Source organism: Mauremys mutica, unplaced genomic scaffold, assembly GCF_020497125.1.
Source record: "Mauremys mutica isolate MM-2020 ecotype Southern unplaced genomic scaffold, ASM2049712v1 Super-Scaffold_100095, whole genome shotgun sequence".
NCBI lineage: Eukaryota > Metazoa > Chordata > Testudines > Geoemydidae > Mauremys > Mauremys mutica.
In genome coordinates, this window is record NW_025423264.1 from 1174632 (window position 1) to 1244717 (window position 70086).

Genomic DNA, 70086 nt, shown 5'->3' on the forward strand with positions numbered 1-70086 from the left:
ACCATAAGAAAAGCCACACTGGGCCAGACCAATAGTCCAGCTAGCTCTGAATTTTGTCTTCTGACAGTAGCCAATACCAGGTGCCCCAAAAGCCTCTCCCAAAGGCACCCCTGGGAGTTGAACCCAGGATCGCCTGTTTACAAAACACAGGTTTTAACCAGCTAAGCCATGGTGCCTGCTGTTACTTAAAGCATCGTGTCTGCCCACACCTGACTCTCTGCCAATCCCCACTGGGCCCTGAGAAGCTTTGCTCGTGTTTGGATTCTGTAAAGCAGAGGAGCAGAGGAAGTTTTACTCCCGCGGTGCGTGAGTGATTCTTTGCACAGGTCTACGCTACAAAATTAGGTCGGTGTAATTACATTACTTAGGGGTTTAAAAAATTTACATCCCCCCCCAAGCAATGCAGTTATATCAACTCAGCCCCAGTGCAGACAGCAGCTCAGCTGTCAGAACTTTCTGGAGCTATGAAAGGGGAGGGGCCCAGCCTCTGTAGCAGGAATGCAGGGCAGGTGAGTTCACGGCAGGCATTGTGGGATACTGGTGGAGGCCAGTTATGGTGATGTAATGACCAGCAGCATTTACACTGACAATTTGTCACTTTAAGTTTGCTGCAAAAAGCTCTAGGCCTCTTATCGAGGTGGTTTTATTTTGTCACCAAAACAGGGCAGTTTTGTCGCCAGACGTGGCATTGCAGTGTGTGCACCAGCCAAAATCTGCCGACCGAGGGAGCGTTGTGTTTTTTTCACATACCTGAGCAATATAATTCTGCTGAAATAACTTTGTAGTGCAGACCTGGCCAAATATTCACACACACACACACACACACACAGCTTGCAAGGAAAACCTCACCTGCTCCTCTGCTTTGCAGAATCCAAACACAAGCAAAGCTTGTCAGGCCCCAGTGGGGATGGCAGGGAGTCAGGTGTGGGCAGATATGACATCTTAGTCATAGGTAGGCACCATGGCTTAGCTGGCTAAAGCACTTGTCTTGTTGGGGCACCTGGTATTGGCTACTGTCAGAGGACAAAATATGGAGCTAGATGGACCTTTGGTCTAGCCCAGGGTGGCTGTTTTTATGGTTTAAATTACACTCACAGGCACTGATAATAGAGTTACTGAAAGTTTGGGAGTTAAGAGCTGATAGGTCAGTGGTCCAGTCCCCTCAATGCGGTTTCACCATTTCCACTCGCTAAACTCCCTCCCGACCTTCTGGGCTCCAAGAACAGGGGACGGAGCCTGAGCTCAGACACGGACACTGCAACTTTACAGCCAAAGCCGCATGACCTTGCCAACTACAGAACCAGTTTTTCCTCCCTTGGTGTTCACACCTCAGCTGCTAGAACAGGGCCTCGTCCTCCCTGATTGAACTAACCTCGTTATCTCTAGCTTGCTTCTTGCTTGCATATATATACCTGCCCCATGGAAATTTCCATCACTTGCATCCGACGAAGTGGGTATTCACCCACGAAAGCTCATGCTGCGAAACGTCTGTTAGTCTGTAAGGTGCCACAGGATTCTTTGCTGCTTCCATTAGATAATTAGTCTCACGGTTAAAAAATGGTCATTTCCAGTTGGGATTTTCTGACATCGACTGCAAGCCAAGGGGTCTTGTTCAATCTTTGTCTGGTGAATTAAAGAACCCTTCAAATCACATATCCCCCCTCTGGGCATTTGTAAAACGTATTTAAAACAGTGATTAAATCGCCTCTTAACCTCCAGTCAATGAAATCAATTGAGCTTCTTCAGTCTCTCGCTGTAGACATTTCCCTTGTTTTTAAAGGCAAAAATCCTGATCTTTCCAGTGGGAGCTGCTGCTTCAATGTTCAGTTTGGGGAGGGATTTGGCTGCACTCAGAGATCTGCCCGCGGTTAGAATCTGCGATCCGAAGGGTCGAACGCAAACAGCGTTTAGATGCGACCGTCAGTGCCGCCCCCGTGTGGCCAAAGTTCAGAACTGACCAGCAGAGTTTACAGCTGGAGCCTGGGACGCTCCTGAACAAATTGGGCACGAAGCCTCTCGCGTGGGACCCTCGCTGTGCAGCAGGAGGCGGAGGGAAGCTGATTGTCAGGGCTCAGGGCAGCTCCCTGCCATGCTGAGCCGGTGTCTGTGCTAAGCTCGGCATCAATCAGGTGATTCTGGAAAGTTCGGGGTCCCCGGGCTCCCACAGGAGGGTGAAGCAGGTCACCCCTGGAGCAGGTTAAAGCTGCAGGGTGACAGTGGGGTTGCTGCCCCTGTGAACAGCTGCTGTAGCACCGCCTGGGCAGGACAGGGAGAGCCAGTTATACCCCCCCAGCCTGTATCGGGGGATGGGAGCACTCACACCCTGGGGACCCACCCACCAGAGATCTGCTGGGAGGGGAGAGTGGCACCCACACACCCAGGATCTTGTAGGGGGGGACAAGGGCATCCACACTCCGGGATCCTCTGCAGAGGGACGGACACCCACACATCCAGGATTCTGTATGGGGGGGCAGAGGTACCCGGACACCTGGGCGGGGGAAGGGGGCACCGAAACATCCAGGGTCTTACCTGGCAGGACAGCGGCACCTGCAGCTCGACATGAGACGGGGGCGGGGGGAGCAGGAGCATTTCCCAGTTCCAGGCTGTCCCCGTCTGGCCAAGGCACAGAGCTCACAAGCAGAGTTTAAAGCTCCAGCTGCCAGGCTGTGAAACAAGCCGGGCTCTGTGGCTGGTGCCTGTGATCCCAGTTCCTGGGGAGGCTGAGGCTGGCGGATCGCTTGAGCTCAGGAGTTCTAGGCTGCAGGGGGCTGTGCCGATCGGGTGTGCACAAGAGCAGGAAACAATAGGGGGAACCTGCTGCTCTCTCTGCCCTGGTCAGAGGGCTGTGCTAATTGGGTGTCCGCACTCAGTTCAGCATCAATATGGTGATCCTGGGGAAGCTTGGGGTCCCCAGGTTGTCTAAGGAGGGGTGAACCAGCCCAGGTCGGAAATGGAGCAGGTAAAAACTCCCATGCTGATCAATAGTGGGATCGCACCTGTGAATGGCCCCTGCAGTGTAGCCTGGGTGAGACACGGTCTCTTTTTATACAGACACCCCCCGCAGAGCCTGGAGGGGGGGATGGGAGCACCCACACGATGGGGATTCTGACTTGGGGGGAGGGACGCCCCCCTGCAACACGGATCTTGAAAAGCGGAACAGAGACACCCACAGTTCCCAGATGGGGGCAGGCAGGGGAAACCACACACTGGAGCTAGTTCATGGGGTGGGGGAGAGAGACACCCACCGGAGATCCTGGATGGGAGCACCCACATGATGGGGATCTTGAACTGGGAGGAGGGAAGCACCATGTACCAGAGGTTCTGAAGGGGGAACAGGGACACCAGGTGTCTTGCAGCAAGAGCTGCGGTCTTGATTTACACAGGGCAGTGATGGGGAATTAACCACGTCCCTTGCGGAGCTTGTTCCACTAGATGATTAGCCTCATTGTCAGGTCGGCTTTAGGAAGTGCGGGGCCCAATTCGAACAGTTTCGATGGGGCCCCGGCAGGGACGACTAAAACAAAGAAACACTTAAAAAAAACCCTTTCATTTCTTCCATGTATTATTTACTTTCCATGACCATATAAATAATAATAAAATTATCTATTACATACATTGCATCATATATTAATTAGCTGATTTGCACTTTCATATTAGGAAAATAATTTGTTTTGATTTTCTTCACTAATGTTTATTTTATTAAAATTTATAAAACATTTCCTTATTAATATAAAATTGCCTCCTCCTCCCCCGCCCCAGCGCCGCCCGGCCCCATGGAAACAAACCCTCCTTCCCCAGCTCTGCCCCATCAAAACAAGGTTCAGGGGCGGGGGCAGGAAGAAACGGCACATGGGGTGACCAGATCACAGCAGTAAAATAGGACCTGCCCCCTCCCTGCTCAGCCCCACCATCACACCCCTCTTCACCCCCTAGCCCCCCGCTGGCTTGCTGCGTCCCTCCTAGTCAGTCCTCCACCCACCACTCGCCTCCTTTCACCTCCTCCCTCCCCTGTCAGAAACCCCCGTGCCTGCCCATAGGCGGCAGGTTTGTATAATTTTTGGTGGGGCCCAAAATGGTGGTGCCCCCCCGCTCCCGCCCTGTAAGCCGATATAAAAAGAAGCTACAACGCGTCAGCGCCACAAGATTACAAGGGTCAATTAAAAGTGGAAAGTCAGAAGCAGCACTTGCCTACTTCAATATACGGTATTATATTTTGTTGCACCTGTTGTCACAAAGTGGGAATGTTCTTAATATTTTCTCTGAATACTGTGTGGGTGCCTCAGTTTCCCCTGCAAGATGCCAACTGAAGGTGTTGGGGACAAAGAGATCAGGTGGCCTCCTTGTCCAGAAGAGACACAGAGATCAGAGGAGGGAGTGTCAGTTTGGAGCTGGCTGGGGAAATGGGGAGAGACCCAGAACTTGGTTCTGGGCTCCCCACCCCACAAGATGGACCTGACGGAGGGGTTCTGTTTTCTGTACCAACAAGCTCTGTTTAAACTGTGTTCCCGTCATCTAATAAACCTTCTGTTTTACAGTCTGGCTGAGAGTCACATCTGACTGCGGAGTTGGGGTGCAGGGACCTCTGGTTGCCCCAGGACCCACCTGGGCAGACTCGCTGCGGAAAGCGCACGGTGTGGAAGGGCATGCTGAATGCTCCGAGGTCAGACCCAGGAAGGTATAAGCTTCTTGCCCTGGAGACAGTATGCTCCGAGAGAGGAGGCTCCCCCAGAGTCCTGACTGGCTTTGTATGGAGATGGGCGGGGTGGCATGCGATATCAGATCAGCTGAGACCGTGAGACCTCACGGGCAGCCTCCTGATCTCAGGCAGCATGGCAGCCGTGGAGCAGAGCAGAGCATGCAGACAGCTTGGAGACAGCCAAAGCGGGGAAGGGCTGCGTTGGTCTGGAAGAGGGAGTCGGTGGCTGTCTATCCTGGCGGAGGCAGGGTCGTTTTGCTGTATGCTGGGCCAGAGGCCAGGGAGTCTGCTAGAGTTGCTGAGCTGGGCCTGCTCCTGGCTTTGCTTGGGTTAGAGGAAAGTGGTGAAGATAAGAACGGCCCTCCTGGGTGAGACCGATGGTCCATCTAAGCCACTATCACGTCTTCTGACAGTAACCAATGCCAGGCGCTTCAGAGGCAATGGCCAGAGCAGGCAATTGTCTAGTGATCTATCCCTGCGTTGTCTTTTGAAGCTTGGTGCTTGTTTCAGGGGCTAACTCTCAGCCCAGACACACTCCAGGGAGGGAGCGTTGGTGTTTGTGCCGAGGAGCGTGGCTGGGACTCGGACCCCCTTCCCCAGCTCTGGGTAGCACGCCCCCCTCCCCCCCATTTCAGGCTGTGTTCTGCTTAAGGCCACAGAGCCCTTGCCTTTTTTTGCCCGGTGCCTGAGAGTCAGGCCAGCTGCGGGGAATTAGCTCAAGCGGCAGAGCGCTCGCTTTGCATGCGAGAGGTAGTGGGGGACGCTGCCCGCATTCTCCGAGCCGGTCAACTAAGGGCTCCTGATGAGCCTGGTGGACGGGAGAGCCGGCCATCTGACTTTTGGCCTGGCTGCCATAGCGGTCAGGCCGAAAAATCCAAAGCCATCCTCCCCAGGCCCACAGCCACCCAGGGGCTCCTCTGCACCATCTTGCCTCCACGAGTGCCACACTCTGACCAGCTGAACCAGGCAAGCCACGGGAAGCTTCTCAAGGTCTTTCCCTGGTGTGGGCTTGGATGCGAAAAGCACCTGGCCGTTCATCAGCTGTTGCAAGAAGTGTGCAGAGTAGGAGTAGCGATGGGGCTGTAGCTTTCCACAGCATCTCAATTTGGGCAGCTTTCCATTCCCCTTTTCTGTGTAATGTCCCTCCCACGGGTTTCACTTGCGGAGCTGTACGACTCTGGCAGGGTGGCCATTTACAAATCTTTTCCTTGCTTTTCTTTTTCACCTGGCCCCAGCATTAGGACCGTTTGGGTGTTTCAGTGTGTGTGTTTTCCCATTGGGAGGCATTTGGAAGTTTGGAAGGGGAGCCGAAAGAGGCGTCTTTTTCACAAGCAAGTTGGCTTTCTGCACAGGTAGGGCCCTTGGCCGTAAAGCTTAGCTCCGTCAGTGCGTCTGCATGGGGTTCCTCCAGTGCCTCAAGAGCCCGTGCTAAACTCTCGGTGTGGGCGTTTGGCTTGCGCCAGTCAGAGTGCCGTGCCTGCGTCTTCCCAGGGCCGGCTCCCGTGAGGTGCGCCTAACTTGGGAGGAAAGGGGTAGAAGAGGAAGCAAGTGAAGCTGACTTTGAGTGGTGGTGCCCCTGGGCGGAGTGGTCCTCCTGCTCCTTCCTGTCGGAGGTGTGGGCTTGGGGTGTGTGACGTTATTGATATAAATGGGGACCATATAGAACATGGGTTGCAACCAAGGTCCTGTAGTGGCACCAAACCTTAGGTAAAGGGGGTCATCTAAGGTGTCTAAGACCAGGTTAGGGGTTGCTGGTTATGATTATGCGGTCTGTATGTCTGTGTATCATTTTGTAGTTGAAGTTATAAGTATTGGCTCTGTACTGTCTGTATTTTGTATTATGCTCTGCCTCTGGGAAGTGTCCCAGACAAGCTGATGTCAGCCCTGCATAGCTGGCTTGATGGCCCATCAAGGGCCATCAGCTACACAATTGACCCATGGAGAGAAGGCAGACACGCCTTGTGACTCAGCAGAGTATGCAGAAACTTGTCCATGTGACTGCAAACTCCATTTTTGCTGTAAGTTTCCACCGTGAGGACAAAGGGACTCTTACACCTGGAAAAGTCTATATAAGGCTGATGCATCATCTCCATCTTGTCTTCAATCCTGCTTCTGACCTCTGGAAGGACTTTGCTACAAACTGAAGCTCTGCACGAAGGACTGTTGACCCATCCCAGCGGGGGATGTTCCAGAGACTTAATCTGAACCTGCAGTTTACTCCAGCACTGCTGCAAGCCTGAACTAAGAACTTTGCCATTACTGTATGTAATTGATCCCATTTAACCAATTCTACCTCTCTTCTCTACCTTTTTCCCTTTGTAAATAAACCTTTAGATTTTAGATTCTAAAGGATTGGCAACAGCGTGATTTGTGGATAAGATCTGATGTGTATATTGACCTGGGTCTGGGGCTTGGTCCTTTGGGATCGAGGGAACCGTTTTCTTTTATTGGGGTATTGGTTTTCATAACCATTCATCCCCAGGACGAGTGCACTGGTGGTGATGCTGGGAGACTGGAGTGTCTAAGGAAATTGCTTGTGTGACTTGTGGTTAGCCAGTGGGGTGAGACCAAAGTCCTTTTTGTCTGGCTGGTTTGGTTGGCCTTAGAGGTGGAAAAACCCCAGCCTAGGGCTGTGACTGCCCTATTTGAGCAATTGGTCCTGATTTGGCACTCTCAGTTGGGTCCCGCCAGAACCGCTCCGTCACAGTGGCGTAGTCGGCAGGATCCACAGAACCAGGTCAATTAAGCTTTGGGTCAGAACCCCACGCTATCCAAATTTTAACTTTGGGATTGAGAGTTTGGTTGGTTAAAGGTCAGTGACCATGAGACAGAAAGCATCAGTAAAAGCAAGGAAACTGCAAGCCTTGAGAGACAGCCTGCAGTTTGATTATGAGCAAGAACTGGCAGAAATTCGAATGGAGAAAGAGGCTGATGAGAGAAAGAAAGAAGTTGCTAAGAGAGAAGAAAAAGCTCGTAAGAGGCGTCTGGAGTTGCTGGCTGCTGAGGAGAAAACAGGAGACGGCTAGACTCCAACTCCAAGTCAAAAAAGCAATGGAAGAACAGCAGAGACTGTATCCTCTTGAAAGTCCAGTTTGTAACAATGTTGGTATGTTGTATAACTCTGAGCAGTTGTCTGGGGGTAACCAAATGTACCCCAACAATGCCACCTTTTATGTCAATGCTGTTACTGTGGGTTCAGTAGGGGGTGGCCCCATACATTGTGCCAGTGCTATGTATGGGAGTGGGAATGGAAAATTCATAGAGAGTGTAAAAGTCAATGGTAAAAGCTGTTCAGGGCAAACTATGGCTTCTAACATCACTCTTGTTAAAGCAGATCTGGTCAAAGAGGAAGATTATTTACCAAATCAGGGTGTGAATGTTGTGATCCTCTGTGAGTTTACTGTCCGTGTGCCTTTAGCCAGAATCCACCTTGAGAGGAATGGGGCTCAGCATGAAGTGATAGCTGGCGTCAGGAAGTTATTGCCTAAAGATCTTTTAATTGGGGAAAATGTTAAAGCTTTGTTCAGTCCAGGTAGCCAGTCACAGGAGAGGAATAATCTTAAACCTGTGTCTATTGTGAGCAATGATTTGCCTGAGGTGGGTTGCTCCAAAGGTTTGTCTGTGCAAAAAAGCAGCGTGTCTGTGAGTGGAGTTTCTGAATGTCTGTCTGATGTCTCAGAAGGAAGTCTGGAGTTAGATCAAGAGCAGAAAGATCTCATTGGTGAGGAAAATGTTTCTCAGGAGCAGATTAAAGTAAATGGTCAGGTTAAAGCCCTAACTGAGGAAGGAAAGGGTAAATTTGTGATAGGTGATGGATTGGTGGCTAGTGCAGCTTGTAGAAGTGAACCTGAAATGGGTAACTGTGATTTGCTAAAAGTAGCTCAGTGTAGTGAAAAAAGCAGCAGCTTATCTGTTGGGAGTGGCAATGTGCCTGGTAGGGAAAGTTTGGAGGGGCCTAGGCAGCCTTGTGAGCTGATGGCTTTGTCTAATCAGCAGTTTGGGAAGACAGGGATAGTGGAAGAGGAGTGTCCCTATCCCTTACCTGTGTCCTGTGTGGAGAAATGTGACAGTGGAGGGAATGTGCCTATGTGGGTCAGGGGTATTGACTTGCCTATGAAGGGAGCTACCTCAGTCTCCAAGCAGTTGTCTGTGAACAGCCCTGTGTGCTGGGACAAGGGAAGTGAAATCCCAAGCTGTGTTTCTGGTAAAGGAGAATGTGTCTCTGGCTCTTCTGTGTCTGTGGAGCAGACAGAAGGTGCCTTTCAGCCTGTGATGGTTGAGGGTGATTCAGTTGTCTCGGAGTTGGTTGTAAATACAGCTAAAGCCCAGGAAGGGAATGGTCCTGAGTTTGTGTCTGCTGGGGAGAATGGCACTGTGACTAGGTTGCATCCAGTTAGTGTCTTAGCAAAATCCCAGAGAACAGACAATTCTGGTGCTTGTAGTTTGCCAGTTGCTAATGTGTGGTTGGAAAAGAGTGTAGCAACTCTGTCTGATCAGGGTGATACCCTAGCCAGGGCACAAGGAGAGCATGAAGGTGATTTAATGGTGTTACCTACTGACAGTTTGACAACTTGTAGCAAGAAGGAAAAGATTCCTGAACTTGTTCATGGCCAAGGAAAGGAGACTGCTTCTTACCTGTTATCTAGAAAGTCTGTAGGTGTGCCTAAAAGGGGATTGTGTAGAAATCCGCCTGTTGAGCCTGAAGTGATTCTAAATGTAAGTGAGACCCAGAAAGCGTCTGTGGTTGCTCAGGGAAGTGTTCCTTTAGAGCAAGCCCTAGGTGAAGAGGGGAAGGGCAGAATTTCTGAGAGGGGTGAATTGCTGCTTAGAGAAGCTCCTAGGGAAAGGAATCCTCATGGTAGCCTGTGCAAGCAGTTTACTGCAACTGAAGGGTGTAAAAGTGATTTAATCAAGAAAGTTTAAGTTCCTAACAGCCAGAAATTTTCGGTTGTGAATGGATCCACTGACTTTCCTTTTGAGAGATCCAGTGTGGGCAGCTTTGAAAAGGTCTCAGGTGGAGTAGAAGCTGTTAAGGAAGTTGAGCAGCCCTATAACCACCTGGCTGTGTGTGGCCAGCTTGTTGGGGAGACAATGGTGTTGGGACAGGAATGTCTCCATGCTGAATCTGTAAGTGAGCAGTCTGTGCTTCAGGATCTGAGGACAGATTCAGTTACTGGTGTTTCAAAGCAGAACAGTTTTATGGCTGAATGCTTGAGGAGGCAGGGGGGAGCAAGCCAGCTCTCACCCTCAGACCCTTTGAATTGGTGTGGTATCTCTGTAAGACAAAGTCCAGCCTTGGAATCCATAGCAGCTAAGAAGTTAAAAGCTAGTGTCTGTGTTGATGCGAATTACTTGGCTGGCAGGGAGAAGAAAGACTTGCTAATAGCTGTTAGCAAAGAGAGCCCATCCCATCAGCCAGTGAATTCTGTTAAGCAAGAGAAATCAGGGTTTAATCCTGAAGGACAAGAAGGAAAGAGAAGACTGAATTTTGCAAAGGGAAGCCACAGGTTAACCCTAAAATGCCCAAACTCCAATGGTATTGAGCCACGGGTGTGGCATGACAAACATAATTGTAAATGGACACTTGCAATGAATTTGTTGTTATTGCTAATGCTAAATTTTGTAACTAATGTGTTGCTATTGCCAAGAACTGTAACAATGTACAATGTGCCTAATCTTTTGGAAAATCCCTTGAACATGTTGAAAGGAATACATGAAAACACACTTTATGTTAAAGGGCCTTGCTATACTGATGTTTCACAGTTAATGCCTGTAAACAGTGTTGGAACTTTTCACAGGGGAAAATACATTCCAGACCTGATGTGCTGTATGAAAGGGGAAACTGAGGCACACTACCATATTGCTTTCATGGCTAAATGCCAAGATTCCTGTACTATGTACAACATCAATATCTACATTGGTTTAATGTTAATTGGGTTCCAAACATTGGCCAAAGCTGGTATGGATAAAGTAGCTGTTTTCTTTAGCTCTTGGCAAGATCACATGAAACATACAGGAACCATGCTGCAAAAGCTAACCAAGTTATACCTTGAGTTTGAAAAGAGATTCATTCATGTTATTGAACATGACTTTGATAAACCATTTTGGTTATACTATGGTAGGGCCTCTAGCCCAACACTAGCTGTAGTGAGACAGACCCAAGGAAAGGGGGCTCTTGGGATGCAGTCAGCGATGTTTTGTCATCCCTTCCTGCATCAATTTTGCGTTGGGGGTGTGACGTTATTGATATAAATTCGGACCATATAGAACATGGGTTGCAACCAAGGTCCTGTAGTGGCACCAAATCTTAAGTAAAGGGGGTCATATAAGGTGTCTAAGAACAGGTTCTGGGTTGCTGGTTATGATTATGCTGTCTGTATGTCTGTGTATCATTTTGTAGTTGAAGTTATAAGTATTGGCTCTGTACTGTCTGTATTTTGTATTATGCTCTGCTTCTGGGAAATATCCCAGACAAGCTGGTGTTAGCCCTGCCTAGCTGGCTTGATGGCCCATTAAGGACCATCAGCTACACAATTGACCCATGGAGAGAAGGCAGATATGCCTTGAGACTCAGCAAAGTATGCAGAGACTTGTCCATGCGACTGCAGACTCCATTTTGCTGTAATTTTCCACAGTGAGGACAAAGAGATTCTTACACCTGGAAAAGTCTATATAAGGCTGATGCATCATCTCCATCTTGTCTTCAATCCTGCTTCTGACCTCTGGAGGGACTTTGCTACAAACTGAAGCTCTACACAAGGGACTGAATGACCCATCCCAGCGGGGGATGTATTCCAGAGACTTGATTTGAACCTGCAGTTTACTCCATCACTGCTGCAAGCCTGAACTAAGAACTTTGCCATTACTGTATGTAATTGATTCCATTTAACCAATTCTACCTCTCATCTCTACCTTTTTCCCTTTGTAAATAAACCTTTAGATTTTAGATTCTAAAGGATTGGCAACAGCGTGATTTGTGGGTAAGATCTCATGTGTATATTGACCTGGGTCTGAGGCTTGGTCCTTTGGGATCGAGAGAACCTTTTCCTTTTATTGGGGTGTTGGTTTTCATAACCATTTATCCCCAGGATGAGTGCACTGGTGGTGATACTGGGAGACTGGAGTGTCTAAGGAAATTGCTTGTGTGACTTGTGGTTAGCCAGTGGGGTGAGACCAAAGTCCTTTTTGTCTGGCTGGTTTGGTTTGCCTTAGAGGTGGAAAAACCCCAGCTTAGGGCTGTGACTGCCCTGTTTGAGCAATTGGTCCTGATTTGGCACTCTCAGTTGGGTCCCGCCAGAACCGCATCATCACACCAGCATCTAACGTAAATCTCCCTGGCTGCAGATTAAGCCCATTACTTCTTGTCCTACCGTCAGTGGACATGGAGACCAATTGATCATCATCCTATTTATAAAGACCAAACTTTTCTCTCTGCACTCATCTGTTAAATGGTTATTATCCCCTCTTCTTGCCTGGGGTAGAATGGAAGAGGAGAAAATTCTATTTGTTCTCTCTTCATGTTTTACTGAAGCTCAGAGAGGAAGGAACCTGATCTGCCTTAGACTGTAGAGCGGACAGAGAATTTATTTCATTTTGGGCTGTGACTATAAGCATAAGAGTGACACCTAAGAGCTGTTGCTGCTGCCCAATATGGGGCTTAAACTCATGCTGGCAGGATTAAGAGTCTCATGCTCTACCAACTGGGTTAGCCGGATTTGAAGTCAGTCAAGTGCCCAGTCGCAGTGTAGAAGGAGCCTTGAGGGCATTTATTTGCGGAGCTGAGGTTCCCTGTCTGACATTTGCCTTCTTTCCTGGTTCGTTATGTCTCCAGCCAGCAAACCGGAGCTGTCACAAGGCTGGTTAAATGCTGCTCTCTAGCCCAGAGAGCTGGGGTTGATTTAACATGCTGTCGCCATCAGCTGGTCAGAGTAACCGGCGGGGAGGGTAGAATTTAGGATTCTCCCACCAGTGGGAGGTGCTGTTGGACTCATCTAGTGGGGGAGAGTCTGAAAAAGCTTCTCAGCTCCCAGAGAGGGGGTAGACAAGCCAGTTCCCCACACACACATTTTCACAGGGAATCAGGTCCCCTGAGGAAAAACTCAAAAGAAGCCCAGGCCCAGGAGTGTCAGAGAAGGGAATCACTGTTTGCCTTAAGAGGTGGGTGAGGGAAACCTGCAGGTCCTTAGATGCCTCCAGCGCCTGATAGAACCATTTGTGGGGAAGGTCTGGGGAAGCCGAGGAGGACAAGGAGATGGGAAAAGGGCTGGCAGATGTTGTGCAATCCCCATGCTCCCAGCAGAAGGGTCTGGGGGGCTCAGCACTCAGAACTCACAAGATGGCAAAGCTCCGAGCCCTGTAACAGGGAGTCAGAATGTGATCAGCTCACACCCAGGGGGAGCAACACCCCTCCCTTGGTCTCTATGCCTGAGCTCCTATCAGCTCAGTGTCCTTCCCGCAAGAGTCGGCTGCTGAGAGGGTTGTGATGGGGTAAATGAAGGCAGAGGAGGATTGTTCCTCATGGGTTTTTTTGTGTGCTGCTGTGATCCTGCTGGAGGAAGCATGATTTGAGTTTGTTTCAGTGGCTTGGGTTGGGCTCAGGTTGTGACCCTGAGCACAGGGATTCCTGCACTTTCTGCTCTTAGCCCCTCAGGGAATGGACAATGGAGCAGTTTCAGAAAGTGGATAGAAAGTAGCCTAAGAAAATGTAGCATAAGAGAGAAAAAAAATTGCATTAGCTTCTTGGTGGTCTAGTGGTTAGGATTTGGCACTTTCACTGCCATGGCCTGGGTTCAATTCCCAGTCAGGGAAAAGTGACTTTAAACCAAAAATGCTTTGGTTATTCTTCACTTGCAATGTAAACAAATCCATAGTTTTTCCTGATTTCCCCCATCTTCCCAGTGTCTCCATGGCAGGGCTGGCTCCAGGCACCAGAGCAGCAAGCAGGTCCCTGGGGTGGTCAATGGAAAGGGGAGGCTTCAGCAGCAGTTTGGCCCTCTTGGAGGGAAGGACTTGCTGATGATTGCAGCTTTTTTTTTTTTCCCTCTGCTTGGGGTGGCAAAAACGCTGGATCAGGCCCTGCTCCATGGAAGACAATTTGTTAAATCCCAGATGAGTGCAGTTCTATCAGTTCTCAGCCTGAGTCTTTAGGTCTTAATCCTGAGGATATTGTCCCACCATGGGGCCATTTCCCGCCTCTCTTTCCTAGGGAAGCACAATTTTCCTTGCACAGACACAGGAACAGCAAGATCTTTCTCTGTCCCTTGTGCAAAGCAGGGGGCCAAATTCCAGGGAAACAATGGACAAGCAGGGGGCCCTGGGCACATCCAGCCCTGGCCGTGAGATGTTCCCTCCCCTCTTCCTTTATGCCCCTGTTGTTATTTCATGGATTGTCTGGGATGGGGAAAAGCTGAGTTCACTCCAGGTGGAGGGGAAAAAGGACCCTGAAAATCTCAGGACCCAACCCCTGCTACCAGGATCACTGAGGTGCTGGGGATTTGAGTAGGAAAGGGACGGTGTGAATTGTCAAGGAGGGGAATGAATAACAATCTACCACAAGATCCACCTCATTAATCACTGACACAGGTTAATCCTGCTGCCGATAGAAGGGAAACTGGGAGTGATTCTTTGCTGTTCAGCCATGGAAACAGTGACCCAATTGCAGCGCAGTGAATGTGCTGGGGAAAGCTGGACTTCACAGGCAGGTGGAAACACCTGGAGCTCCCCACCCCACTTCTGCCACCAGGGTGAGGTGTGGAGCTGCTCACAGCGTCCCCCACCATGACCTTGCAGCACGGGGTGGCAGCACCCCCCACCCAATGCAGGGGAGAGGGCTGAGTGTATCTCTGCACCCTGAGTCCAGGACACAAACTCCCTCTGCCCCACACATAGAATCTGGCCCTGCTGCAAAGCGACCCCTATGAACAGTTAACCTCCAGGAGAGCAGGACTGGCCCTCAGAGAGGGGAATGGGCTTCTCGTGAGTCTTATAGGTCACTGGATGCAGTGGAAACAGGAGGGCTCTGAGTGTAATTCATAGTCTACCCAACCCATGTGGGGATGTAGCTCAGTGGTAGAGCACATGCTTTACATGTGTGAGGCCCTGGGTTCAATCCCCAGTATCTCCAAGTTCAGTTTTTCACCCTGGTGCTTTGCTCTTGCCCAGCTGGGATGTGGCCCACCAGTCTCCCTGCACCAGTTTCAATCCTGCTCAGTAAGGGGCAAGTGCCAATTGCATGGAATGTACGGGGGGGTTCTGCTCCTAAGTCACCTTGGTACATTTAAGATTCCTACCCGCTGTGCTGCTTGGGACAAGGGTAGATGAGAAGGGAGAATCCTCCAGCACTGGAGGGAAAGGTCCCATCTGCACAGACTGAGAGGCAAGGAAACACAGGGGCAGTCAGTGCTCAGAGAGGAGAGAGGTCAGTGATTTACACCCAGCAGGGGACACTGTCTTTTTGAGGCAAGTGCAGTTTGCTTCGGATGATGCTGACGATGGGTAGAAAAGAGGCTGGAGTCAATGACAGACGAGACCACAGAAGGGGAAGGGGAATGGCAGCCCCACAGAAGGTCCTTGGTGCTCAGATGCCCCAGTTATTGCACCCTGGCCTGTCACAGAGAGAGAAAAGACCCAGCGGGACCCAGCCCCCCTACAGTGATCCCATGGACAAGAACCTGGCTGGGAGTGGGGTGAAGGTTCCCTCTGGTCAAAGGGGAGCTGAAATCCCTCAGTGTCCTGGAGTTTAAGCAATGGAAGTTTCAAACCCTGCAGGGGTGTGGGCTGAGGTGCATCAGCAGAAGGTTGGGCTGGACGGGGCGGCAGGTTTGTACAATTTTTGGTGGTGCCTAGAATGGGACCAAGTCCTGCCCCACCCCCCCACACACACCTGCCTAAGGCTCTGGGAGGGAGTTTGGGTGTGGCAGGGAGAGGGGCTGGGCTCTGGGAGAGTTTGGGTGCAGGGTCTGGACTCAGTCAGGGGGTTGTGCTGCAGGAGGGTGTGCAGGGGGCAAGCTCTTGGAGGGAGTTTGGGTGCAGGTGTGGGGTCTGGGTTGGGGGTGCAGGAGAGGGTGAGGGGTGCAGCATTTACCTTGGGCATCTCCCAAAAGCAACCTGCACCCTCCTCTGGCAGCAGCCCCTAAGCGGGAGGGCCAGGGGTGTCTCTGTGCATGGCTGCCTGCAGACTTCACCCTTGCAGCTCCCATTGCCACAGTTGGCAGAGTTGGCACTCAGGGCGGGGCAGCGCACGGAGACCTCCCCCACACCAGGGACGTGCCAGCCGTTTCCGGGAGTGGCGTGCCACATGGAGTGAGGGCGGGCAGGAAACTGCCTTAGTCCCCTTGTGCTGCTGGTGGTGGTGGCGGGGGTCCCCGGGCCCTTTTAAATTGCCCAAGGGTGGCAGGCAGCACTGAGGGGGACACTCCCAAGGGCCTAACGTTGCTTTGCACAATGATAAATCTTGGAACAGGACAGAAATGAAATGGCAGCAGAACCTAAGGAATTAAAAGCCTCCGGATTCTTATGTGTGCATTGACTCCGAACGGAAACTGTAATTTGACTTGCTTTGTGTCTGCGGCTGGTAAAATATCAAGGCAAAATCATTCCAGTGATCGTGACCCTGGGATTGAGAAGGCTTTGGTCTTATTAAAATGTAACTAGCATGTTACACTTGTGTTTTTAAAGGTGGCTTCCCCAAGCAATCCCAAGTTGTTCTTCCCACAGCTGGCTGATGGGGGGCAGCAGGGGATCTCCCCAGTCTGGGGGAATCTCTCTGGGCCCCACGGTTAATTCTCCATCCTTTCTCCCCCTAACCATGCCCACCCCTCCCCTCCCATTATCAATGTTTTGGAGCAACCCCTCCCTCCCTTTATGGGATACAGACTCTGTGACAGAGACTGACTGGGGCTCCTCTCTGCACGGCCCCAGTGGGGAAGGAAAGAGAGTGGAGGGAGTGGGAGAAGACGGGCAGAAGGAGTCAAATGGGGCTAAACCAAAACAGAGGAGATTTTCTTTCTGTCAAAATGTCCTGGAGTCTCATGGCTGAAAAGCCGCATCTTGAGTTAGGTTTGATGCATCAGCCTTTCAATTACCAGGCAAAGGTGTGAATCACAGAGACTGATAACTTCCTGCTTCCCAGCTTTGCCTAAGGCTTTGGCTACGGCAGCGCTTTGAAGCGCTAAGTGTAGTCAAAGCGCCAGCGCTGGGAGAAAGCTCTCCCATCGCTGTCCGTACTCCACCTCCCTGTGGGGAATAACGTACAGCACTGGGAGCCATGCTCCCAGCGCTGGGGCTTTGACCACACTGGCGCTTTGCAGCGCCGTAATTTGCAGCGCTGGAGAGGGTGTGTTTTCACACCCTGCTGCAGCGCTGCAAATTTGCAAGTGTAGCCAAGGCCTGAGAAGCACCTGCACTGGTGCAACTGGTTAGCGCAGAGGGGGCTACTGCTGGGATTATGAGTTCAACCCTTATCTGGCGCCCTGGTTTTTATTACCTGTGTAGTTTCCCCAACTTGCTTTGCTTAATTTGCATGGAAAGTGCCCTACTAGCAAAAGGAGAGTAAGTTCTAAAATGTGGAAGTAGGTGAATAGCTTGGAAACATCCCCCCTGTGCTGCCATTAGTTCCAGTAGATTGTTCACTGGCAGCATGAACTGATTTCTTTGCTGCTGTGAAAGCTGCCACGAAAAGTCTCTGGTCACCAGAGCTCCCTGCTTCTTCCAGCACATCTCTGGCTCCTTCCCTGCCCCAATCACTGCTGTAGGAGGGTCCTATATACACTGAGCCTAAAACTTTTTCAAGCCTTCTTAGCACAGTTAGCAGCGTATCAGTCTCATAATCTGAAGGTCCTGAGTTCAAGCCTCAGAGAAGACAATGGCTTTTGCTCCCTGCTTCAGATTTTCTACAGGAAATCAGAGAAAAGAAACTAGAGGAGGGTGGTTTCTAGACATCCTCCCACCCATCTAACACACACACACACAGACTTTTCTAGGGCATTTTCTTTTCCTTCTCTATGGACCTTGTATTTTTCACAGAGCAAAATAAAACAAAAACATGCAAGTCCAAGCCTAATACAGTATGAAACCCAATACAGATCAAATCTCACCCTCAGAGATCTTTCAATAAACTTCTTTTGCAGACTAGACTTATTTTATGTCTGGGCCCAATCTTTTCACCTCGTATAGCCCTTGTTCCAGCTCAGGTGGTAGCTAGGGGATGTCTCATGACTGCAGCCATGTTTGTTCAGTTCCACCCCCTTATACAGCTTTGGTACAAGGCAGGAATCTTTTCTCTCTCCTGGGGAAGAGCCCCAGGTTTAAGATGGATTCCTGTACCAGGTGACATGGTCACATGTCCTGTGAGACCCCCCCAAGCCTTCATTCTTCCTGGCCTGACTCACGGATGGTGCAGGACAGAGCCATCTCCAGTCAATTGTCCTGGTTAATGGGAGCCATCAAGAGTCCAAACCACTATTAATGGCCCACACTTTGCATCATTACAACAGGACCTCAGAGTTATAGTTCATATTTCTAGTTTCAGATCCAAGAATGATCGGTTCATACAAATAGGATGAACACACACAGTAGATTATAAGCTTTGTAATGATACCTTACAAGAGACCTTTTGCATGAAGAATAGTCCAGTCACTTTATATTCACACTCATTAGCATATTTTCATAAAATCCTATGGAGTGCAACGTCACAGCTGGGAAAGGGTTTTACTGCAGCACCTGGGAGCAGTTGAGTTTCATGTTCAGGCTGTGGTTTGAGTTCCTCCAGGTTTCTCGTAAGCACACAGGGACCTTCGCGGGTGCTCTCGATACAGGAATGGCCCCGACACGATAAAGTGATGGGAATTGCATTTTCCTTTTTTATTTTTGTATTTCCAATGACATTTCTGTTTGTGATTTCGTTTTGCTTTGTATAACTGTGTTTTCTCCTGGATTTGATATTAAACTAAAAAAAGAATAAGGCCTCAGGGCACCAGATGGAGGAGCCGTCTGGGGCTAGGACTGCTAAGAGAGCGAGAGTAGCAGGTTTTCTGTATTGTTTCCTGCCCTCATTTTCATGACTAGTTTCTCTTGTGCATTAAATTTGTTTCTTTCACATGTGAGCCTGGCTAGCTCAGTTGGTAGAGCATCAGACTTTTAATCTGAGGGTCCAGGGTTCAAGTCCCTGGTCAGGTGAAAAGAAAACCATTCCCCTTGAAATGGAAGAAGGCATCTTCCTAGGGTGAAATTTGACATCACCTTTTTTCCCCAGGACTTGGCCTTTCCTTGGAAGGGCCATGTACTGCCTGGGACTGAAGGGGAAACTTCCTCACATGCCCACTGGCCTCTCAGTCTGGTTTAAGAAAGGCCTCTTGGAGCTGCAGCAAAGTGCTGCAGGCCAACTTGGTGAGCAAAGGCAGGGCTGCCCGCACAGGGTCATCCACACCAGAGCTCAGCAGAGGTCTGGGGGTTCCCTATTGGTCCCATGGTGTAAGAGCAGCACTCGGGACTGTGAATCCTGCAATCTGAGTTGAAGTCTCTGTGGGATCTGAGGGCAATTCCTGTGCCACAAACCCTGCTGGGTTTTCCAAGGCTCTGTCTTGCTCCCTCAAAGGCCATTAAAGCCTGTCTTTTACCCGCTAACTGTTGTGACTTGAGCACAAGAGGGGACGTTTGATCCAGAAGCCTGGCCGTGCCTGGAGTCCTGTAGGGAGGGATGCGAGCTCCATTTCCTCTGAGTCCTGAAGCTGGGCTGCAGCCTGGCCTAGGAGGCAGCCCTATTGGTTGACCTACTGGCCCAAAGTCACATGGGAGGTGTTGGTGTTCCCCAGGGATGCTGAAGGGCCTAAGAGAGGGAGGCTCAATACTCCCCCCTATCAGTCAGGGCAGAAGAGGAGGGCTGCTAGAGTGGGCAGGTTGATGAGCTGGGCCTTCTAGCATTTGGTTGGGGACGAGGTGGGGAACGCGAACTGGGAGAAATGGTTGCTGGCCTGTGAGGAATGGCTCAGCCGGTGGCGTACGTGGACCTTGTCATTACCTACAAGGTTGTGATGCTCAAGACCCATCTGTGGGGAATTTCCTCAGCCATGTATTTCCCCCTGCTCCACGAGTGCTGCTGAGACCGAACACGATGGCCTTCCACTTCTTGTGGGGCGATAGGACGTCCCTACCTAGTCAGGAGAAGTGCGGCTTTTCTGACGTATTAGAGGAGGGGTTGAGCCTGGTGGGCTTTGAAGCCTTGTACGGCTCTACTGTTTTGTGCTTCAATTTTCAGTGGTGGCTGAGCTGGAGGTCAGGTCAGGCCCGAGGGGAATGGTGGGGCAACCACAAAGAACGCAACTGACTTTTTTGATATGGCCATAATTTTTTTACCCCACTGGGTGCAGCACCGGGTATGGGATGGGCGATGGTGGGGGAAAGAGGAGGCCCCCCTCTAGTGTTCTTCTACTCCCACCTTACACCCTACAGGATTTTCAGTGGGTGGCTAGGTGGAAGGTGCTTCCAGGATGGCTTCATCCGCAACAGTGGCCACCCTCACAGCAGCGGTGGCCATAGCAGCGAGGCCCGCCCCCTTTGGCTCAATTTGAACAGAGGTCAATGTACCACTGGGTGAGACAGGCCAATTTTAGGGTGCCTCCTTTGATGGTGAGCAACTGTCCCCAGAACTTAGTAACAGGAGCTTTAAAGTATTTGCAAATGTGCACGACTGGCATGTGCAGAGCAAATGCTTCCCGGGGCACTGTGTCAGGCTCTGGCACCGCTTGAGACAATGGACCATCTTCAGCCACCAGGTGACCCAGGATCTAAGGCAGGAATGGGGTGAGGAAGCAAGTCAAGCTGAGCAAGGCAGGCAAAAATTCTTCTCGCCTTCGTGGGCGCTCGCAACGATGCCCTTTTTGTGTACCAGGGCTGACAAAAACATCCCAGACAGAGAAGCAGCAGGGGTATTCTATCTGCTATGCAAGATCCATAAACCTGGAAATCCTGGATGCCCCATCATTTCAGGCAATGGCACCCTGACAGCAGGATTGTCTGGCTGTGTAGACTCCTTCCTCAGGCCCTATGCTACCAGCACTCCCAGCTATCTTCGAGATGTCACTGACTTCCTGAGGAAACTACAATCCATTGGTGATCTTCCAGAAAACACCATCCTGGCCACTATGGAGGTAGAAGCCCTCTACACCAACATTCTACACAAAGATGGACTACAAGCCGTCAGGAACAGTATCCCCGATAATGTCATGGCACACCTGGTGGCTGAACTTTGTGACTTTGTCCTTACCCATAACTATTTCAGATTTGGGGACTGTCATAGGTCTCACCCCCACTTAGAGCTGTTGGGTTCCAAAATGGGGACCGCATTGGTTTCCCTCTAAACTAAAAATCCTAGTTTAGATCTGGTAAAAGCTGCCACCACCCAATAAGGTACGTGTATTGGGACACAGTCCTTCCCCAAAATCCTAGGGGATCCCAAGAGCCCCAAATCCATGGAGTTCTTACACCTAGGAGAAGTAAACCATTCCCCCCTGCTTCCTTCCCCCTCCCTTTTCCTAGGAGAGATACCGGAATCCAACGATAGAGGGATACCTCCCTCCTCTCCTTTCCCTGAGAATCCACCCAAGGAAAGATCAACCAAGTCCTTTACAGAAAAGATTTATTAAAGAATAAAAGAAAGTCACTGTCTCTGTAACCAAGATGGAACAATATACAGGGTCTAAACTTATCAATCTCTGGAGAGAATTCCCCCTCCTTTCTTTCTCAGTAAAAGCAATAACAGTACAGAATTAAAGAAATTCTATAGCAAAACACAGAATTGCAAATACAGAAATAAAAGTATAAGAATACTAGTTCCTTGCTAATACTCACAAGCTTGAATAGAAGAATTTATTGCAGAAACCTGGGAGGACTTGATTAAGATGTCTGGACTCCCTCAACTCCCAAGAGAGACTCTCTAAAAAAACAAAAACAAAAAAAAAGAAAAAAACTTCCCTCCACAGGGATTTGAAAATATCTTGTCCCTGATTGGTCCTCTGGTCAGGTGTCCACAGGTACTGCTTGTTAACCCTTTACAGGTAGAAAAAAAACCTTAACCCTTAACTAACTGTTTATGACAGGGACAATGTATACCTTCAAGTCAGCGGCACTGCAGGGTTGGATGGACCTTTGGTCTGACCCAATATGGCCATTCTTATGTTCTTATGAAGGGAGGGGAAGAACCTTGCAACAGAGTTTCTGTAGTGTAGTGGTTATCACATTTGCCTAACATGCAAACGGGCCCTGGTTTGAAACCAGGCAGAAACATGAGGGCTTAATTTTCCCAGCTCCCCCTGGCCTGTCCCTGTTGTTGTAGGAGCAGCAGTGATTTCTATGCTCAAAAGGTCTGTTATACTTCCCCTGCTCCCACTTCTGTCTCCTCTCCCTCTCTGAATGCCTGTGAAGTGGCTTTTCCCCTCCCGCTCCCTCCTGAAATGCTCCTGAGATGAATGGGCTGGTTGAAGAGCAGAAGAGCTCCCAGGTAGACAAGGTGTCTGGGACTCTAATTAGGCAGCGCTCACACACCCAGAGCATGGACACTGCCCAAGGTCGAGTGTGACCAACCAGATGCAGCCAAGTCATCTCTAGTCACAGGCCATGAGGTGCAGGCTCTTAAAAGGAGAAGGGCCCTGTGCTCAGGAGAGCACTCACAAGCTTGTACCACCAGTGAATGACCTTATCCCGGACCGCCTGGCCAGTGGTTCTCTGCATTGTATTTCATTGTGCCTCAGGAAGACTTACCTTCATCACACCGTCCATAGCTGCACTGTGGGACACTTACCTTGCAGAATCCTGACATCTCCAGTGCCGTGTCCTGGGAGTGTGAGTGTGACACCCCGCCCCACTTCTTTTGAGCTTAACTATCAATATGTCAACCACTTCTGGAAGCAGCACAGAGGGACGGAGGCAGAGTGGGCAGGGAGCCACCTTAGTGCTGCTGGCACATCTCTGCACACCCATGGGGGGAGGGGAGCAGAGGGCCTCCATGTGCTGCCTGGGGTAGGGACAGTGCACAGAGCTGCCTCCCCTCCTGGGTCTATTACAGGACTGGGTGGGTGGGGTCTTTTGGCCTGCAAGGTGCAGCAGGTTGGACTAGATGATCACACTGGTCCCTTCTGAACTTAAAGGCTCTAAAATGGAGAGGGAAGTAAAGGAAGTTTTTTAAAAAAATAAACCAAACATTGTAATACCAGGATAACTCCAACAACTCATTGTATAGTCCCGCCCCTTTCTTCCTTCATTGTGTGTTGAATGACCTGCAGGACATTGATTCTCTCATTCCATTAATAAACTGATACAATGTGACTGAAACTAAACCAATTCCCAGGGGAGAAAACATCACGTTACTGCATTGGTTGGAAATCAAACCCTGATCAACTGCTTAGAAAGCAGCTATGCGCACCACTATACCACCAATGCATCTGGCAAAAGTGCTACTTATGCTTGCCCAATGAGGCTAGAGCAGACTTGAGGAGATTTTCTGCCTGTTAAACTGTACTGGATTCTCATCACTAAAAAAAAAACCACCTCCATCTTCACCTGGGTTTGAACCATCAGCCTTTCAATTAGCCACCAAAGTTGTTAACCACAGGGTATGTCTACACTACGGGATTATTCTGATTTTAGAGAAACCAGTTTTTGGAAACAGATTGTATAAAGTCGAGTGCACGTGGCCCCACTAAGCACATTAATTCGGCGGTGTGCGTCCATGTGCCGAGGCTAGCGTCGATTTCCAGAGCGTTGCACTGTGGGTAGCTATCCCATAGCTATCGCATAGTTTCCACAGTCTCTCCCGCCCATTGGAATTCTGGGTTGAGATCCCAATGCCTGATGGGGCAAAAACAGTGTCGTGGGTGATTCTGGGTAAATGTTGTCACTCAATCTTCCCTCCGTGAAAGCAACGGCAGACAATCATTTCGTGCCCTTTTCCCTGGATTGCCTGGGCAGACGCCATAGCACGGCAGCCATGGAGCCCGTTCAGCCTTTTTCACTGTCACTATATCTCTACTGGTTGGTGCTGACAGACGCGGTACTGCAGCGCTACACAGCAGCATCCCCTTGCCTTTTGCAACTTAGCAAAGATGGTTACCAGCCATACCATACCGTCTGCTGCTTTGCAAGCTGACAGTGACAATTACCAGTTATACTGTACCATCTGCTGCTGTCATTGGTGCTCCTGGCCGGCCTTGGTGAGGTCGGCCGGGGGCGCATGGACAAAAATGGGAATGACTCCACAGGTCATTCTCTTCTTTAAGTTTTGTCTAAAGGGAGAGTCAGTCCTGTCTGGACTATTGGGCAAGCCTACTAAAGAAGCAGAGAGGCAAATGGCCTCTCCAGGTCAGAGCCCCAGACATCCCGCAGAAATGATGGGCTGTATGCCATTCTAGGGGGTGCCCCTGCAACAACCCCACCCGTTGCTTCCCTCCTCCCCCACCCCTCCTGGGCTACTGTGGCAGTGATCCCCCCATTTGTGTGATGAAGTAATAAAGAATGCAGGAATTTGAAACAACACTGACTTTATTGCCTCTGCAAGTAGAGCTCAAAGGAGGGAGGGGAGGGCAGCCTCCAGCTGCTGTGATATTCCAGGCAGGACTGAATCTCCATTAGACAAAGCTTAAAGAAGAGAATGACCTGGGAGTCATTCCCATTTTTGCCCAGGCACCCCCGGCCGACCTCACCAAGGCCATCCAGGAGCACTCACGGGACGATGATGACGGATACCAGTCCTACTGTACCATCTGCCATCTGGAAGGGAAGGGAAGGAACGGGGATGCTGCTGTGTAGCATCTGCCAGCAGCATCCAGTAGACATATGGTGATATTGAAAAAAGGCGAGAAATGATTTTTTTCCCTTTGCTTTCACGGGGTGGTGGTGGGGGGAACGACATATACCCTGAACCACCCGCAACAATGTTTGTGACCCTCCAGTGCCCCTCAATCTCAACCCACAGCCCCCTCCTATTCCCGGGTGCCCCTCAATCCCAACCCACAGCTCCCTCCTTCCCTCCAGCAGCAGGTGCTTCAGATCCCCTCAGGAAGATTTTCTTGCAAGCTGAGATGTATTAGTCTGCATGTGGATTTTACAGTATGTTGGAAATATGTTGGGTCGCTTGCTGAAATGATCACTTGTAGCTGGTGTTGGATTCCCAGTCTCCATGTTACAGGGGCAGGAGAAATATAGGGTTGTTATCCTTGCTGAGTGAATCGAGGGCAGCACAACTGTGCTTGGCAGACCCTGATTGAGGGACTCACCCTCAATTCAATAGCACTTGCTAGGCAGGGGACATGGGTTCCAAAGCCAAGTGGGCTGGGTCTTGGGTCCCAATACTAAAATGTAGGTGTCAGACAAACGTTAGGACAGGGGGACTGTGGAGGGATGAGTGAGTCCCTAGACAACATAGTGAGTACGGTGCCTTCTTAGTTCCCCCCTTTTCCACCCAGGATGGCAGGTGAACTCTACAGAGGCACCTCTGGGCTTGCACTGACTAAGGACAACAGCTGTGAGTGGGGTACAGAGAGGGAATGGCTCATGTTAAAGGACTTTTGTTTGCTGGACTTACGAACCGTAGGGAGAAGGACACTGCCCAGCTTATTGGGGGGGGGTCCTTCCCTCGTGGTTTCTGTTCATGTGTTGGGGCTGCTGACATGACTTCTGCTAACCCTGGGCTTACATTGCAGTGTAGACATACCCTGAGAGGGCATCTATACTGTGACAAAATCCCTGTGGCCCAGCTGGCCTGAATGATCTGATTTGGGCTCCTGGGGCTCAGACTGGAGCCCAGGCTCGGAGACCCTCACCCCTCATGGGGTCTTGGAGGCTGGGCTGAAGCCCAAGTGTCTGCACTGTCATTTTATAACCCTGCAGCACAAGCCCCACAAGCCTGAATCAACTGACCCAGGGTTTGAGAATAGTGGCTTGGGTGTGTTAATGGCAGTGTAGACATAATGCTAGGCTATGTCCACACTGCAATGAAACACCCACGGCTGTCCCGTGCCAGTGCAGGCTCCCAGGCTAGGGCCGTGGGGTGGTAAATTTGCACTGTAGACATCTCAGCTCAAGCTCAATATCAGGCTCTGGGAGCCCTCAAGGTTGGGAGGGAGTTTAGCAAGCAAACAAGGTAAATTGGCAGTGGGGTATTACCCTGGACTCAATGGCATTTCTCCATTGGTCTGTCTGCTTTGGGGCAGGGACAATAACACGTCCTGTTGCTTTCGTTATTTCAAAGGGCCGTTTAGGATTTTCATTCTCACACACGGTGCACAAAGTAGGACTCAACCCTCAGTGCAAACTAAACGAGCTGCCCACAGATTCTGGCAGCCACAATGATGAGCATTTGGTGTGAGAGCTCAGACCTGCCCCTGTCCCAGAGGGAGGGTGTCATCTGTGACAGGCTGTACCACTGACCTATCAGCTCTTAACTCTCAAACTTTCAGTAATTCTGTTATCAGTGCCTGTGAGTATAATTTAAACAGCCATACTGGGCTGGCCCAAAGGCACATCTAATTCTGTGTTTTGTCCTCCCACAGTAGCCAATACCAGGTGCCCCAAGAGTTATTCAACAAGGCACCACTGGGAGTTGAACCTAGGATTGCCTGTTTACAAGACAGGTGTTTTAGCAAGCTAAGCCATGGTGCCTGTGGATAGCTAAAATACAGTGTCTGCCCACACCTGACTCCCTGCTTGTGTTTGGATTCTGCAAAGCAGAGGAGCAGGTGACGTTTTCCTTGCAAGCTGTGTGTATGTGTGACTGAATCTTTGGCCAGGTCTGCACTACAAAGTTATTTCAGCATCATTATTGGAGGAATTGGAGGCCCTGGTCCGAGAATTGAAACCGGATATTGTAGGAATAACCGAAACATGGTGGAACGGTAGTCATGACTGGAGTACAGGTATGGAAGGGTATGTGCTGTTTAGGAAAGACCGAAACAAAGGTAAAGGTGGGGGAGTAGCATTGTATGTCAATAATGAGGTAAACTGTAATGAAATAACTAGTAATGGAATGGATAATACGGAGTCTGTTTGGGCAATGGTCACATTAGGGAAGAAAACTACTAGAGCCTCCCCTGGGATAGTGATTGGGGTGTGCTATAGACCGCCGGGATCTAGCCTGGATATGGATAGAGAACTCTTTAATGTTTTTAAGGAGGTAAATACTAATAGGAACTGTATGATCATGGGAGACTTTAACTTCCCGGATATAGATTGGGAAACAAATGCTAGTAATAATAATAGGGCTCAGCTTTTCCTAGACGTGATAGCTGATGAATTCCTTCATCAAGTAGTAGCTGAACCGATGAGGGGGGATGCCATTTTAGATTTGGTTTTGGTGAGTAGTGAGGACCTTGTTGAGGAAATGGTTGTAGGGGACAACCTTGGCTCGAGTGATCATGAGCTAATTCGGTTCAAAATAAATGGAAGGATAAACAAAATTGCATCTGAGACTAAGGTTTACGATTTCAAAAGGGCTAACTTTACTAAATTAAGGCGACTAGTTAGGGAAGTGGATTGGGCTAACATATTTAGGGATCTAAATGCGGAAGACGCCTGGGATTATTTCAGGTTGAAGTTGCAGGAGCTGTCAGAGGCCTATATCCCGAGAAAGGGAAAACGGTCCTTAGGTAGCAGTTTTAGACCGAGCTGGATGAGCAAGCGTCTCAGAGGGGTGATTAAGAAAAAACAGAAAGTGTACAAGGAGTGGAAGATGGGATCAGCAAAGAAACCTACCTTATTGAGGTCAGAGGGTATAGGGATGCAGTGAGAAAGGCCAAAAGCCGGGTAGAGATGGACCTTGCGAAGGGAATTAAAACCAATAGTAAAAGGTTTTTTAGCCATATAAATAGGAAGAAAACCAAGAAAGAAGAAGTGGGACCACTTAAAACTGTAAACGGAGTGGAGATTAAGGATAAGCTAGGCACGGCACAATATCTAAACGAATATTTTGCCTCGGTCTTTAATGAGGCTAATGAAGGGCTTAGGAATAGTGGCAGAGTGACTGATGGGAATGAAGGTGCGGGGTTGGAAATTACAGTATCCGAGGTAGAAGCCAAACTTGAACAGCTTAACGGTAGTAAATCAGGTGGCCCGGATAATCTTCATCCTAGAATATTAAAGGAATTGGCAAGTGAAATTGCAAGCCCGTTAGCGATAGTTTTTAACAAATCTCTACACTCGGGGGTTGTACCGTTTGACTGGAGATTAGCTAATATAGTTCCTATTTTCAAGAAGGGGAAAAAAAGTGACCCGGGTAACTACAGGCCTGTTAGTTTAACATCTGTAGTATGTAAAGTCATGGAAAAAATATTAAAGGAGAGAGTAGTTATGGACCTTGAGGTCAATGGCAATTGGGACAAATTACAACATGGTTTTACGAAAGGTAGATCATGCCAAACCAACCTGATCTCCTTCTTTGAGAAAGAAACAGATTTTTTAGACAAGGGAAATGCGGTGGATCTAATATATCTTGATTTCAGTAAGGCGTTTGATATGGTACCGCATGAAGAATTACTGGTTAAATTGGAAAAGATGGGGATTGAAATGAAAATCCAGAGGTGGATAAGGAACTGGTTAAAGGGGAGACTGCAGCGAGTCGTATTGAAAGGTGATATGTCAGGTTGGAGGTTACCAGTGGAGTTCCTCAAGGTTCGGTTTTGGGTCCGATCTTATTCAGTCTATTTATCACTGACCTTGGAACCAAAAGTAGGAGTGGGCTGATAAAGTTTGCGGATGACACGAAGTTGGGAGGTATTGCCAATTCGGAAAAGGATCGGGATATCCTCCAGGGAGATTTGGATGACCTTGTAAACTGGAGTATTAGTAATAGGATGAAATTCAATAGTGAAAAGTGTAAGGTTATGCATTTAGGGATGACTAACAGGAATTTTAGTTATAAGCTGGGGATGCACCAGTTGGAAGTAACGGAAGAGGAGAATGACCTCGGAGTCCTGGTTGATCGCAGGATGACTATGAGTCGGCAATGTGATGTGACCGTTAAAAAAGCTAATGCGGTCTTGGGATGCATTAGGCGAGGTATTTCTAGTAGAGATAAGGAGGTGCTAGTCCCGTTATACAAGGCGTTGGTGAGACCTCATTTGGAGTACTGTGTGCAGTTTTGGTCTCCCATGATTGAGAAGGATGAATTCAAACTGGAACGGGTACAAAGAAGGGCCACTAGAATGATCCGAGGAATGGAAAGCCTGTCGTATGAAAGGAGACTTGAGGAGCTCGGTTTGTTTTCCTTAACCAAAAGAAGGTTGAGAGGAGATATGATTGCTCTCTTTAAATATATCAGAGGGATAAATACCAGGGAGGGAGAGGAATTATTTCAGCTCATTACTAATGTGGACATGAGAACAAATGGATATAAATTGGCAGTCAGGAAATTTAGGCTTGAAATTAGACGAAGGTTTCTAACCATCAGGGGAGTGAAATTCTGGAACAGCCTACCGAGGGAAGCAGTGGGGGCGAAGGACCTCTCTGGCTTTAAGATTAAGCTTGATAAGTTTATGGAGGAAATGGTTTGATAGGATAACGTGAGACCACTGGTAATTAGTACTGAGGGTCAATGTTGGGATATTGAAAGTCTTTTTCCTGAGTGTCTGGCTGGAGAGTCTTGCCCGCATGCTCGGGGTTCAGCCGATCACCATATTTGGGGTCGGGAAGGAATTTTCCTCCAGGGTAGATTGGCAGTGGCCCTGGAGGTTTTTTGCCTTCCTCCGCAGCATGGGGCAGGGGTCGCTTGCTGGAGGATTATCTGCTACTTGAAGTCTTTAAATCAGGATTTGGGGACTTCAACAGCTGAGTCAAGGGAGAGAATTATTTCAGGAGTGGGTGAGTCAGCTTTTGTGGCCTGCATCTTGCGGGAGGTCAGACTAGATGATCATAATGGTCCCTTCTGATCTTAAGTTCTATGATTCTATGATTATATTGCTCAGGTGTGTGAAAAACACACAACGCTCCCTCGGTGGGCAGCTTGTAGCTGGTGCACACACTGCAATGCCATGTCTGGTGACAAAACTTCCCTGGTTTGGTGACAAAATAAAACCATCTCGACAAGAGGCCTAGAGCTTTTTGCAGCAAACTTAAAGTGACAAATTGTCAGTGTAAATGCTGCTGGTCATTATATCACCATAACTGGCCTCCACCAGTATCCCACCATGCCTGCCATGAATTCACCTGCCTTGCATTCCTGTTACAGAGGTTGGGTCCCTCCCCTTTCATATCTCCAGAAAGTTCTGACAGCTGAGCTGCTATCTACACCAGGATTAGGTTAATATAACTGCATTGTCAGCCTAAGTAATGTAATTACACCAACCTAATTTTGTAGTGTAGACATGTCCAAAGAATCACACACACACCTTGGGAGCAAAACGTCACCTGCTCCTCTGCTTTACAGAATCCAAACACGAACAACACTTGTCAGGGCCCAGTGGGGATTGGCAGAGATTCAGGTGTGGGCAGACACGATGCTTTAAATAACCATAAGCATCATGACTTAGCTGATTATTGCACCTGTTCTCTAAGCAGCAGATTCTGGATTCAACTCCCAGTGGTGCTGTGGGTAGTGGCTTTTGGGGCACCTGGTATTGGCTAGTGTCAGAAGACAAGATTCAGAGCTAGATGGACCTATGGTTTAAATTACACTCGTAGGCACTGATAATAGATTTACTGAAAGTTTGGGTGTTAAGAGCTGATAGGTCAGTGGTCCAGTCCCCTCAATGCTGTTTTACCATTTCCACTTGCTAAACTCCCTCCCAACCTCTATAAAATTACAGTGCAGACATATGGGCTTGAGCCCAATCTCTGAGGCCCCATGAGGGCTTCTGAACCCAGGCTTCAGCGTGAACACAAATATCTGCACCACAGTTTTTAGCCCCTCAGCTTTAGCTCCAGGAGCCCAAGTCAGATGACCCAGGTCAGCCCTGCTGCCATCTTTATCCCAGGAGAGATGGACTCTAAGGGTACGTCCCCATTGCAATGTAAGCCCAGGTGTGGCACGCTGTGCTCAAAGCAGCACCCTGCAAGCCCCATATTCACCACTCTCATATAATGATGACATGGTTTGTACAAAGTCTGCCTTGTGAGGTATCATTTCAAAAGTCTTGCTCTGTTGAACATTAATATCTTGTTGGATTGCGTGTGCTCACATTGGTTGGGAAGTTATGAAGTTTTGCTCTGTGTGTGTTACTGAGATATGTTATGATGTTGGGAAATGCTCCCCACCAGCCTTTCGGGTGTGACAATGGAGGAGCCAGACTCGCTGCTGGCCCATTGAAGGGATCCACACTCCCAAGGACTAGCCCAGGAACCGTGTACAATGCAGGCTTCTCCAAGATAGCACAGAGACAATGGACACTGCTTGACTCACATTGTAGCAAAGGAGCTTCCTAGCAAGTTGGAAGAAACTATGAAAGGGGGATAGAGACATTATGAATTGGCCTCTCTCCCCCACACCTCAATACCTGTAAACACATCTGGAGGACAAACACTGAACTGAGATAAATCAGAAGAGAATAATAATAATACATTCAAATCAAAGTCCCCAAACAGACTAGTATGGGTGTTTCAGCAGAAAATTTTCAGTCTGGGGAATTTTGTTTTCTCAGTCAGACCTTGCCAAGGGAAGCAGGGAGAAAATGTTTGAGTTGCCTCCTTCAGAACAGCTTGGTCTAGACACTAGCTCTGGTTCACTGCTCTGGCCTTGCTCAGGTTGAGGATATTTTAATAATTTGGGGAGGTCTCAGGGTGTTTGGGGGAGATGATGAGGATGTTCCCTTTTGAGATTAAAACTAAGAAATACAGCACTAGAGAATTTTTTTTTTTTTAGAAATCTGGGATTTAGACATTTTATTTACAACAAGGGACTTCTGAGTTTCTGAGAAGGTTTTTGTTTGCAAGAAGCACCATTGTTTGATCTGTCATTGAACCAAAGGGGGAGATGGTTGTCTATAAAGGATGGGTGAAGACTAAATGCATCTGATGAGAATAGGATTCAAACCCACACATGCAGAGCACAATGGATTAGCAGTCCACCACCTGAACCACTCAGCCACCTCATCAGAACTGTAAAGAAAAGGACAGGAGGAGAAATCTAAGGTCAGCAGAGATAGGGACAATAAGGAGTTTTTAAATACTAAGCGGAAGCAGAGGCTGAATGAGCTCCCCCCTCACATCTAGTGAGGAGCTGGGGGAAAGATTTCAGGGACAGACGGTGTTTGCATAGACACACCTACTCTGCCTAGATATGCAGCATGATGGGGCCACTTTCCCAAAATGACCAGTTTTGGCTGGTGGCGGGTTACAAATCACTTTAGGATTGAGTGGAATGAAATGTTATTATCCTTCCTGCATGAGTGAAGGGCAGCGGAACATACCTAGTTGGTCCTGATGGAGGGGTAGGTGGGTGAGGAATAGCTTTTATTTGACTGCATAGAAGTGATTGAGAACGTCATCCTAAACCAGTGGTCCCCAAACATTTCACACTGTGCCCTCTTATCCAGTTGCGGGAGGGCAAAACCAGAGCTTGAGGGATTCAGCCCTGGGTGGTGGGGCTCAGACTTTTGGCTTCAGCCCCAGGCCCCAACAAGTCTAATGCCAGCCCTGGCGACCCCATTAAAACAGGGTTATGACCCACTTTGGGGTCCTGACTCACAGTTTGGGAACCACTGCTCTATGCTAAATGGAGAGAGTTTTCCTGTGGGTGTAGTTAATCCACTTCCCCAAGAGGTGGCAGCTATATCAGTGGGAGAAGCTATATCGGTGGATGTGCAAGCTGTGGTGTTTGCCACATTTAAGGAGTTTAATCAAACCCCATTTTTAAAACCACCTGTGGTCTGCGAATGGCAAAGGACCTCGATGAAGCAGAGTCTGTCCTTCAAAGCCCTGCAGATCGAGTCCATACTTTTGCCGTCATGGGAGTATAGTTTAGTGGTAGAGTGCTTGATTACAGATCAAGTGGTCCTTGATTCAAGCCCAAATGCCCTCTTATAACCTTCTTTCTTTTCTTAAAAAAAAGGAAAACATTTTCATTTCCATTCTCCATTATGTTCAGGAGCTCCACTATACGGGGGTGCTTGGCATGAATGTAAACACTCAACATTTCACTGTCCAAATGCATAAAAACCTAGTGAAGCTGTCCATCCGCTGAAATCAGTTCAATCCTCTAACTGTCAATTTATGTTTTCATCAATTAAACAAAGGGATCATATGAATGTACATTTGCAGATCCCTCTTCTCCAGGAGCTATGCTGTGCAGAAGAACAAGAACCACATCCAGCTGCAGTTCAGGAGTCTGATGACCAAAGAGCCAGTAAATGTTCTGAAGGCTGGAGAAAAATGCCTTCTAGTGAGCTATTGAACGAGCTCAACCTGTTTAGCTTATCAAAAGAAGATTGAAAGGTGACTTCACTGAAGCATTGACGGGCCTTAATGGAGAGAAAAGATTGGGTATGAAAGGGCTCTTGAATCTAGCAGAGAAAGGCATAACAAGACCCAATGGCTGGAAGGTGAAAAAAGACAAATTCATATTACAAATAAGACACAAATATTCAACAGCGAGGATGATTCACCGCAGGAACAATCTACCAAGGAAAGTGGTGGATTCTCCATCTCCTGATGTAATTTAATGAAGACTAGATGCCTTTCTGGAATGTGTTTGCCCCAAAAGTAGCTATTGTGTCATACAGGAGGCCTGTGATATGCAGGGGGTCAGATTAGATGCTCTAATGGTCTCTTCTGGCCATAAAGTTGACTAATTTCTGAAAAACTGAATGTAGCATTGGGAGCAGCGTCTGATGTTTTCCTGTCTAGCTGGCTTGCTTCCTAGAACGAACGCTCCTTGAGTGGGGTGATCCACAGGGAGTAGCTCAAACCTCCAAAGTGCCTGGCCAGTGGCAGGATATTAGCACAGCAAGGGAGGGGTGTGGCAGTGACATCACAAATGCTTTTTGCAGGACCTCAGACTATTGGTCAGAGGTGGTGGGGAGGTGGTGACCTCACAGAGAGATGCTGACATCAGCCAGGCAGGACAGGGGTGAGGGGCCAGGGAAACCTCAGAGACCCCTGTGGCTTTGCTTCAGCAAGTCTTCTTCTCCAGGTCTCTCTTTGAGGACTGAGGGAGTATTCGGGTTCATGGATGTGAGCGCCAGGAGGAACCTTTTTTGAGTTTTCTCCTTCCCTTTGCCTGATTTTACTAGAGACCAGCCGTCCCTGTTTAGAAGGTAAGAGCCTCCTTGAGGTTTGAAACCTGTTCAGTCTGATCCATCTGGTGACAGTTGAATTATAGGCATGGAAAACACGAACTTAAGGTGGCAGAATTTTATTCCGCACTTGGGATTTTGTCCCTTAGAATCACTGGGGTCATTAGGGTTTGTCCTTTTTGTTTCACCTTTTCCTCCATCCATCCCTTCCTCCTTTCTCTTTGTCTCTTGCTTCTTTTGTCCTTTCACCTGTTCCCCTCCCAACACCAGGAGCGGTGTGTGTGTGTGTGTGTGTGTGTGTGTTGCGGGGGATTGCTCTGCAGCTCCCACTGTGGGAGGTCCACCCAAAAATGTGGGGCTGAAATAGTGCTCAGGCAGTGATCCTCACTGGTGACCTGGGCCATCCTTTGGGTGAGAACCCTCAGCTTCCCATCTTCAGTCTCTACCCTGATTGGCTGAGCAGGGGGTTATTGACATGGAGGAGACTCAGGTCCTTGTTGTTCTCTTTTAAGACCAAGTAAATAAGTCATAACCTGTTATATGTTTGACAAATTTTGCTTCTTTCTTTGCATTAATGGTCTCTGAGCAGTTCATGATTCTCTCTAACATTGCAGTTCTCCTCAAATACTTGCTGAATAATTACTGTGCACTGTTGTTGCTCTGGAGCTCATCCGAGAGCACTTTATTCAGGTCATTCAATGTGTGAAATTCAAGATCTGATGGTTAGTTTGAAAATCAGGGCTCTTGGGTCCTATTCCCAACTCTGCCACTGGCTGGCTGTGTGACCTAAGACAAGTCAATTCTCCATTCGCAGCCTTAGCTTCTCCCTCTTTCAAGTAGGGATAATAATGATCTGCTCCTACCTACCTCACGGTGGGTGGAGGATGGGGATCCATTGGAGAGTGTCACTAGGAGTATCAGAGGGGCCGTGTTAGTCTGGATCTGTAAAAGCAGCAAAGAGTCCTGGGGCACCTTATAGACTAAGAGACGCATTGGAGCATGAGCTACTGCACATGGCTAAGCAATGAGAACAAACCCCCAATCCCCCCTGTGCTCTGGGAGCCAGGTTTGCGGTGGGAATTCTGTAGTTCAGATGACTTCAAGCCTGGGCATTGTGATTATTTACCAGTTTCTCTGGCAGTGGGGTAATTTTGTGCTCAGAGTTGTGATGTCCGAGTGGTTAAGGTGTTGGGATCAAAATCCAATCGGGTTCCCCTGCGCAGGTTTGAATCCTGCTCACAGCAATGTCTGGTTTTTAGCCAGTCTCTCACCCGGGCAACACCTCTGTATAACCCCCTGAGATGCTCTCAATTCTCTGTCCACCCCAAGTAAATCCTGTTCTGCTCCTTTCATAGAGATCCCTGGGGCACCCCCTCACACTGTGTCCCTGAGGGGTCAGGCAAACTCTCAGCGCCTGTAGCCTCTGCCACTCACCTGGTGCCCCATAGATCAGCCATAGCCCTGGTTCTGCTCCTCTCCCTAGAGTGTGACAGGAGCCAAGTCAGTGACTCCATGGGAGCTGGGGCTGCAGAACCAACAGAGAAAAAATAGGTGCTCAGTGCCCACTGGCAGCCAGCTCCCCCCCCGCCCACTACAGGCCTTGCTGACAAGCTCCTCCTCTTCCCCTTCAGCACCTCCCACCTGCCAGTGATCAGCTGTTCAGTGGGGTGCAGGAGGCGCTGGGCGGGGAGGGGGAGGAGCAGGGATGGGAAGAGGTGGGAGCGGGAGAGGAATGGGGCAGGATGGGAAGAGATGGGACAGGGGTGGGGGCTTGGGGGAAAGGGTGGAGTGGGGGCAGGGCCTGGTGGCAAGTGGTGGCCAGACTCTCACCGCCAGGGTCTCGTCTAGCTTAGGGTCCAGCTCAACCTCCTCCCTGCGCCTCTGGCCCCCAGTCCCCTTCCGCCACCAGGTCAACCCGGGCACTAGGGCAGGAACGGGGTGAGGCAGCAAGTCAAGCTGAGCAAGGCAGGCAAAAGCGAGTCTTGTCGTCATGGGCCGCTCACGACGTCCTTTTTGTGTGCAACTGCTGCAAAAATATCTCGGGCAGAGAAGCAACAGGCCAAAATGCTACTTTACAGCTGCCAAAGTAGCTCAGTTGGGAGAGTGTTAGACTGAAGATCTAAAGGTCCCTGATTCAATCCTGGGCTTTAGCAGACCCTTTCATTCCTCTTTGTGCAGGGGTGGCTTGTTTTCTGGGAGGGCAGCGTTACCTTTATCTGAGGCAAGTACCTGATTTTGAGCTCCCCAGCAGGATAACAGAGATCATGGGTGTCAAGGTTTCCTCCCCCACTCTGAACTTTACGGTACAGATGTGGGGACCTGAATGGACCCTTATAAGTTTAATTCCTAGCTTAGATCTGGTAACACTGCCACCAGCCAGAGATCAGTGTCCGGCACACTTTCTGTTCCCCAAAACCTTCCCTGGGGAACATAGATCCAAACTCCTTGGATCTTAAAACAAGGAGAAATTAACCATCCCCCCTCCTTTCCCCCCAGACTTTCCCCTCCCTGGGTTGCCTTGAGAGGCTTCACACAGAGCCAAACTCCTTGGATCTTAAAACAAGGAGAAATTAACCATCCCCCCTCCTTTTTTCCCACTTGACTTCAGGGGATTATAGGACATTTCCTGAGGCCAAACACAGTGCAGTGATGCAACACGTCATCCGCACTGATGCCCGGGTATTTCAGCAGGGCTCAGCAAGCTTTATGCTTCTCATGGAGGTGGATTACCAGGAGCGCTCCACCTACAGAGCCCAGGTGCTCCATGTGCCTTGCGAGTGTGGACACCTCAGGAGTTAAGGCACCCGGGGCTGCTTTAATGGGCTCTAACTTGCAAGTGTAGCCAAGCCCTTAGACTATGTCACTTGTGTGACTTACTTGTGCTATTGTAATAAATATAATAGATGTGCAATGGTCAGAAATCGCACCAGCAGAGAAGTATATTGCAGGGAAACCATAAGGAAAATAAGAGTTTAAATTATCCTCCACATGTCCCGCGTCCCACTAAAATGAATCCAACCCACAGGGCACGTGGGCAGAGGTATCGGTGTCAGGATGCTACATTGTTAGCATAGTAAATGAAGCTGCAAAATAAATTATGTTTAAATGACCTCACTCTATTTTTTACAATCTGGTATTAAGAGGTAATAGATACAGATGTACACCAGGCAGGGTTGTTTGGAGGATGAAGCCTTTATGCTTCCATCTCCCACCACTGTCAAGTTTGAGCCAATTAGGACAAATCAGCAAATAAGAACAACCTCAGGTCTCAGTAACTGCTGCAGGTAGCAAAGTCCTACAGGGAGCAGTTTCTGGCACTACACCTGTGCAGCTCTGCTCCCCGGCTCTTCTCGGGCTCCTGCTCTCTCCTTAGCTCTGCCCCACTCTGGCCCAGGCAGTTCCAGCTCCCACGGAGGATGGGACCCCCTGGCCTGGTGACTCCCTCATTACACTGCCTGGCCTGTCAGTGCGGCTAACTTGGAGCTTTGGCCTCTCCCCATTGCCCCTGGGGACTGTCAGTCTCAGGGGCCTGATTTCCCATTGGCCCTTCCCCCTTCTATTGGTGCTGGGAACTAGCCAAACAACCCCCCCCCACACACACACACACTAAGTTTTAGTAAAGGGCCAAGAGCCCCCTTACACAAGCCAGCCCCGTGAGGGTCACCAATGTGCAGAGAAGACAGCACAAGCTGGTCCCATGGTGTAATGGGCAGCACTCAGGGCTCTGAATCCTGCAATCTGAGTTCAGATCTCAGTGGGACCTTGTGTTGGCTTGTGGTAAAGCCCTGGAGCTCCCAGTGCTCAACTTCCCTGTCTCCAGCTGTGCAAGAGCCAGTCTGTCCCCTCCTGCTGGGTGACTCACCCCTCCTAGAGCCAGGTCTCTGGCTGGGGTGGCCACAATGGGTTGGGGCTCTAGAACTTGCTCCCCTGATGGTTGGGATTCTCGCTGCTTCACCTGATGCCCACAAGTTTGGCCCTGGTGCTTCCTGCCACACTTTTCCTGGGGCCCACATGGCACTTGAAGAAAGGAGCCCCAGGGCTGGGATTGATAGTCAGGGCTTGGCAGGAGGGAAGAAGATTCCCAGGCTGGAGCCCCACACACCTTCCCTCCTCCTCTAGGCACCTAGAGCAGAGGCGGCCCAGCTCTGTCTGCTGGACACCTCGGCAGAGTAGGTGAGTTCATGTAAATACAGTCTGGTCCCAAAGCCTCCCCCCAACCCTGGCTCGTCACTAGCTGTCAGGGCAGAGCTCATTCACACCTTGCTTCCAAATCATCATTTGAAATTCTGAGGTTGGCCAACATTGCCGAAGCCAATGGACCGACATTGTCAGCAAACACAACAGCTGGGTGAGGAAACCCAGCTTTGTCCAGACTTTTCAAACCTATTAAACTTTCTCAGGTACAAGTATTTTTCATACCTTGTATCTGTTTTTGAAGTGTGTGTTAATGTTTCAATTTCCATTCAGATTTGCAAACAGTGACAACATTGGCAGCGCTGCATGTAACTACCTGACCACTGGGGGGCGGGGTGTTGGGGAAATTCGGGGAAGGGGTGCACAGCCCCCTGGCTGGGGGGCGTATAGGGAATTCCCGGTTTCACTGAATTGAGTCTCCTACTGCAGCACCTCAGTAGGTTACATCAGAGAGGAGCTGCAGTGTCTAAGCAGTGGGATGCCTGTGCCTTTAAGAGCCCAGCCCTGGGAAGCCCATGCTGAGAGGTGCTGCCTGTGGGAGGGGAAATAGAAAAGCCCCTCTGCTCCCCCCTCCGCATCTTTGCAAACACTGGAGTCTCAGCCCCCCCCCCCCCGGGGGTAACTGTTACCTCCCTGCCTGTGCCGGAAACTGAGGCACCAGCCAATGACAGACACATCATGGCTCTCCTCATCTGCATCCTCTTTTCCATATACAACCCGGGGTGGGGGGGTAAACTCAGGGCAGTTGCATAGTTAACCTGTGGAACTCCTTGCCAGAGGATGTTGTGAAGGCCAAGACTATAACAGGGTTAAAAAAAAAAGAACTAGATAAATGATCAGAGGACAGGTCCATCAGTGGCCGCATCCGAAGAAGTGGGTATTCACCCACGAAAGCTCATGCTGCAAAACTTCTGTTAGTCTATAAGGTGCCACAGGATTCTTTGCTGCTTCTATTAGCCAGGGTGGGCAGGGATGGTGCCTGTAGCCTCTGTTTGCCAGAAGCTGGGAATGGGCAGCAGGGGATGGATCACTGGATGATTCCCTGCTCTGTTCATTCCCTCTGGGGCCCCTGGCACTGGCCGCTGTCAGAAGACAGGAGGATACTGGGCTAGATGGACTTTGCGTCTGACCCAGTCTGGCCATTCTTATGTCTCCCTTGGCGCAGCAGTGACACCCAGTGGGCAGTCAGAGTAATGCACAGAAGGTGTTTCCCTTGATACAGCAGTGACACCTCGTGGTCATTCAGGGTAATGCACAGAAGGTGTTTCCCTTGGCGCAGCAGTGACACCCAGTGGCCAGGTGGAGTAATGCACAGCGTGTGTCTGCCTTCTAGGAGCAGTGACCCCCACGGACCAGTCACGGTAATGCACAGAGTGTGTTTCCCATGGAGCAGCAGTGACACCCAGTGACCAGCAGGTGGCATCAGACTCTTCTCATTTGGTGGGGGACTGAGGTGGGCTAGACAAAGAAAATTGGGGGGCTGTGCCCCCCCATCACCTCGCCCCACCCTTCACAGGGGCCATGCCTCCCATGCCTCTGCTCCTTCTCACTTAAAGGCCAGGCTGATCTCCTCTGCCCTGGCCATGGGTTAGAGCAATACAACCTTTATTAAAATAAAAGGACCTATCAGATATAATTTAGATATTTTTTTACCTCAAGGTTCCCAAAACACAGACAAGGTTTTAATCTCGAGACCAAAAGACAAAAAACATCAAGACACTTGATCATGGACTTGGATAGGTCAAGAGACTACTCACCCTTTCTCAATCAGAGATTGTGGGTTCGAGTCCCATTTCAGATGAAAAACTATCTTCTTCCTGTATATTGCAAGGAAACCTTGGTGTTATTTTCACAGAGGAAGCTGGGAGACATTTGAACACAAAGTCCTGGATCTTGGAAACAATCCCCCAGAAATGGCATCTTCCACTCCACAAATGCTTTCTAATCCCATCAGTAGCAAACAGTTAATACTAGTGTTTGTCTGAGAATAGAGGGAAGGGGAGTGTTTACTCCAACACCTCAATGAGCGAAACAAACAGAAAGAGCAAGGCCATCCTGAAAGAGAATGGATCTGTCTGGAGACAAAGCAGAACCTGAGAATGAGCAACGGTGTGAAAAGAAGGGGTTCAAATGTGTGTTAGATGTTAGTTAGTGTTAGGTGGCTTATCCCTTCACCCTTCCGTTCCCTGGTCCTTCTCGCATGAACAGAGAGCGACAATACCCAAAGTCCAAAGGTGCAAACAATTAGATGTTTATTGGGTTGAATTTCCAGCAAGCAACGATTCCAGTTTCCTTCCTCAGTGTCCCAGTCCCAGCTCTGACACCACAGAGCCTTGCCTGTGTCCCTGTTCCCATTCCCCACCTTTAGCAAAACATGATGCCAATTCCCCCCCTTACATCCTGACTGACTGCAGACTATATAGTAAAACTGTAGTTCTGCTTAGCTATACCCTAACCACTCATTTTACTGAAATTTAACTAACCAATCCTAACACATTGTAACATGATTATCTAACCAGTTATGTCCCACCTCCTTAATTGGTTTACACCCAACAAAATTAATTCTACAGCCGACAGAAACAATCACAGACCCAGACAGCGATTATACAGACAAACACTAGGGAAGTGGGGACTACAGTGATAGAACAACACAGAAATGAGGGTGTCACAGCCCTGCTATTGACAGGTGAGTTCTTGCCAGACAGGATGCTACCAAACTCAGTTTTCTTTAACCATCTTTACCTGGTGGTGCTGGGCATTGTCAGGACAGGACTGTATTCCCAACAGCCCAATAGCACCTTATTTCAGTGTGACTGGTGAGGACGTGACCGTTCGCTTCTCAGCCTATGGCTGCCCCTGTGGCGTAGCCAAAGAGCAGGGCCTCAGACTGTCCCAGTAAGAGAAGCCCTTACACGGCAAACAGTGATTGTGATTCTGTCTTCCCTACCTCTGTGACTAGCTACATGAGAATAATCTACCTCCATTGTTAACGTCTAGGCCTTTCCAGACAGGCGTGAAAATCCACATCCTAACAGCTGGCCCTGGGCTCCCCTTTGCCAGCTGCCTGCCATCTCCCCGCTGTTCACGCTGGCAAAGCCCCGAGCCAGCCCTGTGTGCCCTGCCTTCCCCTGCCAGCGCTCGCCCTCCGCGCCATGGGGAGCTGGGGCCATTGCGGGGTTTGCTGCTTTGTGCTCATGGAAGTAGCCTGTCACATCCTGGACATGGATCCGTTTGGTGTCCCAGCGGCTCATTGTCCCACGGGGCGCCCTGGGTGCAAGGACCGTGGGCAGCACGAGGCTTCTTCTGTATATCTCTGGAGTAGCCTCTAGCCACCCTCCCCCCTGCCTGCACACAGCCCCTAGGTACTCCCTGCCTGCACCCTGACCTACAATCCTGCCTGCAAACAGCCCCTAGCTACCCTCCTCCCTGCACCCTGAGCTCCACCCTGCCTGCACTCAGCCCCTAGGTACTCCCTGCCTGCTCCCTGACCTACAATCCTGCCTGCAAACAGCCCCTAGCTACCCTCTGCCTGCACCCCAAGCTCCCCCTGCCTGCACTGAGCCCCTAGTTACCCCTCCCTGCACTCTGAGCTACCCCCCTGCCCACACACAGGCCCTAGCTATCCCCTCCCTGCACCCTGAGCTGGCTGAAAGGCTGAAAATGAGACGAGATCAGGTTAAGTATTTCTAACATATGTCCCCAGATGGAAAAAAAGTGCCAGGAGAAGCAGGCAGTCGTAACCAGCTCTATTATTACACAGGGAAGAACAAAAGGGTCAAATGGTGCCTGGAACCCTTAAGAAGAATCCACCCCACCGAGTACAACACGTGTTGCTACCTGCTCTCAGCTCCTCTGAAAATTCTTTGCGGTCACTCCTTGCCTTTATCAACCTAGACACCATTATCAACAGGTGCTCCAGTGGCGCAATTGGTTAGCGCACGGTACTTATAGGGCAGTGCTGAGAGGAGCTATGCTGAGGTTGTGAGTTCAAACCTCACCTGGAGCACTGGTTTTCATTAGCCAAGTGGTGTCATCCCCTCATTTGGTCCTCTGGAATGTAGAATTCCAGCCCAGGGGACCCTGAGAAGGGGAAGAGTTAATAATGCCCCCTTCACTTATTACCTCCTCTCCAGAGTGCAGGTCAGAATCTACCATCCTTTCTCCCCCACCAGCCCCTGTGCCAGGATCCCTCAAGCAGAGTCTGGAGTCCTGCCCATCCCTGAGCCTGGAGGGAGAGGAGCAAGGAGCCATTGTTAGAGGGCTTTCCCTTCCCCTGCCCACTTCCCTGGCTCTTGTCACGCAATCAATAAGCTGCAAAAGACCAGAAGTGGGAAGCGCAGACAAAGGGATGTTTACTGGGGTTAGTTTCCAAGCAAGCAGATTCTGAAGCCCTTCACACCAGTCGGGCTTATCTCTATACACGGACAGAGTCTGTTCCCCAGTGTCCCCCCTCCCAGCTCTGACACCGCAGAGCCTTGCCTGTGTCCCTGTTCCCTATTCCCATCCCCCCTCCATTAGCATGATTCCAATTTCTCCTTCCACTTCCTGTTTGACCCCCGTTTATACAGTAATATTCTCAGCTAGACCTTAACCAATCATTTCACTGAAATGTGACTAACCAATCCTAACATACTGTAACAGAATTCTCTAACCAGTTATATCCCACTCTCCTAATTAACTTACACCCAGAAAAATTAATTCGGCGGCAGACAGAAACAATTATGGGACCAGACAGATGACAATAGAAAAGTGGGGGCCAGAAAGATAAACCCTACAGAAATGAGGGTTTCACAACCACAACCATTGAGAAGGGATTTCGTGCCAGACCGGATGCTCTCTTAAGATCTGTTTCGTTATCTGCTGGTGATGGGCACTATCGGGACAGGATCGTCTTCCTAACAGCCCAACCCCACCTTAGTTCAGTGTGACGGGTTTGGGAGGTGAGGATGGGACCGTTCGCTTCCCAGCTTATGGCTGCCCCTGCTGCTTAGCCAAAGGCCTGAGCCTATGAACAAGGCTCAGACTCTCCAAGGGAGAGAAGGCCCAGACACAGGCAGACTGGGATTTTGGGTCTTTGTGTTATACCCCTGTCACTAGCTAAGTGATAAAAATACACCTAAGTTCTTAAAGTCTAGGCCTGTGCAGGCAGCCTGAATATCTCTAGGCCTCCCTATTCCAAAAAACAGGAAATGAAATTAAAACATTCCCGGGGCTCTTTCTGTGCACCTGGCTAGTGCATTGGAGTTGAAAGTGCTGTCCAGAGTGGTCGCATTGGAGCACTCTCAGATAACTCCCAGAGGCCAATACCGTCGAATTGCACAATGCTGTGTCTGCACTACCCCAAATTCAGTGGCTGCTCAGTAGGCCACCAAGCCTGCCTGCCTTGTTTGTGGGGCACAGGGGGAACAACAAAAAATGGCAGTATCACTGCAGAAGGGAGCTCGCCCCCTGCCATCAGGGAGGGTTGCCTCACAGCCGCTGACTCCATGAGTAGGCAGGACCTAGCCAAGGAAACATGCCACTGCTCTGCCCTGTTACATTAGAATTTCAGGGAGCATGGCACAATGGAAGGCAGAACGTGGTGCGGGAGAGGCAGGTGACTCCATGTGCACCCCCCGCTTCACCCCTGGTTGGGGATCCGCACGGCTGTGTGTTTAATTTTAGGCGCCCCTGGTAAAGAAAGGCTGAGAACCACTACAAGAGAGGTCTGTGAAGCCAGGAATGAATGGGCTAAAGTGAGGAGCGAAGTGTTATTTACCCTTTCCCACCATGCAGTAAAGGTGGGGGGAGGGGGAGCCACCTGATGACATTAACGTGCGGAACTCCTTGCCATGGTACGTTGTGAGGGCGAAAGGTAGAACTGGCTTCCACCAAGAATGAGAGACGTTCATAGAGACTAGGTCCCTCGAGAGTTATTAGTGAAGTTGGTCAGTGATGCAATCCCACGCTTGAGGGAAGCCCTAAATCTCTGACTACACAGAGACCAGGAGTGGAAGATGCGGGTGGATCACTCCAGCTTGTCCTGTTCTGTGCGCTCCACCAGAAGCTCTTGTAGTGCCCAATGTCAGAGACGGGACACTGGGCTAGACGGACCATTGGTCTGACCCACTCTGGCCTTCTTACAGGAAATCATGGGGGTAAAAGAATGAATGGCTAATGAGCTCTGCTGCATAAGGTCATCTAGAATAACCGGACAGGCCAGTATGAATAACCTTTTTGTACCATTCAATATTAACACAGAAAATATGGGGACTAGTTATTCTAATTCCTTCCTTTGGAAATGAAATGATGCATGAAGAAAAAAAATGAACCTCAAAACGATATCGGTAAGTTATTTTCTACATTATGCAAGCCTTGCCTCAGCAACTCACTCATACCGACAACACATGAAACCAAATAGCTAGGTGAATATAGATCACAAACTAGCCCCCTCCTGGAAAAACCTCATGCTAACACATCAAGCTCTAAAGATAATATAAATGCTATTTCTCTCAAAGCTCTGTTGGCCTATGGGGCTTTTTTTGTTTTCTAAGCAATTTAAGCTTCAGCCGTCTAAAGAAGTTCAAGAAAAAAAATCCAACCACCAGTGTCTCGTCTAGCTCAGGGTCCAGCTCAACCTTCTCCCTGCACCACTGGTCCTCCGCTTCTGCCACCAGGTTGACCCAGGCACTAGGGCAGGAACAGGGTGAGGAAGCAAGTCAAGCTGAGCAAGGCAGGCCAAAGCGAGTCTTGTCTTCATGGGCCGCTCACAATGACGTCCTTTTTGTGTGCAACTGCTGCAAAAACATCCCTGACAGAGAAGCAACAGGCCAAAGAAATGCCATGCAGCTGTGTTAGCCTGAAGATCTAAAGGTTCCTGGTTCAAACCTGGACTTTGGCAGGCCCTTTCATCCCTCTTTGTGCCAGGCTGGCTTCTTTCCTGGGAGCAGTAGCAGAGCCTTTAGCTGACATGAGCCCCTGCTCCCAAGCCAGACAACAGATTGTGGGCTTCTGCCCCTAGTTGGCCCACCTGACCTTTAACAATGAAGGATGGGATCTGTCTATCCCATATGACTTATTGGTTGACCAAATATGGCAGGAATAAAGTGAGGCAGTGGGAATAGTGCCAGAGGGGGTGATGGGCAGGGACTGGGGATGAAAGCTCCTCTGTGCAGCTGAGTGAGGGCAGTACCAGGGAAGGGACATCTGTTAAAGTGGCCATGTGGAAGGCGGAAGGGATCTGGGGGCCCAGGAGGAGGCACTTGATGTTCAGTGCCTTGGAACAGCTGGACATAGACATGGTCGGCATTCAGGAAATGCACATTAATGACTTCAGGGTACATTGATGGGCAGATGGTCATTGGAGAAAGGGCCTGTCTTTCTGGTCCTCCAGGCCAGGGAAGAATGATGGGGTTGGAGTCTTGTTCTTCACATCCGTGGTGCGAGTACAGAAGGTGGTGGAGCTCTGATTAGGTACCTAATTACTGGTGGACTTTGTGCTCCGTGGCACTGGTTACTCTATATTAGTGTTTATCGTCCCCAGTTAAGGTGTGAAAGAAAAGATCAATGGAAGGAACTGGCTCCCTTCCTCTGGACTGCACGGTGTTTGGTGTTGGGGGGATTTGAATTGTTCCAGCTGGCCTGAGGACCGCTGGTCCTGTTTTCCCAACCATCAGAGGAAACTTTTTTATGATGAGCACTAGCTGGCGCAGGTCTGTAGCAAGGTCGGCTTAGAGGACTTGTTTCTCTGTAGTGGAACCAGTGGAGGGTGGGCAGTAATCTCCTATTCCTCTGACCCGAGCTCACACCAGCCACAGAGGGGATACACCTTTCTGCGGGGACAGGCCAGGAGTCACATTGACTGGATTTCTGTGAAGGAGAGCACGTCGACAGCCCAGTGCAGGGTGGTGCCAATGGACTGTTCGGATCCCGCAGCTCTCACCATGTGCTCAATGTGGGCAATTCCCTGACCCAGGGCAGAGGATTTTGGAAGCTGAACATCCAGAGCTTGCAAGATAAAGGAGCAGGGAGGCAAAGCCTGGCGGTGTTGGCAGAACAGGAAAGCATCAGAGGGTCCTATGGCAACCAGGGGGATTGGTGGGAGTCAGTGAGGGAGGAGTTGGCGGCTTTGTTCTGGCAGTTGGGCAAACACCGCAACATTAAAGAAACCAACGGTGCCACGTCCTGCAATGTTGCCTGTGGGATTTCCATAAGAGCATCCAGGCTGGGGAGCTAGTCAGCCTGTGACTGTACGACTGGATCAAACGACAGCTGCCCGAGTTCCAGGAGATGAGGCTGCAGTTGGCTGATTTGAGCGGGAGCACCAAGTGAAGGGAGGGGCGGCCTCCCCTGACATTTTTGCAGCCTGCAGGGAATGGAGACAAAACAGGGGGATGAGGTGACTCAGGGCAGGACCCATGGATCTGATAGTGCAGGACCACAGTCGATGGAGGAGAGAGAGTCCTGCGAGAGGAAGCCGCTGGTGGGAAGCAATAAGTGCAGAGTGCAAACCACCCAGCTGAGAGTCACAGGGGTCCAGAAAAGTGACTAGCAGCAGGTCCCATGGTGTAATTAGCAGCACTCAGGACTCTGAATCCTGTAATCTGAGTTCAAATCTCAGTGGGACCTCCTGGAAATACATTGCTTTGCTGCAAAGCCCTGGAGCTCAATGTGCTTGACTACCCTTTGTCTGGGTAAACTACAGTGAGGTTTTTTCCCCCTCCTGCTGGGTGACCAGGGCTTTAGGCCTATTCCCCTGAATCAGGCCCCACACCTAAGAGGGCCCCGCACCTAGTGAGAATCCCTTCCCTGGCTAGAGGCGCCTTTTTAATTTTTACTCACCTGGCAGCACTTCGGGTCTTCGGCGGCAGGTTCTTTGCTTCCTCTGGGTCTTCAACGGCACTTCGGCGGTGGGCCCTTCAGTGCTGCTGAAGACCTGGAGCAAGTGAAGGACCCACCACCGAAGTGCCGCCGAAGACTCGGAGCACCACCCGGTGAGTACAAGCCCCACGTGATTTTTTTACATGTGTTTTTTTTTAAGTCATCCCTGCCAGGGCCCCGTTGAAACTGTTCAAACCCTAAAGCCGGCCCTGTGGGTGACTGAGGCTGGGGCCAGCTCCAGGCACCAGCACAGCAAGCTGGTGCTTGGGGCGGACCAACGGAGAGGGGCGGCACATCCGGTTCTTCAGCGGCAATTCGGCAGCAGGTCCCTCAGTCCCTCTCGGAGGGAAAGGACCTGCTGCTGAATCACCGTTGAAGAATGAAGCAGTGGTGGTAGAGCTGCCGCCAAAGTGCCGCTGACGGCAGCTTTTTTTTTTTTCCTCCACTTGGGGCAGCAAAAAAGCTGGCCCTGACTGATGCCCACTGGAGATAGGTCTTTGGTCCAGCCTGTTCAGTGGACTGGCCACTGTAGGCTGGGGGTCCCAGAACTTAACAGTCTGGCTAGAGATTCCTGCAGGTTGACTGGATGGTTGTTTCTCGCTGCTTCACCTGATGTCCACAACTTTGGTCCCTGTACCTGCAGCTGCCACCCTCTTCCTCTTGCCCATGTGGCATTTACAGGAAGGAGTGCCAGGGCCAGGCTTCATAGTCAGGGCTGGGCAAGAGGGAGGCAGAGTCCCAGGCTGGAGCCCCACACACCTTTCCTGCTCTGGGCACCTAGAGCAGAGGCAGCTGGGTGCTGACAGCTCCAAGGGAAGGTTTAAAAGCCACAGAGCAACCGAGGGCAGGAGGAGGGGAGGACCATGCCTATGTGTGGCCAGCAGACAGCAAGAAAGACACCGAACTGCCTGCTCCCTGCAATGCCAAACACTCACTGAAAGCCACCCACAGGCCAGCTGCTGACGCTCTGTGGCCAACATCCGAAGACGATAGGAAAGCAGGGCCAGCCCCCTTGGTGGGGCCTCTTACCATTCGTACTCCAGGTGCTCACTTTGGCAGTGGGGCAGGAGATTTTTTCCCCAAGAGGCTTTTCCCCAGCTGGTGAGAAGCAGAGAAACACCCAGGCTCCCAAGGTGCTATGTAGCAAACCCCCTCAAGCACAGGGACAGGTGCACATTTGGAAGAGGGAAACTGCTCCACACGCTAGCCCAGGCAGCCGCCCATTTTCTTTGGCAAGTCAGGAAGGGCAAAGGCGAGACTGGAAGCACCTGGGGCTCATGCCCCAGCCTTTGTGATGCCCAACCCCCAATTCCTTCCCGGGACTCTAGCTGATGCGAGAGCATTGGCCTGAGCGGCCAAGAAGAGGTTCCAGCCCTGAAGGGAGCAGGACTTTCAGCACAAAGTTAAAACTGGACAAACACAACTGCAAAGGGACTTGTGCCCTCAATTGCCTAAGCAGAGGTCAGACACATTATCCGTTAGGCCACACAGTTATAATGGAAAAGCCTCTCCAAGCCCTTCTTTGGAAAAGGCAGACACTGTGTTTCTTGGGTCATCTACTGAGGGGAGCCGAGACTCTCTGGGCACAAGAAGTCAATTTCCCAGCGAGAAGTGAGACTTAATTCTCTTGAGCCAGGTGCAGGATTTTGGCAGGGAGGCTCAGGCATGGGGGACTGGGGTGCAGCGGACAGGCCGGCTGTCTAGGTGGGGAGATTTAGTCTCACTGAGGAGGAGAAGGAGGAATCCTGCTGATAGGCAGTGGCTGTGGAGAAAAAGTGGGATGTCCAGGCTGCTAAGGTCTTCTTCTTCCAGCTCCTCATCTGGCTGGGCTGCTCCACCGGCCTGGACAAGTCCTCTGCATGCACAGCAAATAGCCCAAGAGCCATTTCTGCCCAAACCTGTGCTGGGGGGTGAGCGTCTGTCTTCCCTGTTCCATCCGCGCTAGAGCAGAGCACAAGATTGAGAGAGACAGTCAACAACTATTATGGCTAAGATTATATAAAGGGGGTCACAGAATTTGTGACTTTCAGAGATCTCAGTGACATTTTCCGCCTCAGCCCTGGGGCAGCAAGACTGGAGCTGTCGGCTGGTGGGAGCCCCACAGCTATCAGGTAGGAGGCGGCGCCCAGTAGTTTCCCCAGGAATTGAAATTAGGGGGGGGCGTTTGAATTTACAGGGGGTGTGTGTCAGGGCCAATGAGATATATAAAAGAGATGTGAATAAAGTAAATATTTGTAAGGATAATGCAAATTTAACATAAGGATAATGCAAGTTACACATAACAGGTCTAGATTTCTAAAAATATATATAATTTTAAAAAATGTATTTAATTTAAATTGACTTTTGAAAAGTAAGCCATCATGGGATAAGAGGGAAGTCCTCTCATGGATCAGTAACTGGTTAAAATCTTGGAAACAAAGGGTAGGAATAAATCATCTATTTTCAGAATGGAGAGAGATAAATAGTGATATCCCAGAGGAGTCAGTACTGGGACCATTACTGTTCAACATACTCATAAATGATCTGGAAAAATGGGTAAACAGTGAGGTGACAAAATTTGCAGATGATACAAAACTGTTCAAGATAGTTAAGATCCAGGCAGACTGTGAAGAGTAACAAAGGGATCTCACAAAACTGGGTGATTGGGCAACAAAATGGCAGATGAAATTCAATGTTGATAAATGGCTTCATCGGATGCATAGAATGGAACATATAGGGAGGCTATATGTATATGCACACACACATACACACAGAGAACATGAAAAGGTGGGCATTGCCCAACCAACTCTAAGAGGCTAATTAATTAAGATGAGCTATTCTCAGCAGGAGAAAAAAAACTTTTGTAGTGATAATCAAAATGAGCCATTTAAGATAGTTTGACAAGAAAGTGTGAGGATACTTAACATGGGGAAATAGATTCAATGTGTGTAATGGCTCAGCCATTTCCAGTCTCTATTTAAGCCTAAATTGGTTGTATCTAGTTTGCATATTAATTCAAGTTCAGCAGTTTCTCGTTGGAGTCTGTTTTTGAGGCTTTCTGTTGCAAAATTGCCACCTTTAAATCTGTTACTGAACGGCCAGAGGTTGAAGTGTTCTCCTACTGGTGTTTGAATGTTATAATACTTGACATCTGCTTTACATCCCATTTATTCTTTTGCACAGAGACTGTCTGGTTTGGCCAATGTACATGGCAGAGGGGCATTGCTGGCACATAATGGCATATATCACATTGGTAGATGTGGAGGTGAACGAGCCCCTGATGGCATGGCTGATGTGATTAGGTCGTATTATGGTGTCACTTGAATAGATATGTGGACAGAGTTGGCATCGGGCTTTGTTGCAAGGATAGATTCCTGGGTTAGTGTTGTTGTTCTGTGGTTGCTGGTGAGGATTTGCTTCAGGTTTGGGGGTTGTGTGTAAGCAAGGACTGGCCTGTCTCCCAAGATCGGGGAGAGTGAGGGATCATCTTTCAGGATAGGTTGTAGATCTTTGATGATTCGCTAGAGAGGTTTTAATTGGGGGATGAAAGTAAAGGCCAGTGGTGTTCTGTTATTTTCTATGTTGGGCCTGTCTTGTAGTAGGTGACTTCTGGGTACTCTTCTGGCTCTGTCAACCTGTTTTTTCACTTCAGCAGGTGGGTATTATAGTTTTAAGAATGCTTGACAGAGATGTTGTAGGTGTTTATCTCTGTCTGAGGGATTGGAGCAAATACGGTTGTATCTTAGAGCTTGGCTATAGACAATGGATCATGTGGTGTGTCCTGGATGGAAGCTGGAGGCATGTAGGTAAGTATAGCGGTCAGTGGGTTTCCGGTATAGGGTTGTGTTTATGTGACCATCGCTTATTAGCACAGTACTGTCAAGGAAATGGACCATTGAGTGACCTGATCTAGGCTGAGGTTGATGGTGGGATGAAAATTGTTAAAATCATGGTGGAATTCCTCAAGGGCTTCTTTTCCATGAGTCCAGATGATGAAGATATCTTCAGTGTAGTGCAAGTACAGTAGGGGCATTAGGAGACGAGAGCTAAGGAAGCGTTGTTTTAAGTCAGCCATAAAAATGTTGGCATACTGTGGGACCATGTGGGTACCCATAGCAGTGCCGCTGACTTGAAGATATATATTGTCCCGGAATGTGAAATGGTTGTGGGTGAGGACAAAGTCGCGAAGTTCAGCCACCAGGTTTGGCATGTAACTAGTTCACAAAACTAGGGGGGGGGTGTTGGGAAATCACTGCTCATGCCCCTGGCCAGCCTATTTCCCTTTGCCACTCTGAAACGTGCCCCCATGTGCAGGCCCCGAAGCTGGGCCCGGGGACGGAAGGCCAGGGAGAGGCTTTGGCTAGGGCGAGCGTGTCTTTGCGAGGTAATTGTCTCTCTGGAGGTGAAAGTCATCAGTGCGGGGTGCGAAGGGAAGTGGCCATAGAAGGAGAATGCAAGGCATGTGGTGGGCAGGCCAGGGATTTCTTTGTGCCCCCTTCAAAAGGAGTCACCCTCCTTGTCGGGGAATCGAACCCCGGTCTCCCGCGTGACAGGCAGGGATACTCACCACTATACTAACAAGGAAAGGGGCACGTTGAGCACCCCTAGCTCCCACAGATCAGCTATGGTCAGTGTACACCTACACCATCGCTGTTGTACTCAAAGTACCATACAGGATCTTTTCAGGGGGATTAAGGCAAAACGTCACATTTATTAGTAATACAGGTATCAATTAATACTCTATGAGATGCATATGATATATATATCAGTGTCATGCATTCACACACACAGACACAGACACAAACACACTCCGTCTTGCTGTTGTTACCAACTGGTTGCTCCCCTTAACTGCACTGGCCAGGTGAGTTAGATGGGGGGGGTGGAGCCGGGTTTCTGCCGATCCGGATCGATGCTCCGATGGTGACAAGACGAGACCTGGGGTCCTTCTGCAAGACACCTCACATTTATAGCAGCTTCCCTCTCATGCAAATCTAGACCAGATTCAAAATCTGGGTCTGTGTCCGTTGGTCTTTGTGCTGCTTTTCTCTGGGTGTTGTCCCAATGCTGCTCAAAGAGGGTGTTTTCTAAAGAAGGTGCTTGCTTCTAATCCCTGAGGCCGTCAATATGTCTGCTCTTCTTTGTTGGGCCCACTTGACAAGTTGTATTGTCCTTTGCCCTGGCTTCCATTCCCTCTGCAACTGTTGCCGCTGTCTGGAGGTGGGTGTCTTCCAAGCCTCACTCATTCACACCTCATTCAGTCAATAGGGCAATTGATTACAGAGTGGGGGGGGGGAGATCTTATTCTACTTCTAGCAAAAAGGGCACATGTTTCTTTTACTTTAACTATACTATCCTTAGGGGCTATAACATTTGATACAAAGTTTTGTACCAATTTTCTATATAGGGATCTAATACAAAGTTGTATGAAAATAGAGAGGCACAATGCCAAGTAAAATAGAGAGGCACAATGCCAAGTCATATGAAATACAAAATAACATCATGCAAGATGCAATGTTATAAAGATACTTAATATAGAAAGATACTTAATACAAAATAACACAATGCAACGTCATAAAGATTTATAGAGATAGTTAATACAGAGATTTCTCTACATTGTCCCCCTTTTGACCTCTCAAGAACAATTCTTGAGTGGTCACCATTTAAAATCTCTGTTTATGCACCCAAATACAGGGTTCTCTTCGGAGTAAGTGGGGGAAGTTCACAGTTTCTGGATCTGGACCATTCATAATGCGAAAGGTTACATTTCCAACAGGAATAGTCTTATTTATCCAGATCATTATTGTTCTTGTTTCTGTTGGCTCTGGTTTAAAAGGGGGGGGATGGTTTGAGTTCCAGGGAGGCCAGGTTTACAGGAGGGGTTGGAGCCCCACCTAGAGTCCCCTGGGGCTGACACAGCATAGGTGCATCCATAATCACCAGGAGTCATGTTTACCCAGACTTGGACCGATATGAGTGCGAAGATCCCCTGCAGCGTGTTGTTGGTCACTGGTATTTCCTGTGGCGTGTCCCAACTGGTCCAGTTATACCACTGAATTCCCCATTGTGGGTCCGGTTGTTGTTCTGTTTCCAGTGCGTGAATTATCATCAAAGATACTGGAATCCAAATGCTCCATGCCTTGAGCGCCATCTGCTGGTTTGGGTTTGTTAGTGATGTTTGAATCTGTAGCTTAAGAAAACAATTTTAGTTGCGAGATATGAGCCCATTTTAGCTTGCCCTCTTTATCTATCCGGTACACCAAAGGGCTGAGCCGGTCCACAATAGAATATGGACCTGTCCATTTAGATTCCAAATTGTGCTCCCTTCTACCCAATTTTAAATACATAACCAGATCTCCGGGCTCCCAGAGCTGGGAGTTACCAGCTTTTTGCTTATGGAGTCTGTCATTCATTTTATCAATGGCCTCATTAATCCGGTATTGCAAGGTTAATTTGTCCTCCTGTAATTGTTTGAGCCACTGAAAATAATCATGTTGTGGTGTTACCACATCTATTTTCCCTGATCCTAAACCCATCTGTGTGGGATCAATCATCAGTTTCATCGGCTGTCCAAATAAAATTTGAAATGGCTGGATTTCTGTTTTTAGCCGGTTGCTACTGCGGATGGCAGCCAGAATTAGAGGCAGCTTTTCTGGCCAATTCTTCCCAGTATTACTTACCACCTTCCTTAGGGCTTCTTTAATAGTGCGATTCATGCGCTCTACTTGCCCTGATGATTGAGGGCGATAGGGGATGTGAAATTTTTGTTTAATACCCAAGGCTTGTAATAAGCTAGTAAACATTTCCCCTACAAATGCTCCTCCATTGTCTGAATCTATTATCTCAGGAGTTCCATAGCGACAAACCACCTCAGTAAATAACTTTTTTGCAGCTTCTGTGGTGGTGTTTCTTCTAGTGGGGAATGCCTCTACCCAACCAGAGAAAGCATCTATGATTACCAGTAGGTACTGGAATCCCTCTTTGCTCCGTGGCAATTTGTCTATGTAATCAATTTGTATTCTATGCCAGGGACCTACTCGTCTCTGGTGCATAAGGGGCTGGTAATGTGGTGGCCGGGCTTTATCCTGAGCACACCTGATGCAATTTTGAACCCAAGTTTTAACATCATCTTCCATACCTTTCCACTGGGCTACCTCTCTTAGCCTGCTTAGCGTCCCTTCCACTCCCTCATGCATGAACTGATGTGCAACATTAACCAGTTCCTGTTTTTCTACCTTTCCTGGGGTTCTGTTTGGGGAATTTAAACAGTTATTGTCATTAATAGATTCATCAATTGACTGTGGATCCCCCATTACCTTTCCCACCTGACTTCTAGTTGCTACTGCAGCTATATCATACTGCCGTGCTATACCATCTACTTTATTATTCCAAAGAGCCTCTGGAGTGTTCTGTCTGCTATGTGCCTTTACATGCCTGACCTTTAAACAGCCAGGATGTTGTGTTACCCATTGGTAAATCCATTTCCACTCCTCTACATACGAAATGCTTTTCCCATCTGCTGCCTTCCACCCATTTCTTTCCCAGTCATACATCCAGTATTGTATTCCCTTGACACAGAAATCACTATCTGCATAGATAAACACAGGTCTGGGGTTGTTCTCATATTGCTGTAGTACCCGATATATGGCATGGAGTTCAGCATGCTGGGCTGACCCATGATCCAAATATCCCTGTAGTATTTCCTCGTCTAAGTTAATTGCTGCATATTTAATTTTCCTTATGCCTATAAGCACCATTGAGCTCCCATCTGTGAACCACACGTGTCCCTCTATCCCAATGGTATCTAGCTCCTCCAAGGGGGGTGCCTGTATCAGGGCTATTCTTTGCTCTAATGTAACCTCAGGGCAGTCATGTTTATTCCCTTTTTCAATCAGAGCGTGAGTCAATAGGTCAGGTCTAGACACGGTATCGGGCGCTGACCGCCTGGCACCGGAACTGCTCGGAGCCCAGCTGCAGCAGGAGGGGGCGGAGCCAGCCCATGTTTTCCGAGGAGCTGTTCGTAACGCGTTAAACTACGATCAGTCAGGTCATCCTTTCAGGAAGCTCCATCTTCAAGTAATGCTCTGCAGACTTCCAACTTTGCACATGTGATCTTTCAAAATGTGGCAAAAAGTTACCTTCCTAATATACACCTTGAATAAAACAGCAATGCTTCTCCTCTTCGCCTGGAGCAAGAAATTTAATTCTTCTCCCTTCTTTTCTACTGCCGGCACTCTACGACCGGGGGAGCGAGAAAGCTACTTCTCCTCCTCTCTATACCCGGCCTCCTACCACCGGGGGTGTGCACACCTTAATGATCGATCACTTTTCAACACTTTTCAATACTCAATATCAAAGTTTGTTTCTTTACTCAATAAATGCTCGTGGTACCTTTCCCCCTTTCGCAATTCTCCACCAAAATGTTGTACTCAAAGTACTATACAGGATCTTTTCAGGGGGATTAAGGCAAAACGCCACATTTATTAGTAATACAGGTATCAATTAATACTATATGATATGCATATGAGATATATCACAGTCATGCATTTACACACACACACACAGACACAAACACACTCCGTCTTGCTGTTGTTACCAACTAGTTGCTCCCCTTAACTGCACTGGCCAGGTGAGTTAGATGGGGGAGGGGTGGAGCCGGGCTTCTGCCGATCCGGATCGATGTTCCGATGGTGACAAGACGAGACCCGGGGTCCTCCTGCAAGACACCTCTCATTTATAGCAGCTTCCCTCTTATGCACGTCTAGACCAGATTCAAAATCTGGGTCTGTGTCCATTGGTCTGTGTCCGTTGGTCTTTGTGCTGCTTTTCTCTGGGTGTTGTCCCAATGCTGCTCAAAAGAGGGTGTTTTCTAAAGAAGGTGCTTGCTTCTAATCCCTGAGGCCGTCAATATGTCTGCTCCTCTTTGTGGGGCCCACTTGACAAGTTGTATTGTCCTTTGCCCTGGCTTCCATTCCCTCTGCAACTGTTGTCGCTGTCTGGAGGTGGGTGTCTTCCAAGCCTCACTCATTCACACCTCATTCAGTCAATAGGGCAATTGATTACAGAGTGGGGGGGGGAAGATCTTATTCTACTTCTAGCAAAAAAGCACATGTTTCTTTTACTTTAACTATACTATTCTTAGGGGCTATAACATTTGATACAAAGTTGTATGAAAATAGAGAGGCACAATGCCAAGTCATATGAAATACAAAATAACATAATGCAAGATGCAATGTCATAAAGATACTTAACACAAAAAGATACTTAATACAAAATAACACAATGCATTCACATAAGATTTATAGAGAGAGTTAATACAGAGATTTCTCTACACTCTGGCCTGGGAGGGAGCGGGGCCTACTGGAGTGGAGGGAGCTGCTTGTCCAAACTAACGGAGAGCCCCATTGCTCTGAAAGGATGAGACTCTCCCAGGATCACAGGGCCCCATTGGTGAGGGGGAACATTGGGAGCAGCCTGTGCTGTGAGCTGCTGCCAGTGCGTGTGGATAGCAGCCCCCCTGCCCTGGGGTGTGGTGTGTGGTGAGGAGGAATTGCCTCAGCAGAGGGGACATGGACAGGGGAGCAGGCAGGCCCGTTAATGAGAGGCTGCCTTGAGCCAAGACTCATGGCTGCTCCCCACTCAGTTCCAGGATGGAGCGGCTGAAGCGGATGCTGAGGAGGAAGCCTGGGCAGGTGGCTCTGGAGCCTGTAGGGAGCAGTGTCCGTCTTGCCCAGGAGGAGAGTGGCCCCTCTGTCCCCGCGGGCGGGGAAGAGACCAGTGGGCAGGCAAAGCGGAGGAGCTCTCTGACCTTCTGGAGGAAGAGAAAGCCACCAGCTCCCTTAGCAGGCCCTGAAGCACCTTCTGGTCCCAAATGGAGGTGGCCCCGGGTGATGCTATGTAGAGACCCAGGAGAGGGCGGGAGCCAGGCAAGGTGGCTCTGCGGCTTCCTTTCCAGGAAGCAGAGGAGGCAGGAGCCCAGCCCCAGGGCCCAGCAGGAGCCATCCACCAGCCTGGCCACCGAGGAGCCTCCAACCAGCCCAGAGCAGGAGCTGGGCGGCTCCGGCATGGGGACCAGCAGGTTCGCCTACTCCCGAGGGGCCAGCAGCTCCTCTGTGGGTTCTGACAGCCCTGAGGTTGAAGGCTCCCTCTGTGCAGGTGAGGGGAGACCCTGGGGACAGGGGGAAGGACAGGGGCAGTGGGGGACTAGGAACACCCTGTGCCCATTGGGTCACCAAGGCGCCAGGACTGAGCCATGGGAGCCCCACTAACACCTGCGGGGGTGACACTGCCACACCTTGTGGCAGGGGATGCTGGGCAGAGTCGGGGGAGCTCCAGCCTTCCCTGATGATGTTGGGGAGGGGGGCTGACAGCCACGGGGCCCTGAGGCTGATGGGTCTGAGGGTGTCTCTGGGAGGGGCAGGGTGGGGCCCTCTATGCCATGGGGTTCCTTGTTGAGGATGGGGGACATTGAGCCATTTCTCTACACTGCATCCCCCCAGTGGCAGCAGGGATTGTCCTTTCTCCTTCTCTCCCTGGTGCAGAGACCCCCAGTGCCCAGCAGCAGTGGGTTGAGGAGGAGGAGGAGGAAGAAGAGAAGGGGGAGGAGGATGTGTCCCCTGAACAAGACACCATCAGGGTCATCCAGCAGCACCTCCAGGGCAGAGCTGAGGTACAAAAATCCCCCAGCTGCGCTGCCCCTGAGTCTGTCCTGCCTCTTGTTCCATCCCCACCCACGCAGGGGGGTCTTGTCCCAGAGAATCCATCACCCCCAATGGGGGGAACTTCTCCCTTGTTACCTGGCACCCCAAAGTGGGGGTATTTGTCTCACGCAGGCCAAGGTGTCTGCTCCCCGCAGACACTGTCCCAGTTACAACCCCAGTCTGTGCAGGGTGACACTTGTTTCGGGAAGCGGGACGGTTTTCCCTGTCCAACTTCATGGGGTTCCTGAGCCGTGGAGCTGGTGTAGGTGGGTTGGGGAGGTCCCCACCTAACCATCTCCGTCTCTCTCTCTCTCTCTCTCTCTCCCTCTCCCCACTCTCTACTCCTAGTTGGTGGAGGACAGGGCCCAACAGCTCGGCTTCCTCCATGCTGTCCCACGTCTGCGCTTCTTGGCACAGCAGCAGGAGCTGGACTCTCTGGAGCCCCAGGTCTCCAAAGCAGCCCTCGTGGAGAGCATTGCGGTGAGTGGGACCCCGTGTCTGGCCCCTGGGGCGAGGGACCCAGAAATGGGAGGAAAAGTTGGTGGGGCCAGAGGGGGAAGCAGAGGACAGTGGTTCCTGGGGCTGAGGGCTGGGGAGCAGGGAAGGGAGAGCTTCTGACACCGATCGGGAGCTGATAGTGGGGGAGTTGTAAGGCCGTGTCTGCATCAGTCTACGAGCATTGGTATTTTCTTGAAATTTATCAGACCAACCTAACTAACACCTAACCCACATTTGAACCTCTTTTCACACTCTTGCTCATTCTCAAGGTCTGCTTTGCTTCCAGACAGATCCGTTGTCTTTCAGAGCAACAAAGAATCCTGTGGCACCTTATAGACTAACAGACATTTTGCAGCATGAGCTTTCGTGGGTGAATTTCGTGTTGTCTTTCAGGACAGCCTTGCTCTTTCTGTCTGTTTCACTCGCTGAGGTGTCGGAGTAAACACTCCCCTTCCCCTCTAGTCTCAGACAAACACTAATATTAACTGTTTGCTACTGATTTGTGGAGTGGAAGATGCCATTTCTGGGGGATTGTTCCCAAGCTGCAGTACTTTGTGTTCAAACATCTCCCAGCTTCCTTGGTGAAAAACACACCAGGTTTCTTTGCAATATACATGAAAGAAGGAGATTTTCACCCCAGATGGGACTTGAACCCACAACCTCTGGCTTAGGAAGCCAATGCCTTATCCATTAGGCCACTGGAGCTCTTAACTGCACCTGGAAGAGGGATGGAAATTCCCTCTCAGGATTGCACATTCCTCATATTCATTCAGAAGCCAAATACCCCATTTAATGGCCTTACAGAAACATCTGCATCCCCTGGCAGCGAGGCAACTGGGCATGTCCCTGACAGAGCTGAGCACCACCTTTCTACCAGCCATCTTTAGAGAAGAACCCCATCCTAGAGTCACCCCTGCCTCCTTCAGCACCTCCACGGCTGTGGCTCTGAGTGGCAGTAGGATGATTAGGGGGCGAATCCGGGGCTGGAAGGGGGGTAAGGTCGGCCTGTAAGGAGGAACCAGGTGGGGCAGACCCAGGGGGAGGCTGTGGGCTGCTGGTTGGTTGTTGGGATCCGAGCTCTAGATCAAAGCTGCACAGTGACCTGACACCCAGGGTTATAGGGCCGACATAGTGACCCCCTTACTGGCCTCAGTGACCCCCAAACCCTTGTTACTAAGGGCATTGAGGAGTCTCTGTCCCTTAATAACTTCTGGGAGCTCCCCAGCAGGCTGCGGGCGTCAGCCGCCTCCTGCCTCACAGGTTAGACTCTTGGCGCTGTGCCAGCTGCCCCCTCGCTTGCAGGCCCAGTGTAAGAAGCAGGAGGCCCGGTGCTGGCAGAAGAGGGTTTTGATTAATCAACCTCTGTGTTATGGGCACAGAAGGGGAGTTTATGCTCCCCCAGGGATGCCACTGAAGGCTCCTCGTGGGCTCCTCAAGGTCTGCTGGGAGCCATGATGTTCCCCTTTTGCCGCCTCGAAGGCTCCCTCTTGGACACAGTGGGGTCACCTGCTGGCTGGAAGAGTGTGGGGGCCACGCCGCAAAAGCCTGCCTCTGAGCAGCCATGTCAGGGACTCGGGCTTAATCCAAGTGCAGAATTTTCAGTTGTGTATGTTTCGCTCCTTTCCCACTTCTGTCCAAGGGGCAAAGGAGAAGCGGAGGAGACAGGCCGGCCCGAAGATGCCTCCCTCCCACTTCCCTGTACGCTGTGCAAAGCTCTTGGCCTGCCTCATGCCTCGTCAGGAAAGTGGGGCCATGCTGCCCAAGCCTGAGTCACGTCCGCGGCCTGGCCCGCCCTGCCCCGGCTGACGGCGCGCAGAGCCACGCGAGTCAATGGCAGGTCGAGTCGGGAGCCTCGGCTCTTTCCCCTGACAGCCACACACACAGCGCTGCCTAGCGCCCCGAGAGCCTCCCTCGTGTTCTCCCGCAGCAGCCGCCTGCCGGTGTGGGTGGGAAAAGGGGACCAGGAAGCACTGCAGCCTCATTCCGGGACAGGAGGCCCTCGCCACGCCCAGGCCTGCCTCTTGCCTTCAGCCCAGGCAGCCAGAGCCAGTCTGACGTGAACAAACACGTTGGATTTTTTCAGCTCTCACACGTCTCCCAGCCACAAATCACATTTCAGTATTGAATGTTTCCATTGCTCTTCTTGTGCAGGGATGGGGACTGTCCTCCATTCTGATCCTGGCAGGCCGCCGCTCTGCCTCAGCCACCTCTTGTCTCATGGCCCAGGCTCCTGATGCTCTGCTGGTCACCGGCTCGCTTGAAGGCCCAGAGGGAAAAGGAACACGCGCATGCGCAGTAGAGGATGCCTTTCATCCTTTAACCTCAGAGTTATGGGCCTAGCATGCTTCCACTGCACCACTCTGCTGGCTTTTCGTTTGCAGCAGCCAGCAACCAGCCTCCAGCATCCACACTAGCGCCTTGGGAGCACTAGTGCTGGCAGGCAAATGTGCAGGCTTCTAGGCAGCAGCTTTAGTTAGCACATCTGTGTGTTTCTGTAGTGTAATGGGTCAGTGGGTTTAGCTATTAATCAAAGGGATGGGGGTTCAAACCCACCCGGAGATAGTGGCTGAATTTCTCTATTCTTCCTGGCTGCATTCCTCTCTGCCCCAGGACTGTCAGCCATCTTCACACTTGCTGCTTACTCAGTCCAGCACTTATTCTCAAAGCTCTGCCAAAGCACCTCAGTCCTGTCCCTCTGTGACCCTTCCGGCCAGAAGGATTCCCCTCTTGGTGCTAATTCCCTCCCCTTGCCACAGGGCTGTTCCAGCCTCCTGTGAGAAGAGAATGATGGTGCTTGTATGAGCAAGTCTGTTAACTCATTCACCCAGTTTTCAATCAAACTCTGCAGATTGGGTCAGATCCTCGGCTGCTTGAAACTTGTGTCATTGACGTCAGTGGAGCTATACAGATTTACACCAGCTTAGGATATGGCCCATACCTTTTAAAGCTGTATCCCCACCTAACCCTAGGGAGCCGAGCATAGGTAGTGTTGTCTAGTGGCCAGAACAGAGGCCAGGGAGCCAGAAGCCCAGACAAGTCCCTGCTGCTCTTTGCGTCTCAGGTTTTCCACCTTTGCAGTGTCACCTGCCCCTTGGGTGAAAGCTGCTAGAGAAGCACACAGTGATCCCTGCTTTCATTCGGCTTCCCTCTCCCCGCTAGCCATCTTGCCACGACACTCCCTCCATGTCACCACCCCCCGACACGGAGACCCCTCCACCACTGACGGGATGGACAGCGAGACCTTCTCGAGAGAGCCGCTTCTGTTGCTCTGCAGGCACGGCAGGACCCCAGGCCTTGGAGAGGCTAAGCAGAGCGGCAGGCAGCTGAGTTCTTCCATTTCACTGCAGATACTTGACTCAAGTATCTGCATCACATTTGTGACATAACCAAGCGGCCCAGGGAGTCCAGGGCCAGGTTCTCTGAGCTCAGGCTCACCAGTGTAAAATGGGAAGAGAAGAGGAAAAGAGGGGGAAGAAGGGAGAGGAGGAGTTTTATTCCCAAAGCAGGTTCCAGCAACATGGCTAGCAGTGACCAAGGCCAGGTCTGTGCTACGGGACTACAGCGGCACAGTAGAGACCCTGCCAACAGCCACAGAAGGGGTTTTAACGTCACTGCAGGAACCCCACCCCCAAAGTGACTGCAGCCAGGCTGATGGAAGCATCTTCTGTTGACACCGCCGCGTCTATAGCAGTGGGGAGATTAGCACAGCTACATCGAGGTGTGGGTTTATCACAGCCCTGAGCCCTGCAGTTATGTCAGCCTAGACCAGGCCCCAGTCTGGTGGAACACAAAGCGGAGAGCTCAGGTACGTCTCTGACCGAGCTGGGGAAGGGCTACAGAACAAGCTAGCTACAAGGGGGAGGGGTGCTCAGAAGCAGAGGACTGCTGAGATCTGGGCACTGCTTTGACTAGTTCAGATGATCTCTCACGTCTGACGTGAACAAACACGTTGGATTTTTTCAGCTCTCACACGTCTCCCAGCCACAAATCACATTTCAGTATTGAATGTTTCCATTGCTCTTCTTGTGCAGTGATGGGGACTGTCCTCCATTCTTACTGTGGAAAACCACAGCAGCAAGATGAAGTCTGGAATCACATGGGCAAATCACATGTCCATGCATGACTCAGTTTGTAGGCCGGCACCATTGTTTACATGTTAGTTTGAACGTTCCCAGGAAAGCTCAGATGTGGATTGACGTCTCCCAAAGTCCAGTGTCAGTTAAGCATTTCTTAATTGGGCACTTACTGAGAATAGTCCTTTCTCAAGAAGCTGACCAAATGCATCACTGAGGCTACTTGGAATCAAATACATTTGAGATACAAGTACAGAGCCCATGTTCATAACTTCAGCTACAAAAATGGTGCACACATACAGCCAGCATCATTATCACCAGCAAGTCATAACCTTGTCCTAGACACCTCACACGCCGACCTTTGCACAATATTTGCTGCACATATATAACAATGGTGGCAACAATGATCTCTACGGTCCCAGTTCATATTCATAACGTCACAGCAGGCTACAGAGAAGTGGGAGGGAGGCGTCTTCCAGCCGGTGTGTCTCATCCGTTTCTCCCTTGCCGCTTGGGCCGAGGTGGGAAGGGAGCGAAACGTGCCCGACTGAAGGTTTTGCGCTCGGCCTTGAAGATTAAGCCAGACCCCCCGGCATGGCTAGGTCGGGGTTGTCCTGGGCTCTGTGGGGGGAGGGCTCGGCTGGGAGAAGGGGCAAACGAGGGGATTTTGTCTCTGATAGATAAGGGCTTTGTCAGCGGGAATCTGTAGGTCACATGCTGGGGGTGACAATCGGGTTTGAGCTGGGGCAGCAGCAGCAGAGGAGCAACGTGTGTGTGTGTGGGGGGGGGGTTTCACTTGGTAAAAATGAACCTGCCAAGCTGCTCCCTCTGCTGGAGCAAAAGCCTCTCATTTATCTCCTCAACTCCCCTCCATGAAAATCTCCACCCCTCCCCTGGTGCTGAGAGACCCCCTCACTCCCATAGAGATTTGTAATGGTTCAAACTCTTCCTTGGCCTTGTCCAAATAGTTTTTCCAGAAAAATGATCAAGGACATTTCAAATGAGAAAAACAAACCAAACCAGAGAAACCCCCACCACCCCCAGTTTGGGGCTGAATTTTTCTACTGAAATTTGGAGACAATAAAACTCATCCCTCTGTTGGCCAGAAACCATAGCTAGACCTCCCCCGCTGTAGCTGTGACTTCTGCGACCAAACCACCAATGTGCTGACTCCTCTTGTGAGACATTTCTCTGCACAATACTGCTGCTATTCCAGTTACTGACTCCAGGAAACATTTTCCTTAGCCTGGCTCCGTGTGTCACTGGTTTCTATAGCAAAGGCCAGTCCCTGGCCCTGTGGCCCAGACATCCTCATTCACATCAAGCTTCAAGTTGAGAATCATTTCCCCTTCCCGCTCTGTGGGAGGGGAGACTTTTAAACGCGCTCTCTGTGCGACTGCACATGGCTAAGCAAAAAGAACAAACCCCAAATCCCCCCTGTGCTTTGGGAGCCAGGTTTGCGGTGGGAATTCTGTAGGTCAGATGACTTCATGCCTGGGCATTGTGATTCTTTACCAGTTTCTCTGACACTGGGGCAGTTTTGTGCTCATAGCTGTGATGGCCGAGTGGTTAAGGCGTTGGAATAGAAATCCAATAGGGTTCCCCTGCGCAGGTTCAAATCCTGCTCCCAGCTCGGCCTGCGTTTTAGCCAGTCCCTCACCCGGGCAATACCTCTGTACAACCCCCTGAGACACTCTCAATTCTCTCCCCACCCCAAGTAAATCCTGTTCTGCTCCTTTCATAGAGATCCCTGGGACACCCCCTCACACTGTGTCCCTGAGGGGTCAGGCAAACTCTCAGCACCTGAAGCCTCTGCCACTCACCTGGTGCCCCATAGATCAGCCATAGCCCTGGTTCTGCTCCTCTCTCTAGGGTGTGAAAGGAGCCGAGTCAGCGACTCCATGGGAGCTATGGGGCTGCAGAACCAACAGAGCAAAAATAGGTGCTCAGCACCCACTGGCAGCCAGCTCCCCCCCTCCCACCCACTACAGGCCTTGCTGACAAGCTCCTCCTCTTCCCCTTCAGCACCTCCCACCTGCCAGTGATCAGCTGTTCAGTGGGGTGCAGGAGGCGCTGGGCGGGGATGGGGAGGAGCAGGGACGGGAAGAGGTGGGGGAGGGAGAGGAATGGGGCAGGAAGGTGCAGGGCGGGAAGAGATGGGACACGGGTGGGGGTTTGGGGGAAGGGGTGGAGTTGGGGCCAGGGCCTGGGGAGGAAAGGGGGGGGTTTGTTCTGGGCTGGCCCTGAAGGGAAGCACCGACTATCACAGTGACAATACAACTGACCAGCCTTGCGGGGGAGGCTGAGGGAGATCCGCACTCAGCAGGTCTCTTCTCTCCCCCACGGTGAGCCAGACACTGCTCTCTCCTGGCTCTCACTCTAGCAGCTGGACGCCAAGGAGCCATTTCCCCACAGGAAGTGCATTGAGTGCCCCTGTGGTGCTGGGGGGCTGGTGCTGCTGCTGCCTGTGGGGCTGGCAGGGGGGCCGATGTCTGCACAGACTCTCAGCTGCCAGGCCGGAGGGGGCACTTGGGACCTTACCAGACTGGCTCAGTGAAGACGGGGGGTTGACAGAGCAATACAGACGCTCTCCAGAGCAGGGAGCAGCAGCCGCCCATGCAGCCAGGCAATGAGCATTTCCCACAGCCTGGAGCCGAGGGGGAGGCGGCAGCTGCTGTTCCAGCTCCTCGGGGACAGGCCCTGTCAGCCAACAGCCACTTCTTCCTCCCCACAGCTAAGGGTGCCGGGTTCCTCCGGTGGGGGTGTGGAGCAGCCGTTCATTTTCCTGTCCTTTTTGTGTGCAACGGCTGCCAAAAACATCCCAGACAGAGAAGCAACAGGCCAAAATACCATGCGGCTGCCAAAGTAGCTCAGTTGGGAGAGCGTTAGACTGAAGATCTAAAGGTCCCTGGTTCAATCCAGGGCTTTAGCAGGCCCTTTCATCCCTTTTTGTTCAGGGGTGGCTTGTTTTCTGGGAGCACAGCAGTGCCTGCACCCAAGTTGAGTCCCTGAGCTTGGGCTCTGCAGTAGGAAAACATAGAATGGGCTTCTGCCCCTAGTTGGCCCACCTGACCTTTAATGATGAAAGCTGTCTTTCCCAATATGGTAGAAAGAAAGTGAGGCAGGCAGGGCAGCACTCAGGAATGATACCAGAGGGCTGCTAGGTAGGGATTGGGGATGAAAACTTCTCTGTGCAGCTGAGCAAGGGTAGTACCAGGGAAGGGGCATCTGTAAAAGTGTCCCAGCAACACCTCTCCTCCTCTGGGCACCTAGAGCAGAGGTAGCTGGTGCTGACAGCTCCAAGGGAAGGCTTAAAAGCCACAGAGCAACTGAGGTCAGGGCTAGAGGAGGGCAGGACCATGCCTAGGTGTGGCCTTCAGACAGGCACAAAAACACCCAGCCAGGCTGCTCCCTGCCATGCCAAACACCCACTGAAGGTCACCAGCATGCGGGGCAGCTGCTGATGCTCTGTAGCCAACATCACAAGATGGTAGGAAAGCAGGGCCAGCCCCCATGGTGGGGCCTCTTACTGTTCCCATTCACGGTGCTCACTTTGGCAGTGGGGCAGGAGATTTTACCCCAAGAGGCTTTTCCCCAGCTGGCGAGAAGCAGAGAAACATCCAGGCTCCGAAGAAGCTATGTAGCAAGTACCCTCCAGCACAGGGACAGGCGCACACTTGGAAGAGGGAAACTGCTCCACACTCTAGCCCAGGCAGCTGCCCATTTTCTTTGGCAAGTCAGGAAGGGCAAAGGCGAGACTGGAAGCACCTGGGGCTCATGCCCCAGCCTTTGTGACACCCAGCCCCCAACTCCTTCCTGGGGCTCTAGCTGAAGCCAGCGCATTGGCCTGAGTGGCCAAGAAGAGGTTCCAGCCCTGAAGGGAGCAGGACGTTCAGCACAAAGGTAAAACTGCACAAACGCAACGGGACTCAAACCCTCAATCGCCTGATCCGGAGTCAGACGCCTTATCCATTAGGCCACATAGTCACACAGGAAAAAAATCCCTCCAGGTACTTCTTTGGGAAAGGCCGACACTGACACATCCAACGAAGGGGGGATTCATCCACGAAAGCTCATGCTCCAATACGTCTGTTAGTCTATAAGGTGCCACAGGACTCTTTGCTGCTTTTGCAGACACTTTGTTTCTCAGGTCAGCTACTGAGGGGGGATGAGACTCTCTGGGCACAAGAAGTCGAGTTTCCAGCGACACGTGAGACGTAATTCTCTGGAGCCAGGTGCAGGGCTTTGGCAGGGAGGCTCAGGCATGGGGGATTGGGGTGCAGCGGACGGACCGGCTGTCTAGGTGCAGAGATTTATTCTCACTGAGGAGGAGGAGGAATCCTGCTGACAGGCAGTGGCCAGGGCCGGTGCAACCACTAGGCGAACTAGTCGGCCGCCCAGGGTGCCAAGTGGTTGGGGGCACCAAAAATCGCACTCAGGGGGGGCAGTGGAGTGGAGGTGAGCTGGGGCAGGGGGCTGGGGGAGGTGCGGGGAGAGGGCTGCCCACAGCAAGTAACGGGGGGGCGGGGGTGTATGTGCAGGTGAACCGCTCCCTGTCCCAGCTCACCTCTGCCCCGTCTTCTCCCCTGAGCACGCCGCCCCCGCTCTGATTCTCCTCCCCTCCCAGGCTTGCCGCACTAAACAGCTGATTGGCACCACAAGCCTGGGAGGTGGGAGAAGTGGAGCGGCGCCGGCGAGCTCAGGGGAGAAGGCTGAGCAGAGGTGAGCTGGGGTGGGGAGCTGCTGCAGGGGGGGCTGCCCGGCTCTTCCCCATGGCTCCCGCCCCTGCACTCACTGCATGGTAAGTGGAGTGACCCAGCCCCAGCCTGGTCCACTGCCCTGGCTCCCAGCCACGCCGCCGGCGAGTCCTGTGGGGCGGTTCACCCCCCCCCCCAAGTTTGGGAGCCAGGGAAGCAGAGCAGGCTGGGGACCCAGGCCTCCATGGGGGGAAGCAGAAGGGGGCTGGCCCCAGGCCATCATGGGACATGGGGGGCTGGCTACTTCCTGCGGGAAGTGGAGTGACCCGGCCCCAGCCTGCTCAGCTCCCCTGGCTCCCAGGCTTGTGTTGGTGTTGGCTGGATTTGTGCGGGTGTTTGTGTATATTAGCAATTGTGTGTATGTGGCTGGATTCATGCATGTGTTTGTGTATGTTTGTAACTATGTATATGTGCATGCTCTGCTGCCTTCTGCTGGCACGACAACCGTTTCTCCGTATGTCACAGCCCCCATACCGTCGACCCCGATGGTGAGTTCCCCATCTCACAAGGACTGGCTGGCCTGACCCTTCTCCCCTCTGCACAGTGTGGCAGGGGCTGCAGCTCACCCCCTGTGTGGCAGGAGTGCCAAGGTGCGGGGTGCTGGGCTCCAGTGCACCTGGAGAGCAGCTCAGGTGAGGCGGGCAGGGCGTGTGGTGTCCGTTCTGCATTGCCTGGTGCTGGGCCATTGCACAATCCCCAGCCACGCCGCACAGCGCACCCTGAGAGGGACTGGGGGGCCAAGCAGATGATCCAGCACGAGGGGATCATTCTCATTGGTAGCCGACCAGTGGCAGTGAGTTCCGCAGGCCTTGGCACATGCTGTGTGGGGCAGGAGGTCCTTGTATTTGGAGCAGTGGGAGTAAACTGTGTGCAGTTGTGTCTCTGAGCACGATAGTGAATATTATGGTGTGTGTGGGGGTGATTGTGAGTGTGGCTGGAGGGAATGATTGTTGCTCTCTTTGGGGGTTGGGCTAGCATGTCCCTCTGGGTGTGTGAGTGTTCTTGGGATTGTGTGAGTCCCTTTGTGCATGTGTGTGTGTGTGTGTGTGTGTGTGTGTGTCACTGGCTGCAGAATACAAAATCCTGCAAAGCCATTTCCTACTGGTTAGCCCAGCAACACACTGATACAAACAGTGTCACAGACGCACACACACACAGAGTAGTGCTCAGCCCCACCAGCAGGGGGCAGCAGGGACACACATGTCTCCTCTGAGCCAGCTTGGACAATTTCCCATCACGACCCGGCACAGTGCTGGTGCCTCCACATGGGGGTGGGCAGTGACTGGGCGGGGGGGCAGGCAGATGTGCTGGAATCAGGAGGAAGCACTTTGGGAAAATCAGTCAAGGCCCTTAGCAGAGCTGGGACACAGACCCAGTGACCCCTGCACCACCCTGGGAGGGGAGTGGGGTCGAGTGGTCAGAGCAGGGATGGGGCTGGGCACCAGGACACCTGGGTTCTATCCCTGGCCCTGGGAGTGGAGGGGGTCTAGAGCAGGGGGACTGGGAGCCAGGACTCCTGGGTTCCCTAGGGGAAACTGTTTTTTCCTGGGCTCCCCTCCCTAGAGATCCCAGTCCAGCCCCCTAGTGGAGACTGAGCAGAAGTGGGAGGAGTTGTTCTCCCACTTTGGACTTATGATTCAAACCCCTCCCCCAAGGACTGTGACATCATGAAACCTGCTCCCCCCACCCCCAACACAGAGAAAACTGGTGGGATTCTGTCCACACGCAGAGAATTCTCTCTGCCGGGCTCCTTCGGTTCCTCTCGCTGCTCCCCGTCCTGCCGCCAGACACTGCTCATCTGCATAACCCCGCCCATGGACACGTGACACCTTCTGTCCTGCCGGTTTCAAGTGAGTGAGTTGCCCTGGCGGAGTGAGCAGGTCATAGCCCCAGCCAGGGCCAGCTCCAGGCACCAGCTCAGCAAGCAGGTGCTTGGGGCGGCCCAGGGGAAGGGGCGGCATGTCGGGCTCTTTGGCAGCGGGTCCCTCGGTCCCTCTCGGAGGGAAGGACCTGCCACCGAATTGCTGCCGAAGAAGAAAGTGGCGCGGTGGAACTGCTGCCTATTGTGATCACGGATTTTTTTTTTCCTGACGCTTGGGGCAGCGAAAACCCTGGAGCCGGCCCTGGCCCCAGCACACGTCATAGCACATCACAGCCTGGGGCAGGGAGATATTGGGGAAGGGAATGGGGGGAGAGACCCAGCCCCATAGACCCATAGGGGCAGGAAATGAGGGGAGAAGGGGGGAGGGAGGGATCCAGCCCTATAGACCTGTAGGGGTAGGGAGATATTGGGGGCAGGAGGGGAGAAGGGGGGTTGGCAGAGACCCAGCCCGGGGTGCAGGGAAATGGGGTGGTTTGGAGGGAGCTGGGGAGGAGAAGAGACACAGGGCAGGACACACATTTGGACAGGGAAACTGACTCACTCCGAATACATGCAGAGCAGGGCAGGGCGGAGGCAGATCATGCTGGTCTCAGGGTAATTTCAGGGGGGTTCTGATTCCCCACTCAGCCGGGGAGGGCTCCCCTCTGGGCTGAGGAGACCTGGGGTGGGGCAGGTGCAGGGGCTGTGTGTGTGTGTCAGGCTGGGGGAGCTGCCTGGGCAGAGGGGCTGAGCACGTAAATTATCCCAATCTAAGCGCCATTGTAGAGAACGCTATGTTGGTTCAGTGCTTCCTGGCAACCAGAGACTGCGCTTTCTACACCTGCTTCTGTGGATGTGGCCTCTCTCCTGATTGCTAAGGAAAGGAACCTTTCCAGGAAATGGCCACAGCTTCTGGGAATCTGCATGTGGCTGTGGACAGAGTTTGGCTCCTGGCACACAAGGCAACTTAAAAGCTGAGCACCTAGACAGGGGCTTGAACCCTGGACCCTCAGATTAAGAGCCTGATGCTCTACCACCTGAGCTACCTGGGCTTGTTGGGAACAGCTTCACCGTTCACCACAAGAGCGAGCAGGCAGGCAAAAGAGAGGCAAAAAAAGTCACCAGAACCCCTCCTCTTTCTGCACAGCCACTGCCTGTCAGCAGGATTCCTCCTCCTCCTCCTCCCTCCTGTGCCTCAGTGCGACTAAATCTCCACACCTAGACAGCCGGTCCGTCCGCTGCACCCCAGTCCCCCATGCCTGAGC

At 50.8% G+C, this 70086-nt stretch overlaps 12 non-coding genes across 12 annotated transcripts; 9 read left to right on the forward strand and 3 right to left on the reverse strand.

Annotated features, from left to right (window-relative positions):
* Positions 1–13432: 13432 nt before the first annotated feature.
* On the forward strand, positions 13433–13504 carry TRNAE-UUC. The gene has a single exon. It is a non-coding gene; the product is annotated as a tRNA-Glu (tRNA).
* Positions 13505–14747: 1243 nt separating this feature from the next.
* Positions 14748–14819, forward strand: TRNAV-UAC. The gene has a single exon. It is a non-coding gene; the product is annotated as a tRNA-Val (tRNA).
* A 2666-nt stretch (positions 14820–17485) lies between these two features.
* TRNAM-CAU lies at positions 17486–17558 on the forward strand. Its single transcript has one exon. It is a non-coding gene; the product is annotated as a tRNA-Met (tRNA).
* Positions 17559–18798: 1240 nt separating this feature from the next.
* Positions 18799–18871, forward strand: TRNAK-UUU. Its single transcript has one exon. It is a non-coding gene; the product is annotated as a tRNA-Lys (tRNA).
* Positions 18872–21903: 3032 nt separating this feature from the next.
* On the forward strand, positions 21904–21976 carry TRNAV-AAC. Its single transcript has one exon. It is a non-coding gene; the product is annotated as a tRNA-Val (tRNA).
* Positions 21977–42009: 20033 nt separating this feature from the next.
* TRNAI-UAU lies at positions 42010–42103 on the forward strand. The gene is made up of 2 exons: positions 42010–42047; positions 42068–42103. It is a non-coding gene; the product is annotated as a tRNA-Ile (tRNA).
* Positions 42104–46632: 4529 nt separating this feature from the next.
* On the forward strand, positions 46633–46704 carry TRNAQ-CUG. Its single transcript has one exon. It is a non-coding gene; the product is annotated as a tRNA-Gln (tRNA).
* Positions 46705–51447: 4743 nt separating this feature from the next.
* Positions 51448–51519, reverse strand: TRNAD-GUC. The gene has a single exon. It is a non-coding gene; the product is annotated as a tRNA-Asp (tRNA).
* A 7243-nt stretch (positions 51520–58762) lies between these two features.
* On the reverse strand, positions 58763–58835 carry TRNAR-CCU. The gene has a single exon. It is a non-coding gene; the product is annotated as a tRNA-Arg (tRNA).
* A 4919-nt stretch (positions 58836–63754) lies between these two features.
* On the forward strand, positions 63755–63836 carry TRNAS-AGA. Its single transcript has one exon. It is a non-coding gene; the product is annotated as a tRNA-Ser (tRNA).
* A 1226-nt stretch (positions 63837–65062) lies between these two features.
* Positions 65063–65135, forward strand: TRNAF-GAA. Its single transcript has one exon. It is a non-coding gene; the product is annotated as a tRNA-Phe (tRNA).
* Positions 65136–69800: 4665 nt separating this feature from the next.
* Positions 69801–69873, reverse strand: TRNAK-CUU. The gene has a single exon. It is a non-coding gene; the product is annotated as a tRNA-Lys (tRNA).
* Positions 69874–70086: the final 213 nt, after the last annotated feature.